The sequence below is a fragment of the Aegilops tauschii genome, chromosome 1 (assembly GCF_002575655.3).
Source record: "Aegilops tauschii subsp. strangulata cultivar AL8/78 chromosome 1, Aet v6.0, whole genome shotgun sequence".
NCBI classification, from domain to species: domain Eukaryota; kingdom Viridiplantae; phylum Streptophyta; class Magnoliopsida; order Poales; family Poaceae; genus Aegilops; species Aegilops tauschii.
In genome coordinates this window covers 351,447,636-351,519,724 of record NC_053035.3, presented here as the reverse complement: position 1 = coordinate 351,519,724, position 72,089 = coordinate 351,447,636, and the positions used below count along the sequence as shown (strand labels likewise).

General features: G+C 48.0%; 1 protein-coding gene across 1 annotated transcript; it reads left to right on the top strand.

The window, feature by feature from the left end:
• Positions 1-32,561: 32,561 nt before the first annotated feature.
• On the top strand, positions 32,562-34,965 carry LOC109736712 (peptide-N4-(N-acetyl-beta-glucosaminyl)asparagine amidase A). Its single transcript, XM_020295921.4, has one exon. It carries the CDS (start codon positions 32,772-32,774, stop codon positions 34,650-34,652), a length of 1,881 nt encoding a protein of 626 aa, XP_020151510.1. The 5' UTR covers positions 32,562-32,771; the 3' UTR covers positions 34,653-34,965.
• Positions 34,966-72,089: the final 37,124 nt, after the last annotated feature.

Sequence of the window (72,089 nt, the reverse complement as noted above, 5' to 3'; positions counted from 1 at the left end):
TTTCATGGTTATCTTTATTCTTTAGAGCATACGTGTCATCACAATAATCATCATAAATAGGAGGCATGCTTTCATCATAATAAAATTGCTCATCAAAACTTGGGGGACTAAACATACAATCTTCATCAAACATAGCATCCCCAAGCTTGTGGATTTGCATATCATTAGCATCATGGGTATTCAAAGAATTCATACTAACAACATTGCAATCAGGCTCATCATTCACATATTTTATGCCAAGCATTCTATGTAATTCTTCTTCTAGTACTTTGGCACAATTTTCCTTCCCATCATACTCACAAAAGATATTAAAAAGATGAAGCGTATGAGGTAAACTCAATTCCATTTTTTAGTTTTCTTTTATAATAAACTAGTGCTAAAACAAGAAACAAAAAGATTCGATTGCAAGATCTAAAGATATACCTTCAAGCACTCACCTCCCCGGCAACGGCGCCAGAAACTGCTTGATGTCTACTATGCAACTTTCTTCTTGTAGACGTTGTTGGGCCTCCAAGTGCAGAGGTTTGTAGGACAGTAGCAAATTTCCCTCAAGTGGATGACCTAAGGTTTATCAATCCGTGGGAGGCGTAGGATGAAGATGGTCTCTCTCAAGCAACCCTGCAACCAAATAACAAAGAGTCTCTTGTGTCCCCAACACACCCAATACAATGGTAAATTGTATAGGTGCACTAGTTCGGCGAAGAGATGGTGATACAAGTGCAATATGGATGGTAGATATAGGTTTTTGTAATCTGAAAATATAAAAACAGCAAGGTAACTAATGATAAAAGTGAGCGTAAACGGTATTGCAATGCTAGGAAACAAGGCCTAGGGTTCATACTTTCACTAGTGCAAGTTCTCTCAACAATAATAATATAACTAGATCGTATAACTATCCCTCAACATGCAACAAAGAGTCACTCCAAAGTCACTAATAGTGGAGAACAAACGAAGAGATTATGGTAGGGTACGAAACCACCTCAAAGTTATTCTTTCCAATCAATCCGTTGGGCTATTCCTATAAGTGTCACAAACAGCCCTAGAGTTCGTACTAGAATAACACCTTAAGACACAAATCAACCAAAACCCTAATATCACCTAGATACTCCAATGTCACCTCAAGTATCTGTGGGTATGATTATACGATATGCGTCACACAATCTCAGATTCATCTATTCAACCAACACATAGAACCTCAAAGAGTGCCCCAAAGTTTCTACCGGAGAATCAAGACGAAAACGTGTGGCAACCCCTATGCATAGGTTCATGGGCGGAACCCGCAAGTTGATCACCAAAACATACATCAAGTGAATCACGTGATATCCCATTGTCACCACAGATATACACGGCAATACATACATCAAGTGTTCTCAAATCATTAAAGACTCAATCCGATAAGATTACTTCAAAGGGAAAACTCAATCCATTACAAGAGCGTAGAGGGGGAGAAGAAACATAAGATCCAACTATAATAGCAAAGCTCGCGATACATCAAGATCGTGCCAAATCAAGAACACGAGAGAGAGAGAGAGAGAGAGAGAGAGAGAGAGAGAGAGAGATCAAACACATAGCTACTGGTACATGCCCTCAGCCCCGAGGGTGAACTACTCCCTCCTCGTCATGGAGAGCGCCGGGATGATGAAGATGGCCACCGGTGAGGGATCCCCCCTCCGGCAGGGTGCCGGAACAGGGTCCCGATTGGTTTTTGGTGGCTACAGAGGCTTGCGGCGGCGGAACTCCCGATCTATTCTGTTCCCCGAAGTTTTTAGGGTATATGGATATATATAGGAGGAAGAAGTACGTCAGGGGAGCCACGAGGGGCCCACGACGGTGGAGGGCGCGCCCAGGGGGGTGGGCGCGCCGCCCTACCTCGTGCCTCCCTCGTTGCTTTCTTGACGTGGACTCCAAGTCTCCCGGGTTGCTTTCCTTCCAAAAATAACTTCTCCAGAAGGTTTCATTCCGTTTCGACTCCGTTTGATATTCCTTTTCTTCGAAACACTGAAACAAGGGAAAAAACAGGAACTGGCACTGGGCTCTAGGTCAATAGGTTAGTCCCAAAAATAATATAAAAGTGTTTAATAAAGCCCATCCAAAACAGATAATATAATAGCATGGAACAATCAAAAATTATAGATACATTGGAGACGTATCAGGCCCTCACCAGTGCCCATGATGAAGAGGAAGACGTTGTCGTCCTCCTCCAAGACTAGCAGGCGGCGGTGATCCTCCAGCGACTCCGGCACGGTGAACGGGTAGCACGTCTCGTACTTGATGTTCTCCGCCAAGGGCCAGTAGTGATAGACGGACGACTGCGTGAGGTGATGCACGAGGTCCGCCGGCGAGCCCCAAAACGGCATCGGGCACTCATAGCAGTAGACGAAGGGCTCCTTGGAGGCATCGACCAGGCCGACCATGAAACGGGAGTGGCTGTAGGGGACGGTGCGCCAGTTGAATATATGAGCAAGTTACTACGAGATTTAGTCTGAATAAGCACAAAATAAATCATGACGGCTATAACAGAGATTAAACTCATCATGTGGACTAGCATAGTAGATGAATAGATAGAAACTAGGACACAGACTAGAAACATGAATTCTACCACGATTTCGAACAGGAAGGACAGAAACACATACTGTGCAACGGGAGCAGCACCGTTGGCGTTGAGGTTGTTTCCCATGTCGTTGAGGAAGAGGTTGCTGAGGTCGGGGAAGAAGTCGTCGTCGGTGAAGTCGTCGCTGCCAGCAGTCGCGAGAGTGCGCTCCCCAAATTTCAACAGCGCCTGCCGAATGGAGCGCAGGAAGGAGTGGTTGTAGGGGACGTTGCGGCCGCCGAATGGAGCGCAGGAGTAGCACACGAAGCAGTAGATGGTGCTCCTCCCTAGTCTCTACTCTTATCTCTATCTCTACTACTCTTCTTTGTTTTTTATAATATACTAGTAGTAGCTGTCAAATCGAATAGTAGTGCGCCGCTCGCTGCACGCCCGGCTGAACACGCCTCCTCACCTCCATCAAACCCTTCCGTTAAACCCGCATGCAAACAGAGAAACCTACTTCGGCCCGCAGGAGGAAATTTGCCGGTTGCTGTTGGAGAATAATAGAGTCACGTCCAATCCGTTTGATTTAATTGCGTGTAAGATTCTCCCTCTATAAAAAGTTAATTGCATCCTTAATCTTGTATTCTAAGTACTCTGTGGGTTCCACTGTCAGTACTGTGTACAATACTTGCAGGCTGGCTACAGATTCGTACAGAAAGTTAGAAAGAAACGAATCCATCCTTAATCTTGTATTCTAAGTACTCTGTGGGTTCCACTCCTAGTACAGTAGCGAAAGAAGTATATATTAAAAAATTATAAAGAGCTACAGTTTAGGACAGAGTTCGAACTCAGGCCATCGTGCTGCAAGGATCCGGCCCGGACCAGTACACCAGGTGTTCGTTGCGGACGATTCAAGAGATAAACCTTTATAGCAATGAGCCCGTCTGTTGCAACGGATCCAAAGTAGAATAATACATATTCACAAATTTGAAAGAAAACAGTTTAGTTTTGATATACATATCACTAAAAATATCTTATGTTTCACTCCAAATATATTCTTTGGGCTGTTTTGATGAGGTAAGGGAGGAATGTGGTTGGTTTCAAGATACTAAGGGGTTTTGTGTAAACTGGAGCAGAGAAGTGGGAATTGTTGCAAAAGGCCACAACTTACATCACAGCCGTTAGATGCAGATCTAAGGGTCAGAAATGGCGGATGGCAGACACACCATCATCACCAACTGAGTCTTTTATAGGAGTACTGGCAAGATGTTCGTGTGTTGCACGGAACATCAAGATGCATTTATATGAGTAGTTTATCTTGTGGGAGATAAGGATGAACGAGGCAAGGCCTTATCTGCAAATGTGATGAGGGGTGCGGGTATCTTTCTGCAGAATTGCCATAGTTTCCTTCCTATCCGTCAGATATAGATCGGACGGCCTATATTGCAGGATGGCAGGCACACCATCATCACCAACTCTGTTTTTTATAAGAGTAGAGATAAGTATAAGTAATACTAGCAAGAGGCACATGCGTTGCACGGAACATCAAGATGCATTTATACGAGCTGTTTATCTCGTGGGAGACGAAGATGAACGAAGGAAGTCCTTATTTGCAAATGTGGAGAGGGGTGCGGGTATCTTTTTGCAAAATTGTCATAGTTTGCTTTCTATCCGTTGGATATAGATCGGGCGGTCCATATTGCAGGATGGCAGGCACACCATCATCACCAACTCGGTTTTTTATAAGAGTAGAGATAGGAATAGGAGTAGAGAAAAAAACCGAGTTGGTGATGATGGTGTGCCTGCCATCTTATAGTATAGACCGTCCGATCTATATCTGGCGGATAGAAATCAAACTATGACAATTTTACAAAAGATACCCGCACCTCTCTCCACATTTACAGATAAGGCCTTGCCTCGTTCATCCTTATCTCCCACAACCTCATTGCCGAGCAATTAAAAAGGGAAGTCTCTGGAACAATCTGGCATGGTGGCCGTTGCCGGCGCCGTCCATCCCCATGCCTCCGCCCAGTCCGACCACTAGTCACCACCACGCCCCACTCCTCCTCACCTTATCTATCATCTTTCTCGAGATATCATTTTTTCGATGAAATGGTCGAGATACCATGTTTCCAATAAAATTCTCGAGATATCATTAGTTTTTACACATGGGATTACTCCTGCATGGGTCAATCACAACAGGTGTTTTGTAAAAAAATGCATCTTGATGTTCCGTGCAATGCACGTGCATCTTGCTATTTTTTGCATATAATTCCAAACACCACATAGACATGGTCTATGACCATTTTCCATATATGTTAGTATCATTGTTAGTGGTCAACTGGTGCAAGTTATAGCCCCATGTGTTTTAACCTTTTTTTAGTAATGATATCTGGCGATTGTTCGCCACGAGCTCAATCATGGCGAATCCCACGTAACCGTCAGATTTCCATCTGACGGTGGCCTGTTTTTAAGCCATAGTATTTGACAAAACCGCCACCCTTACACACGTACTATAGCTGCATCGTGGGAGTTTGCAACTGCCATGTCTGCCAGCGAACGTTTGTTGGGGATTGGAGTTAGCACCGATGGCGGTTCGTAGTCGTTCCACGCTCGGGCATTGAAGTTTGTAACTATTTTAGATTAGAATATACTAATCCTCCGGTGCTAGTAGTAGAGCAGAGTCCTACTCCACTACTACTCTAGTCATGTAAGTTAGGGCATAGTAGTAGGTACTGTAGGGAGTACCAGTACTGTGATCACTCAAGCAAGTTGTCTGGCATCGATATGACCCTACGCTGCTGGTATGTGTCTCGTAAGTCAAGCGGCGTGATGTAGTCATCATTACCTGTCCACTTCCCACAGCACATATTCACTTCTCCATCCTTGTCCGCACATAATCATCCAATCTTCCATCCCCGCTAAGGCGCCTCCCCCCTCTTCCGAAACCCAAGCACTAAAAATGGCAGAACCGAGCAGCGTCCGCCGAAAGAGTGGCTGGAATTTGCTCCGCACATAGGTAATCAAGCTCATTGTTTTGCGTGTGGACAATCTCAGTACCATGCCGCTCGCCGCGTGCTCGTCGGGGCTGTACCGTTTACTCAAAGCCCTCAGGTCGAAGCTTTGTAAGCCAGCTCCTTGCTTGTTGATGCTGCCTGATCTTTAGAAACGGCGTGTCACGCAGCATAACGATCGTAGGGTGGCGAGCATCAACCCTCTTAACTGCGATCCGATCCCCGTCACCCTCAACTACATTAACGGTATGTACTGGGTCGGCATGAACACGTCTTGGATGGTGCTCGTCGACGGTGGTGGCAGCTGGATGCTCGTGGAGGTCTACACCCGACGATTGATCCCCCTTCCTTCGATTAAAACTGCACTACTTTGGCACCGCGGCCCAGAATACTCAGAATCTTACAGTAGCCAACATGATACAAAGTTTCATTTGCTCAAGGTTGTAATCTGCCAAGTGCTCACAAGATCTGCGAATTATAAAGACTTCAGACTAATTGCATTCTTCAACCACGGTCTCGCCTATCTGACAGGTCACTGTGGTAAGTGGACAAATCTGCACGTCCGTCATAGGATCATACATCCTCCATGGTTCTCTGATGCCATTGAACACAAAGGCTTCATTTACGCTGTCGACTCCTTCTATGGCTGGACGTATTGCTGGCCTACTCCAGTCATCGCTACAAATGGTTGTTACAGCAGTATGTTACTTTCCTATGATATCATGATGTCTTGCTTATATTACTGTCAACATTTACTGAAAAAATATTCATGCTCATAACATGTTGTTCTTAAGATTGACTACATTAAGAGCCCTTTTTTATTTGACTCCAACTTGATATGATGTTGTAGGCCGCCTGGTGTCCCTACCCTTCCTAATCCCAGAACCTTTCAAAGAAAAGTGGCATGGCAGTTGTAGGTGGTTCCTGGCTCGATCAGACGACGGCGAACGATTGATGATCGTTCGCATGTACCGGACGTGTTGTTTGGCGGAATACAATCACAGTCACTTCAAGGTATTTGAGCAGGATCCCAGCTTCTCTGGGCCTTCAGGAATGTTTGACTGGAGGCTGGTAAGTCGCCTTGGTACACGCTCTCTGTTTCTCGGACTAAATTATCCGATTAACCAGGAGATAACCGACGGCAAGGATCATGATGGCAGCGCGGTTTCATTCATCAGGCAAAATTGTGTGTACACAGCGTACCATGCGTCTCTGCATGCACCATACCCTGATATGTGCCTGAAGGAAATATGCCCTAGAGGCAATAATAAAGTTGTTATTTATATTTCCTTATATCATGATAAATGTTTATTATTCATGCTAGAATTGTATTTACTGGAAACTTAGTACATGTGTGAATACATAGACAAACAGAGTATCACTAGTATGCCTCTACTTGACTAGCTCGTTGAATCAAAGATGGTTAAGTTTCCTAGCCATAGACATGAGTTGTCATTTGATTAACGGGATCACATCATTAGAGAATGATGTGACTGACTTGACCCATTCCGTTAGCTTAGCATTCGATAGTATATTGCTATTGCTTTCTTCATGACTTGTACATGTTCCTATGACTATGAGATTATGCAACTCCCGAATACCGGAGGAACACTTTGTGTGCTACCAAACGTCACAACGTAACTGGGTGATTATAAAGGTGCTCTACAGGTGTCTCTGATGGTACTTGTTGAGTTGGCATAGATCAAGATTAGGATTTGTCACTCCGATTGTCGAAGAGGTATCTCTGGCCCTCTCGGTAATGCACATCACTATAAGCCTTGCAAGCAATGCAACTAATGAGTTAGTTGCGGGATGATGTATTACGGAACGAGTAAAGAGACTTGTCGGTAACGAGATTGAACTAGGTATTGAGATACCAACGATCGAATCTCGGGCAAGTAACATACCGATGACAAAGGGAACAACGTATGTTGTTATGCGGTTTGACCGATAAATATCTTCGTAGAATATGTAGGAGCCAATATGAGCATCTAGGTTCCGCTATTGGTTATTGACCGGAGACGAGTCTCGGTCATGTCTACATAGTTCTCGAACCCGTAGAGTCCTCACGCTTAACGTTCGGTGACGATCGGTAATATGAGTTTATGTGTTTTGATGTACCGAAGGTAGTTTGGAGTCCCGGATATGATCACGGACATGACGAGGAGTCTCGAAATGGTCGAGACATAAAGATCAATATATTGGATGACTATGTTTGGACTTCGGAAGGGTTCCGGGCAAGTTCGGACAAATACCGGAGTATCGCGGGGTTACCGGAACCCCCCGGGGAGTGTAATGGGCCTATTGGGCCTTGGTGGATAAGAGGAGGGGCGGCCAGGGCAGGCCGCGCGCCCCCTCCCCCTCTAGTCCAAATTGGACAAGGAGGGGGGGCGGCACCCCCCTTTCCTTCCTCCTCTCTCCTCCTTCCCTCTCTCCTACTCCTACTCTTGGAAGGGTTGGAGTCCTACTCCCGGTGGGAGTAGGACTCCCCTTGGGGCGCACCTAGGAGGGCCAGCCCCTCCCCCTCCTCCACTCCTTTATATATGGGGGAAGGGGGCACCCCATAGACACACAAGTTGACCAGTTGATCTTTTAGCCATGTGCGGTGCCCCCCTCCACCATAATCCACCTCGATCATATCGTAGCGGTGCTTAGGCGAAGCCCTGCGTCGGTAGCATCATCATCACCGTCATCACGCCTCGTGCTGACAGAACTCTCCCTCGAAGCTCTGCTAGATCGTGAGTTCGAGGGACGTCATCGAGCTGAACGTGTGCTGAACTCGGAGGTGCCGTGCGTTCGGTACTTGGATCGGTCGGATCATGAAGACGTATGACTACATCAACCGCGTTGTCATAACGCTTCCGCTTTCGGTCTATGAGGGTACGTAGACAACACTCTCCCCCTCGTTGCTATGCATCACCATGATCTTGCGTGTGCGTAGGATTTTTTTTTGAAATTACTACATTCCCCAACAGTGGCATATGAGCCAGGTTTATGCGTAGATGTTATATGCACGAGTAGAACACAAGTGAGTTGTGGGCGATACAAGTCATACTGCTTACTAGCATGTCACACTTTGATTCGGTGGTATGGTTGGATGAAGCGGCCTGGACCGACATTACGCGTACGCTTACGCGAGACTGGTTCTACCGACGTGCTTCGCACACAGGTGGCTGGCGGGTGTCAGTTTCTCCAACTTTAGTTCGAGTGTGGCTACGCCCGGTCCTTGAGAAGGTTAAAACAGCACATACTTGACGAAATATCGTTGTGGTTTTGATGCGTAGGTAAGAACGGTTCTTGCTCAGCCCGTAGCAGCCACGTAAAAGTTGCAACAACAAAGTAGAGGACGTCTAACTTGTTTTTGCAGGGCATGTTGTGATGTGATATGGTCAAGACATGATGCTAAATTTTATTGTATGAGATGATCATGTTTTGTAACGGAGTTATCGGCAACTGGCAGGAGCCATATGGTTGTCGCTTTATTGTATGAAATGCAATCGCCATGTAATTGCTTTACTTTATCACTAAGCGGTAGCGATAGTTGTAGAAGCAATAGTTGGCGAGACGACAACGATGCTACGATGGAGATCAAGGTGTCGCGCTGATGAAGATGGTGATCATGACGGTGCTTTGGAGATGGAGATCAAAGGCACAATATGATGATGGCCATATCATATCACTTATATTGATTGCATGTGATGTTTATCTTTTATGCATCTTATTTTGCTTAGATCGACGGTAGCATTATAAGATGATATCTAACTAAATTTCAAGGTATAAGTGTTCTCCTTGAGTATGCACCGTTGCGAAAGTTCGTCATGCCGAGACACCACATGATGATCGGGTGTGATAAGCTCTACGTTCACATACAACGGGTGCAAGCCAGTTTCTCACACGCAGAATACTCGGGTTAAACTTGACGAGGCTAGCATATGGAGATATGGCCTCGGAACACTGAGACCGAAAGGTCGAGCGTGAATCACATAGTAGATATGATCAACATAGTGATGTTCACCATTGAAAACTACTCCATCTCACGTGATGATCGGACATGGTTTAGTTGATATGGATCACGTGATCACTTAGATGATTAGAGGGATGTCTATCTAAGTGGGAGTTCTTAAGTAATTTGATTAATTGAACTTTAATTTATCATGAACTTAATACCTGATAGTATTTTGCATGTCTATGTTGTTGTAGATAGATGGCCCGTGTTGTTGTTCTGTTAAATTTTAATGCGTTCCTTGAGAAAGCAAAGTTGAAAGATGATGGTAGCAATTACACGGACTGGGTCCGTAACTTGAGGATTATCCTCATTGCTACACAGAAGAATTACGTCCTGGAAGCACCGCTAGGTGCCAAACCCGCTGCAGGAGCAACGCCAGATGTTATGAATGTCTGGCAGAGCAAAGCTGATGACTACTCGGTAGTTCAGTGTGCCATGCTTTACGGCTTAGAACCGGGACTTCAACGACGTTTTGAACGTCATGGAGCATATGAGATATTCCAGGAGTTGAAGTTAATATTTCAAGCAAATGCCCGGACTGAGAGATATGAAGTCTCCAATAAGTTCTACAGCTGCAAGATGGAGGAGAATAGTTCTGTCAGTGAGCATATACTCAAAATGTCTGGGTATAACAATCACTTGATTCAACTGGGAGTTAATCTTCCGGATGATAGTGTCGTTGACAGAATTCTTCAATCACTGCCACCAAGCTACAAGAGCTTCGTGATGAACTATAATATGCAAGGGATGGATAAGACAATTCCCGAGCTCTTCGCGATGCTAAAGGCTGCGGAGGTAGAAATCAAGAAGGAGCATCAAGTGTTGATGGTCAACAAGACCACCAGTTTCAATAAAAGGGGTAAAGGGAAGAAGGGGAACTTCAAGAAGAACGACAAGCAAGTTGGTGCTCAAGTGAAGAAGCCCAAATCTGAACCTAAGTCTAAGACTGAGTGCTTCTACTACAAAGGGACTGGTCACTGGAAGCGGAACTGCCCCAAGTATTTGGCGGATAAGAAGGATGGCAAGGTGAACAAAGGTATATGTGATATACATGTTATTGATGTGTACCTTACTAATGCTCGCAGTAGTGCCTCGGTATTTGATACTAGTTCTGTTGCTAATATTTGCAACTCGAAACAGGGACTACGGATTAAGCGAAGATTGGCTAAGGACGAGGTGAGGATGCGCGTGGGAAATGGTTCCAAAGTCGATGTGATCGCGGTCGGCACGCTACCTCTACATCTACCTTCGGGATTAGTTTTAGACCTGAATAATTGTTATTTGGTGCCAGCGTTAAGCATGAACATTATATCTGGATCTTGTTTGATGCGAGACGGTCATTCATTTAAATCAGAGAATAATGGTTGTTCTATTTATATGAGTAATATCTTTTATGGTCATGCACCCTTAAAGAGTGGTCTATTCTTTTTGAATCTCGATAGTAGTGATACACATATTCATAATATTGAAGCCAAAAGATGCAGAGTTGATAATCATAGTGCAACTTATTTGTGGCACTACCGTTTAGGTCATATTGGTGTAAAGCGCATGAAGAAACTCCATTCTGATGGACTTTTGGAATCACTTGATTATGAATCACTTGGTACTTCCGAACCATGCCTCATGGGCAAGATGACTAAAACGCCGTTCTCCGAAACAATGGAGCGAGCAACAGATTTGTTTGAAATCATACATACTGATGTATGTGGTCCGATAAATGTTGAGGCTCGTGGCGGGTATCATTATTTTCTCACCTTCACAGATGATTTGAGCATATATGGGTATATCTACTTGATGAAACATAAGTCTGAAACATTTGAAAAGTTCAAAGAATTTCAGAGTGAAGTGGAAAATCATCATGACCAGAAAATAAAGTTTCTACGATCTGATCGTGGAGGAGAATATTTGAGTTACGAGTTTGGTCTTCATTTGAAACAATGCGGAATAGTTTCGCAACTCACGCCACCCGGAACACCACAGTGTAATGGTGTGTCCGAACGTCGTAATCGTACTTTACTAGATATGGTACGATCTATGATGTCTCTTACTGATTTACCGCTATCGTTTTGGGGTTATGCTTTAGAGACGGTTGCATTCACGTTAAATAGGGCACCATCTAAATCCGTTGAGACGACGCCTTATGAACTGTGGTTTGGCAAGAAACCAAAGTTGTCATTTCTTAAAGTTTGGGGCTGCGATGCTTATGTGAAAAAGCTTGAACCTGATAAGCTCGAACCCAAATCGGAGAAATCTGTCTTCATAGGATACCCAAAGGAGACTGTTGGGTAAACCTTCTATCACAGATCCGAAGGCAAGACATATGTTGCTAAGAATGGATCCTTTCCAGAGAAGGAGTTTCTCTCGAAAAAAGTGACTGGGAGGAAAGTAGAACTTGATGTGGTAACTGTACCTGCTCCCTTATTGGAAAGTAGTTCATCACAGAAATCTGTTCCTGTGACTCCTACACCAATTAGTGAGGAAGCTCATGATGATGATCATGTAACATCAGATCAAGTTACTACCGAACCTCGTAGGTCAACCAGAGTAAGATCCGCACCAGAGTGGTATGGAAATCCTATTCTGGAGGTCATGTTACTTTACCATGACGAACCTACGGACTATGAGGAAACGATGATGAGCCCAGATTCCACGAAATGGCTTGAGGCCATGAAATCTGAGATAGGATCCATGTATGAGAACAAAGTGTGGACTTTGGTTGACTTGCCCGATGATCGGCAAGCCATAGAAACTAAATGGATCTTCAAGAGGAAGATGGACGCTGATAGTAGTGTTACTATCTACAAAGCTAGACTTGTCGAAAAAGGTTTTGTCAAAGTTCAAGGTGTTAACTACGATGAGATTTTCTCACTCGTAGCGATGCTTAAGTCTGTCCGAATCATGTTAGCAAATTGCCACATTTTATGAAATCTGGCAAATGGATGTCAAAACTACATTCCTTAATGGTTCTTAAAAAAGAGTTGTATATGGTGCAACCAGAAGGTTTTGTCGATCCTAAAGGTGCTAACAAAATTTGCAAGCTCCAGCGATCCATCTATGGACTGGTGCAAGCATCTCAGAGTTGGAATATACGCTTTGATGAGTTGATCAAAGCATATAAGTTTTATACAGACTTGCGGAGAAGCCTGTATTTACAAGAAAGTGAGTGGGAGCACTACAACATTTCTGATAAATATATGTGAATGACATATTGTTGATCGGAAATAATGTAGAATTTTCTGGAAAGCATAAAGGAGTATTTGAATTAGAGTTTTTCAATGAAAGACCTTGGTGAAGCTGCTTATATATTGGGCATCAAGATCTATAGAGATAGATCAAGACGCTTAATTGGACTTTCACAAAGCACATACCTTGATAAAGTTTTGAAGAAGTTCAAAATGGATCAAGCAAAGAAAGGGTTCTTGCTTGTGTTACAAGGTGTGAAGTTGAGTCAGACTCAATGCCCGACCACTTCAGAAGATAGAGAGAAAATGAAAGATGTTCCCTATGCTTCAGCCATAGGCTCTATCATGTATGCAATGTTGTGTACTGATGTTTGCCTTGCTATTAGCTTAGCAGGGAGGTACCAATGTAATCCATGAGTGGATCACTGGACAGCGGTCAAGAACATCCTGAAATACCTGAAAACGATGAAGGATATGTTTCTCGTTTATGGAGGTGACAAAGAGCTTGTCGTAAATGGTTACGTCGATGCAAGCTTTGACACTGATCCGGATGACTCTAAGTCACAAACCGGATACGTTTTTATATTGAACGGTGGAGCTGTCAGTTGGTGCAGTTCTAAGAAAAGCGTCGTGGTGGGATCTACGTGTGAAGCGGAGTACATAGCTGCTTCGGAAGCAGCAAATGAAGGAGTCTGGATGAAGGAGTTCATATCCGATCTAGGTGTCATACCTAGTGCATCGGGTCCAATGAAAATCTTTTGTGACAATACTGGTGCAATTGCCTTGGCAAAGGAATCCAGATTTCACAAGAGAACCAAGCACATGAAGAGACGCTTCAATTCCATCTGCGATCAAGTCAAGGAGGGAGACATAGAGATTTGCAAGATACATACGGATCTGAATGTTGCAGACCCGTTGACTAAGCCTCTCTCACGAGCAAAACATGATCAGCACCAAGACTCCATAGATGTTAGAATCATTACTGTGTAATCTAGATTATTAATTCTAGTGCAAGTGGGTGACTGAAGGAAATATGCCCTAGAGGCAATAATAAAGTTGTTATTTATATTTCCTTATATCATGATAAATGTTTATTATTCATGCTAGAATTGTATTAACTGGAAACTTAGTACATGTGTGAATACATAGACAAACAGAGTGTCACTAGTATGCCTCTACTTGACTAGTTCGTTGAATCAAAGATGGTTAAGTTTCCTAGCCATAGACATGAGTTGTCATTTGATTAACGGGATCACATCATTAGAGAATGATGTGATTGACTCGACCCATTCCGTTAGCTTAGCATTCCATCGTTTAGTATATTGCTATTGCTTTCTTCATGACTTGTACATGTTCCTATGACTATGAGATTATGCAACTCCCGAATATCGGAGGAACACTTTGTGTGCTACCAAACCTCACAACGTAACTGGGTGATTATAAAGGTGCTCTACAGGTGTCTCTGATGGTACTTGTTGAGTTGGCATAGATCAAGATTAGGATTTGTCACTCCGATTGTCGAAGAGGTATCTCTGGGCCCTCTCGGTAATGCGCATCACTATAAGCCTTGCAAGCAATGCAACTAATGAGTTAGTTGCGGGATGATGTATTACGGAACGAGTAAAGAGACTTGCCGGTAATGAGATTGAACTAGGTATTGAGATACCGACGATCGAACCTCGGGCAAGTAACATACCGATGACAAAGGGAACAACGTATGTTGTTATGCGGTTTGACCAATAAAGATCTTCGTAGAATATGTAGGAGCCAATATGGGCATCCAGGTTCCGCTATTGGTTATTGACCGGAGACGAGTCTCGGTCAGGTCTACATAGTTCTCGAACCCATAGGGTCCGCACGCTTAACGTTCGGTGACGATCGGTAATATGAGTTTATGTGTTTTGATGTACCGAAGGTAGTTCCGAGTCCCGGATATGATCACGAACATGACGAGGAGTCTCGAAATGGTCAAGACAAAAGATCGATATATTGGATGACTATGTTTGGACTTCGGAAGGGTTCCAGGCAAGTTCGGACAAATACCGGAGTACCGGGGGGTTACCGGAACCCCCCAGGGAGTGTAATGGGCCTATTGGGCCTTGGTGGAGAAGAGGATGGGCGGCCAGGGCAGGCCGCGCGCCCCCTCCCCCTCTAGTCCGAATTGGACAACAGGGGGCGGCGCCCCCTTTCCTTCCTCCTCTCTCCTCCTTCCCTCTCTCCTACTCCTACTCTTGGAAGGGTTTGAGTCCTACTCCCGGTGGGAGTAGGACTCCCCTTGGGGCGCACCTAGGAGAGCTGGCCCCTCCCCCTCCTCCACTCCTTTATATACGGGGGAAGGGGGCACCCCATAGACACACAAGTTGACCAGTTGATCTTTTAGCCGTGTGCGGTGCCCCCCTCGACCATAATCCACCTCGGTCGTATCGTAGCGGTGCTTAGGCGAAGCCCTGCGTCAGTAGCATCATCATCACCGTCATCACTCCGTCATGCTGACGGAACTCTCCCTCGAAGCTCTGCTGGATCGTGAGTTTGAGGGACGTCATCGAGCTGAACGTGTGCTAAACTCGGAGGTGCCGTGCGTTCTGTACTTGGATCGGTCGGATCATGAAGACATACGACTACATCAACCGCGTTGTCATAACGCTTCCGCTTTCGGTCTACGAGGGTACGTAGACAACACTCTCCCCCTCGTTGCTATGCATCACCATGATCTTGCGTGTGCGTAGGAATTTTTTTGAAATTACTACGTTCCCCAACAGTGCCGCCACACTCTGCAGCCCAAAGTAGGAGAGAGGGTCGCAAGTATCAGACTTCGACCTGCTGGCTGGAGTTTCCCCCGTCAGGCACCCATCTGGTTCAAGTTGTCGGCCAATCTCCACAGCTTAATAAATAGTAACGTCTAACTGAGCCAGTTAGTTAGATGCGTACTCTTGGTGTAGTGGGATCTTTATTTAGTTTGATGCATACACTTGTTCTTTTTTGGTAGCCCTTTTGTAATGATGGCTGATGTTTGGTTTGGAAGAGATAGCTGCGTCTTTACTCTTCTGGCCTGCTTACTGCTTCTGTTGCACCCCCAACCCTGGTTGCTGCTGCTGCTGTTTTCAATGTACAATCAGTAGTATATTTCGTTTGTTGGTTGAATAAATGTGTTGTTAGAATGACAAACACAATGTTTTGGAAGTCGTTGCATGGTCCGATCCTTTAGTACCCCGTACCGTACGTAGCGCATACTATTTTTTGTACGGAACACATTTTCCACTTGTTGATAACATGCAGCCCACTGATGAAGGCCCAATAGAGGAGCCCATAATTAACTGGAAGGGAGGCTCTCACTTGAATCCGGCCCAGGTACATGCTCATGGTCCCCTAAACATAAATAAGTAAATAAATAAATAAAGCTAAATGCTCATGCACCAGTTCTTTAACAAGAGGATATTATTTCCTATGATAGTGTCGTACATTCAGTCGATATAATTCTTAGGCAAAGATAGCGACCAGTCTTCTTTCTCCCACTATTTTCTTCCTGCAACCAGCGGACCCATGCAAATCGTAGCCAACGTCGTAAATAGTTCCGGTCCATTTTTATTTTTCAATAAGAATGTCCAACCCAGCCCAGCACATTGGCGAAATCACTTTATCCTCCGCCTTGGTGCGCTCGCCGCGGCGCCGCCGTCCGGCCCTGTCAACATAGTGAATCGGGAGAGCACTGTAGATGTGAGTATGACAGTACGGACCCACCAGGTCCACTCCCGAACACAAGCAAAGCGCCTCTTTTACTACTCAGATGCACCCATCGTTTTTTTACTCTAATCCACCCTGCTGATATCTGGGACCCACATCATTTTCAACGTATAGTCAATTAACGACAGAATTGCACAATTTTTATTTGAGAATTTGTTCGGAGGAGCAGGCTATAAACTGGGTTGTGCGGTCTCTGTGGCCCGTTTAACAACATGACCAGCCCAGCAGTTTTTTCTTTGGGAAAATAGGTAGGCCACTATTTCTTTTTGAAGAATACCCAAGCTAGGCCTATTTGTATTCTCCGACGTACTGGGCTGCAAATCTTTCAAGACGAGGAGGGATGCATTCCGGCCTGGCCAAAGAGTTTGGTCAGTATCTGTTAAAAGTAAATGGGAAAATTAGTTTCTTTTTTTGTTTTTGTTCTTCACTGATATTTCATATTTCATTGGATTTTAACATGACATAGTACTAATTTATTTTTATATTTGATTTAGTATGGCTAATAATTTTTGGATTAAGAATATTTTGTTCCCAGAAATTTTTTATGAATTTTCAAAATTTTGCACATTTTTAGTTCAATTTTTTAACCCTGGTACTGACGAGAAAATGGGTAGAAATTCTAAAAATGGAAAATGGGCTGCAATAAATTCCATATGAATTAGAAAATGAGTAAAAATTATAAAAATAATAGCAAATGGGTTATACATGCCACAAATTTCGAGGCTGACTTGTTTACGCAAGGCTTTGTTAGTCAACACATGATTCTAGCAGCAGTGACTGTTGGATGTCCATCCAACGGCCGACGTGCTTCTTCAATCTGTAATCTTCCTGCTCCTGCCGCCTAAACTAGCGCCGGCGGGACTGCCTGCTCCCTTCTCTTGTGGCCCGCTGTCATGCCGCGCAGGCTTCACCGGCCCACCCTACTCCTTCCGCTGGTCTGGCCGCACGCAATCAACTGCCTCCTTATTACGCAAAAAAAATGATTCCTCCCACTGACATCTGGGGCGCACGGGTTCGGAGGCTGACTTGTGGGCCTACTAAGTTGACGCGTGCGCAGGGCTTTGTCAACTTAGTCAACAAACGATTCTAGCAGCAGTGACCGTTTGATTTGAATCGAACGGTCCTGCTGTTTCTTCAATCGCTGCTCTTCTTGCACCAGCCGCCCAAACTAGCACCGGCGAGACCGCGTGCTCCTGCCTCCAGTGGCCGGCTGTGCTGCCGTTGAGGCCTCACCGCCACCTACTACTCCCACCGCTGGCCAGGCCCTGCGGCGACGGCAGGCTCACACCAAAGCCGAACCAGTGAACCCTCGTACTCCTCTCCGCGTGGGCTTCCACTGCCGCGTCTTCCCCGGCACCGCGTCGTCCCCTTCCTAGGCCTCGCCGTCGTCCACCGCCTTGGTGCTCTCGCCGCGGCGTGGTCAACGTGGTCAAGGAACGACTTCCATCGGAAGAGTACTGTACGTGGAGAGGCTGACAGTTGGGTCCATGGCTGCAGTAAGGAAGTGCCTCCTTATTACGCGGAAAATAATGATTCCTCCACCTGACAGCAGGGACCCACCGGACGGGCCACCGTATTTCACGAAAAAAACGTTTCCCCCCCCCGACTGTTGGGACCCACCAGCTACATCTTCGCACGCAAGGAAGTGCCTGACAGTCGGGACCCACCTGGTCGAAGCGTACGTAGCTTTGTCATTCTGGTCGCGAACGTGTACGTACATACTGGTCGATGTAGAGGCGCGCACGTGTCGTAGTAGAGGTGCGCATGTGTCGTAGTAGAGGCGCGCATGTAGCATGTACACGTACGTACAGCAGCCAGGGTGCAAGAAAGAAAATACAGCCACGTACGTACATACGGGCGGGGTCTCGAACGCCTACTCGCGCATATGTACGGCCAGGGCTCGTGTACATGGTTGGGTCGGAACGGAGAAGCTGCGCCGTCATCGTGTTCATGCGGAGGCAACAGAATGCGTCGTGTTCATCGGGAGGCAACGGAACGCGTGTTGTTCATCGGGAGCCAACCGGCTTGGACGGAACAGCCGATGGAAACGAGGCCTGGCGTACTGCAGAATGGAGGAAACGGCCTTCTGTTCGACCGGCCACGGTGGAAACGGGATCCTGCTCATTGGGAGGGGTCTGGCGTACAGCAAAACGGAGGAAACGGACCTCCTACGGTCGAAACGGGGTCCTGTTGATCGGGAGGGGTGTGGCGTACCGCAAAACGGAGGAAACGGACTTGTGTTGGAGCGCTACGGTCGAAACGGGGTCCTGTTCATCGGGAGGGGTATGGCATACCGCAAAACGGGACTCCACAGGATACTGTTCATCTCCACCGTCGACCTCCTCCAGCCTCCATGGGCTACTATTCATCCACCATCGACCTCCTCCAGCCTTCACCTGTGACTGTTCATCCGCGGGCTCCTGTTCATCCAGCCTCCACCGCTCCTCCACCGGCTACTGTTCAACCAGCCCTCTCCACGGGGTCCTGTTCAACCACCCCTCCACGGGCTACTGTTCATCCAGCCCTCCACCGGCTACTATTCAAACAGCCCTCCACCGGCTACTGTTCAACCAGCCCTCCACGGGGTCCTGTTCATCCAGCCCTCCACGGGGTCATGTTCATCCACCGGCTCGATCGATCAGGGCCCTGTTCATCCAGCGGCAACGGCCTCTACTACCACAGGGTCCTCTTCATACAACCCCCCATCGGGAACTGTTCATCCAAACCCCCCAACAACGCTCATTGTTCATCCAGAGGCAGCATCGATCGGCTTCAGTTAGCAGCAGTAGCAAAGGAATCACTCGGGTTCAGTTAACAGCAAGGGATCGATCGGGGTTCAGTAACGCATAGGCTGCAGTGCAATCGCTCGGGTTCAGTTAGAGCCCAACGCCTCGCTCGGGTTCAGTTAGAGTGCAACGCCTCGCACACACGCGCGTACGTATGAGAGAAACACGCATCGCTCGGCCCCCAACCACCCACCGTAATCGGGAACTCCCCCGATATTTTCCTCGCCCTCGCTTCTACCACGGTTTTCTCCATGATGGACGGCCCAAAAAATGTCATGCAGCTGCGTCTCCGGCCCGCCCAAGACGAAAAGCCCATTTTCTGTCATGATTTTTTGTCATAGAAGTAGGACCCCACCACATCTATGATGATACCGGGTTTTGTCACAATTATCGTCATATAAGTGTCATAAGCATGACAGAAAAAAATTGTTCGGCCCAAAATGTCACGGATGTGTTTTTTTGTAGTGATACCGACGATCATATCTCGGGCAAGTAACATACCGATGACAAAGGGAACAACGTATGTTGTTATGCAGTTTGACCGATAAAGATCTTCATAGAATATGTAGGAGCCAATATGAGCATCCAGGTTCTGCTATTGGTTATCGACCGGAGATGTGTCTTGGTCATGTCTACATAGTTCTCGAACCCGTAGGGTCCGCACGCTTAACGTTCGATGATGATTTGTATTATGAGTTATGTGATTTGATGTACCGAAGTTTGTTCGGAGTCCCGAATGAGATCACGGACATGACGAGGAGTCTCGAAATGGTCGAGACATAAAGATTCATATATTGAAAGGTTACATTCGGACACCGGAATGGTTCGGGTCGTTTCGGATGAGTTTCGGAGTACCGGGGGTTATCGGAACCCCCCTCCCCCCTCGGGAAGTTCATGGGCCTTCATGGGCCTTCGTGGAGAACAGAGAGGGCTGGCCAGGAGGTGGCGCCCCCCTTGGCAATCCGAATTGGACAAGGGGAGGGGGCGGCGCCCCCCTCCTTCCTTCTCTCCTCCTCCTCCTCCTTCCCTCCTTCTCCTAGTGGGAATAGGAAAGGGGGGCGAATCCTACTTGGACCGGGTCCAAGTAGGACTCCCCCCATGGCGCGCCCCCCCTTGGGCCGGCCACCTCTCCTCCCCCCTTTATATACGTGGGAGGGGGGCACCCCAAAGACACACCAAGCCTTCTCTTAGCCGTGTGTGGTGCCCCCTCCACAGTTACACACCTCGGTCATATCGTCGTAGTGCTTAGGCGAAGCCCTGCGCAGGTAACTTCATCATCACCGTCGCCACGCCGTCGTGCTGCCGGAACTCTCCCTCGGCCTCAACTGGATCGAGAGCTCGAGGGACGTCATCGAGCTGAACGTGTGCTGAACGCGGAGGTGTCGTACGTTCGGTGCTTGGATCGGTTGGATCGCGAAGACGTTCGACTACATCAACCACGTTACTAAACGCTTCCGCTTTCAATCTACGAGGGTACATGGACACACTCTCCCCGCTCGTTGCTATGCTTCTCCTAGATAGATCTTGCGTGATCGTAGGATTTTTTTTTGAAATACTACGTTCCCCAACAGATGCTGCCTTCCTAGAGGCCGCTCTCGATGAAGTGTGGCGCATTGAGCGCCGATCCTATAAAAGCACAATTCAGTGTGATGGGTGAGATGCAAATGGGGGCTCCTTCTTTGAGGATGCTTTTTGAATACTTACAATGGCGAAAGGAAGAAGGCCGGGGTAGTCGGCCATAATAGCCACTTCCGAGCCGTCAAGGCTCGCTTGACAAAAGACTCCATCATCAAACTCTATGAATATATCCGGATCCTCGCAGAACCCTGGGTCTTCATTGCCAGCATAATCTTCTGGCTGTGGGGAGGGGAAATGAACATTTTCAACCACCATCCTCCATGTCTGCTTTAAGACAACTAGAACAGTTTGATTAGCACACCTCGATAACGAGGTAGAACAGTGCTGATAATGAGAAACTTACCCATTTAATGGGGTTATACATGGAAAAACTTTCCCGACAATTTAAACGGAGGAAGTCTTCTTTCTCCCGCTTAGAAAGATCGGCCAGGATGATGGCCAGTTCGGCTGGGATATCCGGGCCCTTGCACCTGTAACGAGATACGTCGTCCTCTCCGGTGTGACACCATAAAGGGGTCACTCTGGACTGGAGGGGCTGAATACATCGCTTTATCATGATGGTCATGACTTCAATTATCGAGAGTTCGGAATGAGCAAGTAATCTGACCTTGCTGACCAACCTCTTCACTTCTGCACTGTCTTCTTCCTTGGGACTCCGGGGGCGCCAATTGAGGCGTTTCTTCAAAGGAGCACTGGAGAATTCAGGGAGTCCACGCCGAACTGGGTCCGGAAGGGGTACGTCCTCAATGTAAAACCATTCCGAAGACCATTCTTGGGATACCTCCTTGGGAGTTCCGACAGGGTAACCTGATCCGGCTATGCGCCATACTTCGGCGCCGCCCACTTCAAATATGGAACCCCCTCGTTGACGAGGAACGAGGCAAAAGAACTTTCTCCACAGTTCAAAATGAGCCTCGCAGCCAAAAAACAGTTCGCAGAGAGCGACAAAACCCGAGATGTGCAGGATAGAACCTGGTGTGAGGTTGTGCAGCTGGATCCTGTAGAACTCTAATAGACCTCTGAGAAAGGGGTGGATCGAAAATCCTAAGCCTCGCAGAAGAAACGAGACGAAGCACACCCTCTCCTCCTTGTTGGGGTTGGGGAAATTCTCTGCTAGCACATCATTGCCAATCAAGGCCAATCCCGCTCGCACAGAGGCTAGATCTGCGAGAGGGAGATATCCTTGCGTCTGAAGTCGATTCAGCTGGAGGTGAGACACCGAGCAGCTTCGCCAATCACCCTCTTGAGGGCCATGTGGGCGCGAGGAAGATCTAGGAGCGCTCGCCATGTTTTGAAGTTTTTCATGGTTTGCTCCGATGTTCTTCGCGCGATGTGGGATGGCATTTGGGGATCTAATCTCTTTATATAGATGCCGTCTGTGCATGGTAAGAGGCTTATCTGTAAAAAATTATGGACCGTTCGCATTCGCCCGGCGCGTTGAAATCGAGGCGACAACAGGAAGGAATCATAAAGGCAGAACATGGAGGTCAAAACCGAACTGTCATTAATCCGAAGTATGGAGAAGAACCCGCCTTGCAAAGCCGAAGACATAAGCTGGATACTATGTCGTCATTGAAGGCAAGTTCGGGGGCTACTGAGGGAGTCCTGGATTCGGGGGCCTCAAGTGTCCGGTCTATTCAATATGGGCCGGACTGATGAGACATGAAGATAAAAGCAGAAGACCATCCCCCGTGTCCGGGTAGGACTCCTGTATGCATGAACGGCAAGTTTGGTGTCCGGATGTACTATTCCTTCTTCTGCAAACCGACTCTGTACAACCCTAGTTCCCTCTGGTGTGTATATAAACCGGAGGGTTCGGTCCGTAGAGGCTATTAGAATAATCATATGCTAGACATATAGGGCTTAGCCATTACGATCTCGAGGTAGATCAACTCTTGTAACCCCTGTACTCATCGAATACAATCAAGCAAGACGTAGGGTTTTACCTCCATTAAGAGGGCCCGAACCTGGGTAAACATTGTGTCTCCATCGTCCCCTGTTACCATTGATCCTTAGACTCACAGCTTGGACCCCCCTATTCGAGATCTGCCGGTTTTGACACCGACAACCGGTCGCCGGATGTGTCCGCGGGCGTTTGAGGGGTCGGATTTACCCATTGTGGCTGTAGATGCTCTTATTGGTCTGCCCAACTGTTACTACAAAAAAAATATCTTGTGCATTACTGCTGCCTTTTGGTAACGACGTTGACAGTTACGGATCAGGGGAATACATGCTACCTGTCTTCATGCTATTTTTCCAACACGCAGCATTCCATTGCTCTTGTCAACAAGGCACCTCGAACTACTACTGCTATGCTAGACAAATTTCGAAAAAGCACAGTACTAGTATCTCAGTTATGGACGACTTTGGAGTACCGGGGGCTTGAGACAGACGTGCCTAATTTTCAAAAAGACGGATGTGTTCATGTGTTGTGTTACCGTGGATCTCTACGGCATCATGATTCATGAGGTCATGATAATGCAACTCATACATACTCACTTTTATAGGGAAGTCCAAAGATAATCTAGTGACGAGTAGACATCAGTTCTTTCTTCTTCTCCTTCTTCTTTTTGTTGAGAAAAGACACCCAAAGAACACCAGAAATTATTGACTTAGCTTGATGCTTCCATATCCATAAAGAAAAACATCATGCGGCGTGAAAGCATCATAGCCCGGCCCAAACCAACCCGGGTAGACAACTATGCCTTGGTTTTTTTTTAGAACGGAGGCTTAAAAAGAGCCTGACTTTGAATTAACAAAGCCATCAACCAGCCAGGGATTACACAAGGCCACCAATACAACCAACTAGAAACGGAAACAAACTGCAGGTACACGGTGATGCTGAAGTAGCTTACAAGCACCAAAGACTACACGCCCTATAGAAGTAAACAGAATAAGCATTACTACAAAAAAATTGCTATGCCTTGGTTTTGCTTAAAAAAAATTACTATGCCTTGGTTTCCACTGAAAAAACAATGCATTCCCCAAAATCACTAATTAGAGGGTTGGTGCTTGCCAAAGATGCTCACATAACTCAGTTTAAAAAAAAAAAGATGCTCACGTAACTTCAGCTTGCCAGTGCCGCCGGCGTGATTTTCACGTGCTCACTCCGTCCACGTCCACGTCCAGGCAGCTTGCCCCGTCGCCGTCGGCCGGGGCCAAATTCCTATATGGGGTAGCATAACCACGCTGCTCACCCCTGCCCGTCGAGGGTAGGCTCTTCGACGCAAGCCCGTTGCTCGCCGCCGACATAAATGCACTGCTACCCGCGCGCCGGCGTACCTCGACCGCTCGCCGCCAGCGTACCGGAGCAGTCTAGAAAATCCATCTAATCAAGCAAGACGTATTACCTCGCCAAAAGAAAAATCAAGACGTACGGCAGTAGAGTTGGCTGGTTGGCTGCCTTCGCATCGCTGTGTCAACCGCCAGTTGCCGTGATGCCTTCGTCGTCGGGAATGAACGCGCCGAGCTGGGAATCGAGATTTGGCAAAGGGAATCGGGGGGAGAAGTTACCTCGTTGCGTTGAGATCCAATCGGGTCTGTGTAGTTGGATGCATTGCCATTTTGTATTGAGCTTTGGTACTTATTATCAGTGGATTTGTGTGTGTGTTTTGCTATGTCAGTGATGTTCAAGAGATTTGTATGGGATTGAATTTGATGTTATCTGCCTGAATTAAATGATGTTACGGGATCATTGTGGGATCAGATTATGGGATTGCCATATTGAATTTCTGAAATGTAGCACTGAATTTCTGAATCACTTCTGTTGCTCCCATAGGAGCCTCCGAGGAACGTATGCTACTGCCACGGTGTCGCTGTGAAGAACAAGTTAGAAGCTAGTGCCCGTTATACAAACATCCTACTTTCATATTAGTGTTACCTACTACTGTTGGTTTAGCCGTGATGATGATGACGATGTAATAATGCTCTTAACTAATGCTTTTGCCCTTGCTAGACTAGACCGAGGGAAAAATAAGGAGAGTAATTATGTGCCAAGCAGGCTGTTCCATGGAATGGGATATGTATGTGACCCCTTAATCAAATGACACGTATTTAACAACAAAAAATCTGCATGTTACGAGATAGTCATGTATGCAGTTCACACATTCAGTTTAAAAACATGACATGCATATCTGACACACATTCAGGTAAACATCAAGATTGTCATTTAGGTAAAACCATCACGCACGTTCAGTTTAAAACATGACACGTATTCAGTACCCGATTGTCATGTCCACAAAAGAACTTAGTTCGACGCATAAGGTACGAAACAAATAGCCACATGCTCACTCTCGACTAGTAGTTTCAACCAAAGTAGCAAACCGACTAGGCCATGGACTCTCAATGCGAGTCCAAACTAGACACGCACAAGCTAATCAATCATCAAGATTACCTAACAGAGATCCCAAGCGACAACAACGAGGAACATATGCATGCAGATAACAAGATCACAACAACGAGGAGATCCTCTCGCCTAGTCCGCTCGGCGACGAGCGCCGCGCCGTCGATGCCGCGCTCGACACCCGCGACACTCGATCGGCCCATCGCGGTGACGGCTGCAGAGCGGGGGCAGTGGCAGAGCTTGATGAAGATTCTTGAGGGGACGAAGGAGATAAATTATGCATGAGTGGCCCCATGAAGCCCCGCCACTGCGTGGGGGGAGCTGCACCTGCACCATGGTGGTGACCTCCACCTCGTTGCCCGGGTAGCTCCGGCTGCTCCCCAGCGGAGGAGGGGTATCGACTGCTCGCTTAGAGAGCACGTGGACGAGACCAAACGCAGGGCTCCAACACGCCATGCTAAGATCTTCAAATGTTGAGTAGCCGGCGACGGATGTCCCCATCCTCAATGGTGGTCGCGCCATAGACGACGACAAGGCGGCTGAAGGTGGCTGCGTCGTCGAGGGAAGGTGGTGTCACCGTCGAGGAGGAAGCTGTGAAAGGTGGTGGAACTGTCGAGGAGGAAGGTGCCAAAGGTGGTGGCGTTGCTTGGAAGAGCCGGTAGATGTAGAAGGCAATCATGCCCAGTACTGCCGCCATGGCGAGCGACCACCCGAAGATCGATAACACTTCACGTATTGATGGAGAACCCATCGGGTGCTGAGGATGAAGAGGAGTTCCGAGTGGAGGAGCGAGGTGAGCTAGTGTATGCATCGTGGTATGGGACACGCACTAACGGAATAACTGGCTATACGGACGGCTTTTTCTATGCGGACGGCTTTTTGTCGGGGCCGTCGGCATAGATGGACGTATGCTGACGGCCTGGGGTGGGGGCAATGGCCCCCTTTGGCCCCCATGAAGCTCCGCCACTGCGCGGGGGGAGCTGCACTTGCACCATGGTGGTGCCCTCCTCCTCGTCACCCGGGGAGCTCCAACGGCTCCCTGACAGAGGAGGGGTATCGACTGCTCGCTCCGAGAGCACGTGGACAAGGCCAAATGCAGAGCTCCAGCACGCCGTGCTAAGATCTTCAACTGTTGAGTAGCCGGCGACAGAGGTCCTCATCCTCAACGGTGGTCGCGCCATCGACGACGAGGTGGCCGAAGGTGGCTGCGCCGTGGAGGGAAGGTGGTGTCACCATCGAGGAGGAAGCTGCGGAAGGTGGTGGAACCGTCGAGGAGGAAGCTGCGGAAGGTGGTGGAACCGTCGAGGAGGAAGGTGCGGGTGGTGGTGCTGCTTGGAAGAGCCGGTAGATGTAGAAGGCAATCATGCCTAGTACTGCCGCCACGGCGAGCAGCCATCTGAAGATCGATAATGCTTCACGTATTGATGGAGAACCCATAGGGTGCAGAGGACGAAGAGGAGTTCCGAGGGGATGAGTGAGGTGAGCTAGTGTATGCATCGCGGTATGGAATACGCACTACCGGAATAACTGGCTATACGAACAGCTATTTCTATGTCGGCGGCTTTTTGTCGGGGCTGCCAGCCTAGATGGATGTATGCTGACGGCATAGGAAAAATAGTAGGCACAGAAAAGCCGTCGGCACACCTCCATCTATGCCGACGGCGGCCGTAGGCATAGAAAAGCCGTCGACATACCTCAGTCTTTGCTGACGATTGCCATAGGCATAGAAAGGGCGTCGACATATAAGCGGCCCTGGCGACCCAGCCTCCGACAGCTGGCTGATGCCATCAAATCTATGTCGACGGCCCTGACGGTGGCCGTCGGCATAGATTATATCTTCTTTATCATTTTCTTTTTTTAGTTAAAATTTGACTAATTTAAATGTGACTTATCTAAACTTAAACATACACAAATTATATATCGATTTGGGGTAGAATTTTCCATAGATTATGAATATCCAGTTTATTTTTATTTTTGAGTATTGTAGAAATGTGATCTCATGGAATTTTGCATACAAGTCCTTATACTTTGTTAAAATCACAAGTAATTGATACTTGCATCGATTTTGACAAATTTATATGATTTTTTATCAGAATTTTGAAAGAATTCTTTTGCTATACTATGTTTTCAAATTAGAACAAACTAAAATCATGTTTGCTTCAGATTTATAGAAAACACCCTTTTGTTTTGACCTTTTTTGTATATTTTTCATTCCTTGGCCAAACGAGACAAATTTTGTATCTACGTCCATCAGATTGTTTCGAGGATAGTGGTGGCAAGTGTAAACACCCAGCACGCGGCTCCGGAGTGTGACCCCCTTCACGAACAGCTCTACCATCGGCACTTGGAGGGGGAACAGCCACATAGGGTCGAGAAGGAGGGAATCTAGTGGTGGGTTAGGCACATACTTTGTTCTGAAATGTTCCAATGGCTGACCTATCACAACCAGGTGGAAAAGTCCATTGGTAAAAGGTCATTGGTGAAAGTCAAAGGCATAGATCTCTGGGTCAACGGGGCTAGGGTTAGGCCGGTCGAGGGCCTTCGAGGGGTAGCAATGCCATGGAAACATTGCACTGGGTCATCATACATGTCTTAAAGTGGGGTGGGATGTTTAATGAGGCAATACGTAGCTTCGAAGTGTGCCCCCCCCCCCTCACGAACGACGATAACACCGAAGTAGCGTTCGGCGGTTTTGGTGTTGTATGAATATGCCTGAACAGTCAAAGCGTGATCAATTCACGAAATTTTTACAAAGTACAGACACATGTTATATAAGATGTGTGGTATTTTTCATAATTTTAGAGATGCATAATTATTTGAAGAAATCCCTCATTACAGATTGTTCTTTGCATGTCTAAAAGTCGGGTGGGGGGGGGGGGGTCTTTGGCAGTTAGCAATCCTAGCAAATCTTACGTTGGGTCCTCTTACATGTATGAAAGTGTGGTGGAAGGTGTGAACACCCAGCACACAACTCCGGAGTGTGACCCTCTTCACGGACAACACTACCACCAACACTTGGAGATGGGAAAACGGCCAAGTCGGGTTGACCCGGAGGGAATCTTGTGGTGGGTTGGACTCAGACTTTGTTCTAAAATGTTCCTCTGGGCTGACCTATCACAACCAGATAAAAAAGTCCATTGGTAAAAGGTCATTCGGTGAAACTCAAAGGCCTAGATCTCCGGGTCAACGGGACTAGGGTTAGGCCGGTCGGGGGCCTTCGGGGGTAGCAATGGCACCAAAACATTGCACTGAGTCCTCATACATGTCTTAAAGTGTGGTGGGATGTTTAAATGGGCAATACACAACTCCAGGATGTGGCCCCCCTTACGGACAGGGATAACATTGAAGTAACATTCGGCGGTTTTGGTGTTGTATGAATATTTCTAAATAGTCAAAGCGTTGCACAAGTGCCCGTTATGGCGTTGTGTTGTGGCGCTTATGGCTGTTTTGGATGTGTTCGATGACCCGTTGTTTTTGTCATGATGTGTTATCGACGATAGTTACACTATGTTTGATTCCTGATAATTATGTAATACTCATATTTTTGCTCTAGTTTAATTTGGTAGCAAGATGTCTACCAAACAAGTTATGTAGCAAGATGTCCGCCTAACAAAATGTTCAACTTAGAAGTTTGTCTTACTATGTATAATCTGGAAGCACGTACCAGTGAAGTTCTATAAGCGGTTTTTTAATAAGTTGTTAAAGTTGCAAAGATTGGATTTTTGTACCAACTCAGTTCGTTATAACAAAACCTGTCTACCAAACAAATTTCTATAGAAGGGGATAGGAGACTTAGAGATGTGAGGGGAATTGAGGGGGTTGGGTGGAAGAAATTCACCAACCCCCCTGAAATCCCCACCTCTCTAATCCTCCCCAATCCACTTCTATCAAATAAAGCCTAAAGCGAAAGATCCATAGAGAGAATCCCGAGTGCCGACGAACACCGCTGGCATCTGAAGTGCCGAGGAACAGCAGGTGAACTGGAAGGGAACATTATCCGGCGACATCCTGATGAGACCAGATTGCCGTACATCTGTGTGTGTATGCTTCCGACCACGGCCACAGGCACGGCGCATGGGACATTTGGACGTTGTCCCTACTCCCTAGCCATGGAAGCTCCAAAAGGCTTCGGCCCCAGAACCCAGTCGTGCCCCCGACGCTCCAAAGCTTTCGTTCTCCAGATCCCATCTCAGGCACATGAACCAGTGGCCTGCGCGGGAGCACGGATCCGCTTCATCGTCAGAAACGAAAAAAAAAACACGGGGCCGAACGTGCTTAGGGCACCACCACCACCAAGCGGCACGCACGGAGGGTCGGAGGCGCCAGGTGTGGTGAAAGCAAAGCTCCGATGAACAGCAGCGCCACGTTTACGGGACGGTGATTGCTCTCGTTCCCTGCTCCGGCTCACGGCCTGATCTGTTTTCCCACTGGACAGTTGACGCGGTATAAACGTAGTAGTAGCACATGCGTACAGTGCGATTTCTTTAGAGAGAGTTGTGCCCTACATTGTGGGATCTGGCGTTGATTCCAGTGGCCGGCTGTTCGTGCTCGCTCGTGCGGATTCCTCACCTCACGCCGATGTCCTAACTTTCTTGATTAATTATTAAGTCAGCTAAAATCTGCATACGGCAAATTAGTGCATCTACAACCGGACCTCATACCCGCTCCAAATGCTCGGACGGGCTGTCCGCTCGGTGTCCGAACGCAAAGACGCTGCCCAACTGGGCGCCTCATAGCCGGTCCAAACGTCCGGACTGAATGTCACTCCCCATATTCAGACTAAATCTGAGGCTGATATGAGGACTCCCGGACACGTCCGGACACGCTCGCCACGTCGGACAAACTGGGAGGGCCCGCGGGAATTCACCCGTATTCGTCCCCCCCTCTCCTTGCCGCCGAAGGTCAGCGTCACCGGACTACGCCTCCTGACTTAAAAAATTTATTGTCATCGATTTACCTTTTCGGATTTGGACGAACATGTCGAAAATGACTTATTTGTTATAAAGAGAGAAGATTCATAGTGACGGTCCAAAACCTTCAGAAAGGATATGTTGATGACTGAAGCTTACCGCAATGGAAGAAGTCGGCTATCTAAGCCGATCGTGTCTCTCCTCACGCGGCGAGGCGGGACTAAACCCCCAACCAATCACGCGCGCCACATAGGCTTTGTCAAGCCGGGCCCACCCAAATCGTCAGAAAACACTATTGGTTTAGTCCAACCTCGTCGAGCGAGGCACACGCCGACCGGCTTAAAATAGCCGCATCGACAGACGTCAGTAAGTCTCTCTCTCTTGTTGCATTAGGTCCACCAATTCTTGTTGTGTGAACAAGGCAGCTTGACACTAGATTGCATTTCATCAACCGATGATTGTTCAGCAGAGTGTCAAGTTTGTCTTGTTCATATACATTGATAGCCCTACTACAATGAAAGAGATTTTTATATTAATCAATGCCCGTGAAAATTGATTTTATTTTGGCCTACACTAGCTTTGTATCGTTGAATTTGTGTTGTATGATCGTCGTGCATGAATTTAAGTATCAAGATTTGAGGATTGTGGTTGTGGAGAGGGCCCAATGGGGATCTACCCGGCGCTGTCCGCGGGCACGTCCGCGAGCGTATAGGGGCATGGATTAGGTATTCCTGGTTGTAGATGCTCTTAATGAAAGAAATCACTTTGATGGAACGGCAGGAGTTTATTCTGATGAAGATAGTAATAAGATCATAAAATATGGTTTCACATCTCCGTTCCATATTGTAAGACGTTTTTTCACACTAGTGTAGTGTCAAAAGACGTCTTACATTGTAGGATGGAGGGAGTAATTATGTTCGAAAGATGCTACACCACATATTGGTTGCAACGAACTCCTCACTTTATTTATGGACCCGTATTAGCAGATTGTAAACCTATTACCGTGGAACAAAATTCACTATTCTCCATGCAAAAAAAAGGGTTTATAATTCAATTGTCCTTCCATGCTTCATAGTCACTGTAATCACTGGTGATGCGCACCGTATGATACATAGAACGAAGTGATTTACTATTCTTGAAATACAGAGTATTGCTTGTCTTTGTTTTGATACAAAATATATATGACTGTATGCACCAATCGATGATGAGGTCAACGATTATCTTTCTTTCAAAAGGGAATAACAAAGACGCGCCCGCACACTCACACGTTGCGTATCAAATATCGAAGTTGTGAAGTTTTAGGATTGGCAAAGTCACACATGTTCTTGCTTAAACGGTATGCACAAAGCATTTATTCTTCGTTTTGATCTTTGTTGGACTAGAGGTATGTTCATCCATGTAGCCACCCGGTCATTTGTTGGTTCTCACGAATAGTTGTTTGAAATCTCTGAAAAAAATTGTTTATGTTCTTGCCCCAATATCAGTAGCGCTTAGTCTCGAGCACCTGGTGAAAACCCTATGTCTGACCTAATGGGTTGTATGGGCCGGCAATGACAACACGTTCACATTGTTCCTTTGTTGAAGATATTTCATGAAATTTTACTCAAACTTGAAAAGATTTTGCTAATTTCTTCGACTGTGTTGCTTGCCTCGGCTCTTTCAGGTTTACTCACATTCCTAGGGTCAAAAACCTTTTAGCCCATTCTCTTGCTAAAAGGGCGTTCTTGTGTAGATCTTCTACTTTTTTTGTAAACCCATGATTTTATTTATATAAGACAGGTCACAGCTAAAACATTAACATTGCCCTTAACTAAATTACATAGAGCAGCCTTTGTTGGACAAGAGGCTAAAGAGTGAGCTGCACTACAACAAGCGTAAATGTAAATGCTTCCAGGAGTTGAACGGATAGCAGCTTGAGCTTCTCTATGGGCATTTCTTTTGATTTTGAACACCCTACTATCAACCCCTTCAGTGTTCAATATAAAGCTCTCTAAAAACTCGGTTTGATACTCCAATGTCCTGGCTTCTCTATCGGTTTTCTTGCCACTTCAAGTGTCGATCTTCTACTAGCTGCTCTTATATCTACATCAGAGCTTCTCGATGTAATGCCAGGTTGGCTTATGAAGCCATTGACTTTCCTCTCGGAAAGATCCTCTCTATACACTGTGTTGGGGTGCTGAATTAATAAAATATAGTGTATCCTTTTTTAGGGCTTCAGTTCGCCAAAGAAAAAATCTTCTCGTGAAACACATAATCCAAATTCAAATCCTGTGGGCGGAATTTATTTCACGGATTTGAAACTTGGTGTCTCACACCTTCCTTCTTAATAATAATGCCGCAGGGCTCCTCCCCCGTTGGGCTAATTTTTTCTAACTCTGAAACCAAGAACAAATTCATGTTCATACCATTAACACGTGTTTTATTCACTACCCTGCACGATCCCACGACTCACCAGCACCACCAATGACCAATCGCAAGTAGTACGACAGCATTGCGAAAAAAATAATCCAAAATAGATCCAGAAAACACCACTCAACAGTCAACACGAGTTAAGCCGGCCCGGCCCGAGCCTCAGCACTCATCAGCGAGCCAGCAACCTTCCCCCCGTCGCAGCGCAAGATGCCGCCGCTGGCTCTCCTCCTCCTGCTCCCGCTCCTCCACCTCCTCGGTCCGGCTCTCGCCGAGGCCCCCGACCGGTACGCCGTCCGCCACGCGCCGCCGGCCACGGGCGCCAACGGCAATGCGGCGGCCCAGGAGTACATCGACCCCACCTACCCGCTCCCGGGCCCGCCCCCCGCCGCGCCGACCTGCACCGTGCCGGTGCTCTCCTACTCCTTCGCCAACACCTACGGCGCGCCCCCGGCCAAGGCCGCCTACGCGCCCCCGCCCGGGTGCCCCGCGCCCTGGTCCCAGGTCGTGCTCTCCTTCTCCGCCGCCTGCGCCGGCGACCAGTACGACCGCGTCGCCGCCGTCTGGCTCGACGGCTCCGAGCTCCTCCGCACCACCACCGCCGAGCCCACCCCCGAGGGCGTCAGCTGGACCGTGCGCAAGGAGGTCACCCGCTACTCCGCCCTCCTCCGCTCCCCGCCCGACGGCGTCCTCTCGGTCATGCTCGAGAACCTCGTCAACGACGAGTACACCGGCGTCTACAACGTCACCGTCTCCCTCGAGTTCCACGGGACTCCGGCTTACCTCTCCGGGGTAAATTCCCCGTCCTCCGATGCTGGTGTCGCCGACCCCGGCCCCGCGACGCCGACGCTGCCGGAGTCGTACTTCCAGCCGGCGGACCTGATCCTGCCCATCTCGGAGGCCACCCGCGACAGCGGCTACTGGTTCCGCATCCAGAACTCGTCCGACTCGCGCTCCAAGCTCGTGACCATTCCGTCGAGCACCTACCGTGCGGTCCTCGAGGTGTTCGTGTCCCCTCACTCCAACGACGAGTTCTGGTACTCCAACCCGCCGGACCTCTACATCCATGAGAACAACCTCACCACGCAGAGGGGCAACGCCGCGTACCGCGAGGTCGTCGTCAGCGTGGACCACCACTTCGCCGGGTCCTTCGTGCCGTTCCCCGTCATCTACACGGGCGGCATCAACCCGCTCTACTGGCAGCCCGTGTCCGCGCTCGGCGCGTTCGACCTGCCCACCTACGACATCGAGCTCACCCCATTCCTGGGCCTCCTCGTCGACGGCAAGGCGCACGAGTTCGGCATCAGCGTGGTGGACGGCATCGCCGAGTGGCTCGTGGACGCCAACCTGCACCTCTGGCTGGACCCCAGCGCGTCGGACGTGCAAGCGTCGCTCGGCCGGTACCGGACGCCGCGCCTGTCAATCTCCCGCCGTTACACGACGCAGCTGCAGAACGGCAGCTTCAGCATCCATGCCAAGAGGAAGTCCTTCTTCAGCGGCTGGGTCAAGTCGTCGCTCGGCAACTTGACGACCGAGGTGGAGACGGAGCTGGAGGCACGCAGCCTGGTCGAGTTCACCAAGGACGGCAGGAACAAGACCGTCCAGATGAAGGCGGAGCAGGAGACGGAGGTGCTGGTCCGGTCGGAGGCGAGGAAGGTGATCGGCAAGCTCAAGACCGAGTCCGAGTACCCTCTGTCGTTCTACATGGACACGGAGGACGGCGAGGACGGCATGTCCGTCGTCACGGGGAGCCTGTCCCACACCTTCAAGCTCGAGACGGAGGTGAAGTCCGACGGGTTCGAGAACGAGTCGACGCTGGTGGACGAGCAGACCGCGAAGGGCTGGATGGTCGTCAAGGACCACGACGTGATCAACGGGTCGGCGGCGACGAGCCAGATGTACCGTTACAGCGACGACCGGTGGCGCTACCAGCGGATGATCGACGCGGTGGACGGGCTGGTGCTGGGCGACAACGTGAGCGAGAGCTACCGCGTGCAGGACGCGGCGAAGGCCAAGGCTTGCCTCCCCGGAAGGAGCTGCGACGGGACGGCGTCGGCGGCCGAGCGCTGGGTCTACATTGCTGCGATGTAAGCATGATGATGCAGGTTTTTTTTTGGGGGGAATCCCAGATCCGTGGGAAGTTTCTGGTAGTTGGATTAATCCAGTGCACCACATTATGTCCGGTGCACTCTTGTTGTTCTTGTATACTGTAGTTTTATTATGTGAAGTGTATGATGTAGTTGTACACGTTCGTGTCAACGCTTAGCGGCCGCGATTTAGGGATCTCGATCTATTGCTGTGTGTAGCGATTTTGTGTGAGTACCTCTTTGTATATTTTATAAAATATATAAAACGTGGAGACGCTATTATGATGCTTATTTTAATAAAGCTGGGGGTTGTGATATGTATGTCTTGTTGGTCAGTAAGTCGGTGAGTGTTGTACTCTCAGCTAAATATGACCTGTCTAGAAGCGAAAGTCATATTTTGATCCCGAGCTTATATGCTCCCACATGAACAGTAAAATCGATTTTTTTTTAAAAAAAATCAAAAAATTCTAATTTTTTTTAGAGAAACATTGACAAAAGTTCTAAGTGCCTGCAAAAATTCATCATGAAATCACATTCCTGTAAGGCGTGGCAAGAAGAAAAAAATTCAGTGCTTCAAAATGCGTTTGAAAGTAGCTTTTTCAGAGTACTGTTTTTGTTTTTTTTTGCCACGCCTTCTAGGAATGTGATTTCATGATGAATTTTTGCAGGAACTTAGAACTTTTGTCAATGTTTCTCTCAAAAAAAATTTGGAATTTTTTGAATTTTTTTGATTTAGTTTTGGTTTTACTGTTCACCCGAGCTCATTTGAGCTCGGGAGCAGATTAGCCGCGTCGTGTCTAGAGAGCCTTCTTGATGCAAGCAAATGCTACTGCATCACAGGGAGGGGGATACCACAAAGAGGAGGCTGGACTATTACTTAGCATGAAATACCTATTCTGAATCAGGTTTGGCGTCAAAATACCATTGCTTCGAGGTGAAAACATTTGCTTGGAGGCTGCTTTGACACACTCTTCCTCCATTTTCTCCATGCTACAAAGGCTTTGCCTAATGTAGGAGTTGATGTTCCTCTGTACGAACAAAGTATCCAATTAGCACACTTTACCCTCATCTAATAAATATGATCATCCCTCTAATCAATTTCAGATTACAGGTCCTAAAGCTTTTGTTGTTGCAACAATTGGAGTGTTCTTAATAAACCCTATCTCTGATCATTCTATCCTTATCCAGCCAATTTCTTCAAACACAAAATCTTTTTTGTAGGCTGAAGCTTCACGCTTCTTTTGGCGGCCTTAGTAGCTAAAGAACTTGGATGAAGAGATCTCAACTTCCTTACATATTGCAAAACACTGGTGATTGCAGTTAAAGCCAAGAACATTCTTTCTGATCCCGGGCATTGGAGCATCAAACCCACTCTAGCAGATTACTTTCTTGCTTCTTCAGCCTTGTCGAGCTTTAAAGTTACCCATATCCCTAGAACGCTCAATCTAATTGTCCATTCTCTTTCTAAAAGGGCATTCAAAAATAGAGCGGTTACCAGTTGTGTTTATCTTTGCAACAAAGAATCAAGATGTAACTAAAAAAAGGCTTCTGAAGTCGTCAACCTCCCTAAGGGGAGGCTATTATCTGTATGCTGTTTGGGGTTGTTAACAAAATGTGCTAGCCGAGGGATCCAGTTTGAGAAAAAAACTAATTGTGGCCAAGTCATACGATACGATTCGTTACGTCCCGGACTTGCAAATTCTGTTGACCGATGGAGCGTTGTAAAAACACCCAAAAGAAATAACATGAAAGCGAGTATAGGACGAGAAGGGAAGCGTCGTGCCGCAAGGGGATATGCTATTCACCTTTAACTGTGTCGTCAAGGCTTTGCTCTTGGCTTGGATCTATCAATGACGGTTGCATGACCTCGATGCAAGAATGTCTCTACTGTCATTCCTCCCTTCTCCGTCTTGCAGAAGAGGTCGACGTCACATGTCGGTTGTCAGCCATCGCCAACTCCATCTCACGCATCGGCCATGCACATCTCGCCCGTCTGATCTGAACATGTTCGACAACTTGCCCCAATATTTACCAAAGTCTGTTCATGTTTACTAGCCTAGCTCCTCATAGATACATGTATCTGACATAAGATTTATAATTTGTGTAGATGTTGTCGATGGTAGATTTTTTTTGATGATTCATTATTATCTTCGGACGACTTCGATAATGATTTCTTGGATGATGAATAGTAGGAGATTTCGTTGATGGTTGTTCAATGAATTATGAGAACCAGACGAAGAAGTGTGCAGGATCACAAGCCCGTTGTTCGACGTATCATCAAAATATAGTAAACCCTGCAGAATCTTCATAGTTAAGACTATTTTATGTCGAATCCTACATGACTTGCTCATCCATTCAGGTGACGCTTCATCTTGTCACAACAACTTTTTTGTTGCATTGCTAATAAGATGGAAGCCAATGAAACCATTCTTCACGCAATGGATGAATATCGTCGATCTATTAGGTTTTCATTCTTGTCATAAGGTAACTGCAAGACTTTAGATGATCACATATGGCACTCATGCAGATATAACAACAACCGAGAATAACACGAATGGTAGAAGATACAATCCTAGAATGCATGAAGGGTTTGCCAATGTTGTGATAAGCATTTATGGAGCTCAATATCTGTGGACACCCAACATCGAGGGCACATCAAGGCTTTTGACGCAAGAGGTTGTCCAAGGATACTTGAGAGTGTTGAATGTATGCATTATAGGTTAATGAAGCGGTAAGTATACAACAGTATAGACATGTATGCCTCCTTAATGTTAGTTTTAAAATCTTCACGAAATTTGAGATGATTAGGCTGAAGTTGGGTGGCTGGCCATGTGGTTCGCCGTTCTCAGACTGCTTTCATGCAAGGTAGAAACATCCTAGATGGGGTGGTAATCCTTCGTGAAACGGTTCACGAACTATTTCAAAAGAAGTTAAATGGGGTAGTCCTCAAAATTGATTTTGAGAAAGGTAATGATAAAGTCAAGTGGTCTTTTACAGACTTTCAGAATGAAAGGCTTCTCTGCAGAGTGGCACGCTCTGATCCATAGCTTCGTTTTTGGAGGTAGTGTGAGCATTAAAGTCAATGACGATGTTGTCCGGTACTTCCAAACGAAGAAAGGATTGAGAAAAGGTGACTCATTATCGCCCATGCTATTTAATATAGTGGCTGATATGTTAGCTGTCATGATTGAGCGTGCAAATGTCGATGGTCATTGACGGGGTAGTTAATCATCTTGTTGATGGCGGACTTTCTATCATTCAATATGCCAACAATATGATTCTCTTTATGGACCATGACCTAGAGAAAGCGAGGAATCTGAAATTAATTTTATCAACATTCAAGCACCTCTCAGGTCTTAAGATAAACTTTCATAAAAGTGAATTATTTTGTTTTGTCGAGGCCCAAGACGAGGCTCACTTGTACGCTGAATTGTTTGGCTGCGGGTTAGGCCAGTTTCCGATCAGTTATTTAGGGATACCGATACATTATCGGAGACTCACAAATGCTGAATGGAAACACGTCAAGGAGAGACTACAAAAAGGTTAAGTAGTTGAAAAGGTAAACTGTTATCTCTAGATGGAAGATTGGTCCTCATAAATTCAGTGTTTAGTAATATGATACTATATATGATTTCATTCTTCCAATTGCCTAAAGAAGTCTTACATAGATTGGACTATTTCCGATCAATATTCTTTTGGCAAGGATACAGTGAGAAAAACAAATATCAACTGGCTAAATGAAGTGTGGTTTGCCGTCCAAAGTGTTGGGAATCGCTGCATGGAAAACAAAAATTTTCTACGCACATGCAATGATCTATCCATGGAGATGCATAGCAATGAGGGGGAGAGTGTGTCTACGTACCCTCGTAGACCGTAAGCGAAAGCGTTTCACAACGCGGTTGATGTAGTCGAACTTCCTTCACGCTCCATCCGATCTAGTACCGAACGCACGGCCCCTCCGCGTTCTGCACACGTTCAGCTCAACGACGTCCTCCACCTTCTTGATCTAGCAAGACGGCGAGGTAGTAGATGAGTTCCAGAAGCACGACGGCATGGTGACGGTGATGGTGATGTGATCTCCGTAGGGCTTGGCCTAAGCACTACAAAAATACGACTGAGGGAGTAAATGGTGGACGGGGGCGCCGCACACGGCTAAGACAATGTTGTGTCCTTGTGTGGTGCCCCCTCTCCATGTATATATAGGTGGGAGGGGAGGAGGCAGCCCCTAGGGCGCCCCAAGAGACCTGGCGGCAGCCCTAGGGCTCTTGCCTTGCCGTGCGCCCCCCATTCCATATATAACTGAGGGGGAAGGAAAGAGGGGGGGGGGAGGGAAGGAAGGGGGAATCCTATTCCTCTCTTTCCTTTCCCTTTCCCCTCTTTCCTTCTCCTCTTAGGTCGGCCCATATGGGGGGCACACCAGCCCCTTGTGGCTGGTGCGTTTCCCCTCTTGGCCCATAAGGCCCATATCTTTTGTCGGGGGTGCCCGAAACCCCTTCCGGTGACCCAATAAGTACCCGGCAACCCCTGAAACACTTCGGTGTCCGAATACTATCGTCCTATATATCAATCTTTACCTCTCGACCATTTCGAGACTCGAGACTCCTCGTCATGTCCTTGATCTCATCCGGGACTCCGAACAACATTCGGTCACCAAAACACATAACTCATAAAATACTATATCGTCATCGAACGTTAAGCGTGCGGACCCTATGGGTTCGAAAACTATGTAGACATGACCGAGACACCTCTCCGGTCAATAACCAATAGCAGAACCTGGATGCCCATATTGACTCCTACATATTCTACGAAGATCTTTATCGGTCGAACCGTTATAACAACATACGTAATTCCCTTTGTCTATCGGTATGTTATTTGCCCGAGATTCGATCATCGGTATCTTTATACCTAGTTCAACCTCATTGCCAGCAAGTCTCTTTACTCGTTCCGCAATACATCACCTCGTGACTAACTCCTTAGTCGTTTGTTTGCAAGCTTATGATGTGTATTACCGAGAGGGCCCAGAGATACCTCTCCAATACTCGGAGTGAAAAATCCTAATCTCGATCTATGCCAACTCAACAAACACCTTTGAAGATATACCTATAGAGCATCTTTATAATTGAAGGAAATATGCCCTAGAGGCAATAATAAAGTTGTTATTTATATTTCCTTATATCATGATAAATGTTTATTATTCATGCTAGAATTGTATTAACCGGAAACTTAGTACATGTGTGAATACATAGACAAACAGAGTGTCACTAGTATGCCTCTACTTGACTAGCTCGTTGAATCAAAGATGGTTAAGTTTGCTAGCCATAGACATGAGTTGTCATTTGATTAACGGGATCACATCGTTAGAGAATGATGTGATTGACTTGACCCATCCCGTTAGCTTAGCACTTGATCGTTTAGTATGTTGCTATTGCTTTCTTCATGACTTATACATGTTCCTACGACTATGAGATTATGCAACTCCCGAATACCGGAGGAACACTTTGTGTGCTACCAAACGTCACAACGTAACCGGGTGATTATAAAGGTGCTCTACAGGTGTCTCCAATGGTACTTGTTGAGTTGGCATAGATTGAGATTAGGATTTGTCACTCCAATTGTCGGAGAGGTATCTGTGGGCCCTCTCGGTAATGCACATCACTATAAGCCTTACAAGCAATGTGACTAATGAGTTAGTTGCGGGATGATGCATTATGGAACGAGTAAAAGAGACTTGCCGATAACGATATTGAACTAGGTATTGAGATACCGACGATCGAATCTCGGGCAAGTAACATACCGATGACAAAGGGAACAACGTATGTTGTTATGCGATTTGACCGATAAAGATCTTCGTAGAATATGTGGGAGCCAATATGAACATCCAGGTTCCACTATTGGTTATTGACCAGAGACGTGCTTCGGTCATGTCTACATAGTTCTCGAACCCGTAGGGTCCGCACGCTTAACGTTCGGTGACATCTTGTATAAAATGACACTACTGGAATCAGGATCTTTGCCGTCAGCCATCTTGTCGTGGAATTTTCACGACAGATGTCCTAGTGTGAGGACTTAGTCGTGGAGCCATCGCAACTTGGTTAGCTTAAAGGGGTTAAACGGGACAAAGTACACAGGGAGTTTATACTGGTTCGGCCCCTTGCGGTGAAGGTAAAGGCCTAATCCAGTTTGAGGTGGTATTGCTTATGTCTCGATTACCAAGGAGCGATTACGCTTGACCTAGCTTTCGACCCATTGTTTCTTGCCCTAAACCGCCGCCGGGTCATCCCTTTATATACACAGGTTGACGCCCTGCGACTTACAGAGTGCCGGCTGACTCATAAACGTGTCCGGCCTGGTAACTAATTACACTTGCCTTACAATACAAGTTAGACATATATGGCGGTTTACACTTTATGGGCTTTAAGACGCCTTCGGTCTTTGGGCCTTTTAACAAGTCTCCTTCATGAACCGCCATCTTCAACATCTTCATGGGCTTCGTCTTGATGAACCGCCATTGGGATATCCCGGCCCCTCCTAGGCGGGTCATTCCCAATAGTCATGTCCCCAACATTAGGCCCCAGGTTGACTTGAACTTGTTCATGTCAATCTTCAACACTTAGAAAAAATCCTTCTTTGTTTGTTCTTGCGAGATATTGTAACCCGCCATGACGTCATCTCCTGGAATTACGGAAAACCGCCATGATGTCACCTGTCATTAATTTTGCACAATACCCAACATATCTTAACAGATCCTTATCTTTTAATAAACATCCCGAAAATCGAGGTGTCCGATTAGCTGGATAATCATTCTTTGGCCTCCTCATTTTTCTCGCCCACCTGTTACCCTTCTCCTTATAAATAGGGTCAGTCAACCCTCTTTTCATCTTCCCCTCTTTTCCTTCCCGTCTTCCACCTCTCCGCGACGCATCTGCATGCCTGAGCACTGCCGCCGCCGAGCTCGTCACCTTCCTCGACCCTGACCGCTGCATCGACCTGAACGTGACTAGAGAAAACGCGGCGCCTCTCCATTGCTGAGTGGATCCAGTAAGTGCCTCTCCTTTCTCTGCTGTAGATCTCCATTAGGGTTTCTCGAAGTTCTTCAAAGTTCGTCGCCGTTCTTCATCATACTTCGGTTTGATCCTTTTGATCCAAAATAACTTTTGAAATACGCGGAAAACTGTTTCTGTACCTTCTCTTAACCAGTGAATACACTTCCTAGATGCAGAAATCTTGCCAATGTGCTAGTTCCTCCACTGCTGCAATATTTATGCTTTGATTTATTTTCTTTTTTTCACACAACGCTAGATCCAAATCACCTGCTCTAGTCTATAAAACCTGTTTATTCAACACTTAGCAGATTTCACTCTTGATAGATCTTACATACCAATCTGGTCATGGCGGCTTACATCACCGGTTATCACTAGCCATATGTCATTAGGCCCCATTTAAGCCGCCAGTCTGAATACATACTGTAACGTTTACTTCCGGCTTAAAGAATCAACGTAAACCGGCAAAATTTTCTTTCTTTTAGGCTTCTTCCTTCACAATACCGCTGAAGACAGTCACTTCATGTAATTGGGTTCCCTCCATTGTCACTGAGAACACGCTCAAAGACTTTGTCAAAATTGGCTATTTACCAGCAAAAGATGTCATGCATTGGCACGCCCCCAAACCAGACGAAGAAAGACCTCAGCCAAAGGATGATGAGGTCATTGTTTTTACTGATCACATGATTCAGGGCTTCTCACCACCCGGTTCTAAATTTTTCCGAGATGTTCTGCACTTATTTCAATTGCATCCTCAAGACATCGGACCCAACTCTGTGTCAAACATCTGTAATTTTCAAGTCTTCTGTGAAGTATACCTTCAAGATGAGCCCAGTGTTGAACTCTTTAGGGAATATTTTTATTTGAACCGCCAAAACGAGTTCACGAACGGACCCAGCTTGGAACTTGGCGGAATCTCAATTCAACGAAGAAGAGATGCTATCTTCCCCTATGCTTGCTTGCCGAGTCACCCCAGAGATTGGAACCGGACATGGTTTTATTGCAAAGATACCTCTCCGGCTGACGAGAATCCACTGCCGGGTTATCGTGTCCAGCGTCTTGACCCAAAGCATCGTCTTCCCGAAAAGCTTACCACTGCTGAACGTGCAAAGCTTGCCCCCACCATTGCAAAGGTCAAGCTCTACTGGGAAATGGGTTAACTGGCATTGACTTGGTTCGGTGCTGGGTTTCTTGGCGAATCATACCCTTGAGTCGCCGACCCGGCTTAATGTGTACTTACACGGGTGGTATAAAGGATCCACTGCACCATAGCTCTGTGCGTTTAACTGATGAGGCAATCAATGAGATGACAAAGACCCTTCTGAATGAAGATCCGGAAGACTGCAGCAAAGTGGGTCTGAACCCTTTCTGCAAACTTAACCCGCCACCGGATGTGAGTCTCTAAATCACTTACTTTTACCTCATCATTCAAATATTCTATTAACTCAACTTTGATGACTTTCACAGGCTGAACCTGATTTTTGGAAAAAGAAATATGACCATGAAGCTGCCAAAAAGGCTAGGGCTGCCAAGAAAGCCGCCAAGAAAAATAAGATGAAATCAAGTGCTTCCGAGATGTTTGAACTGAATGTCAGCTCTGAGTCGGAGGTAGCCCTTGACTCCCTTGGCTCCTTCTTCAATTATCTTATTGACACTGATTATTATCAGGATGACACGGGGGCCAGCCAAGCAGTTGAAGAAGATGTAACTATTACTTCCTCTGGCTCAGCACCTTTGCCAAGACAAAAAATCCGACGAGTAACCCGGAAAGTAAGATTTTCACACCCCTTAGCTCATTTGGATCCTCACTTTCTTTTGAAGCAACAGCAGCACGGGAAACGGCGACAGACTCGGACCAACGGAGGTGAAGAAATATCTCTGGCTTACCGAATACTCCAGTTCCGCGGAAACATCGAAACGAGGTCCTTCCAAACTTAAACTCTTTTTACCCACTGGCGGGTCTCATTTGCCAGTCACTTAATTCTTCCGATTCAAACTACCAGGAGGCTTCTCGCTCTTCTTTTGGCAACTCATCACAGACCCAGCTGCCGACTTTCAAAACTGCCCCTGGGTAATAACAATTACTTATTATTCTTTGCATCCTTATGTTCTTATACTTGTACTGACCTCTCATAACCCATGAAGTGGAAAAGCAAAGCCTAGCAAGAAGGCAAAGGTGACCGAGCCGGCAGAAGACCCCAAAGTCCATGAACCGGAACAGCAAGTTCCAGCATCTGACACCTCCGTGTTGCAAACTGAAGAACTTGTCCATGATGTTCCACCAGAAATTCCTGACCTCTCTAGTGACCCTACAGACATCAACCCTTTGAATGCTGAATCATCAAGCCCAATTAAACCGTCAGAAACACATGACGATGTTATAATCACTGGCACCGGCTTTAAAGAACCGGGAAATCCTACTGTCTTGGCCAAGCACTCCGCCAAACAGGAGTTCACTTAAAAGCGGAAAGTGAGGTTTGACATCGCCGATTATACTCAATTGAATATTAGTGAAGTAATCTCTGGCTACCTCAACCAAGTGCACACCAGCCGTGACCTTGAAATTGACATGGTGAAGCAGATGCACCAAAAATATGAGGTATACATTCCTCCTTTAATACATTATACATATCCTGTCAGCCCCCAAGTCTACTGTGTATGATAAGCTTGAATATGCGGTAGACTTAGAATAACCATGAGCATCTTTGGTATAATCCTTCCAAGGCCTCTTTTCACCATTAGAGTTAAACTGGATTTTAAACAATTAACATTGCATCCGTAGTCCTCGAGGGCCGGTTTAATCAGCATGAATGAGCCGGTCCTGTTCACCATTGTTTATAAAGGAGAGCTTACCTATGTAGCCCCCATGAACCGGTTGTGATTGTTTACAGCACAACCGGGTCATCATAAAGTAGTAAGGAGACGCAAGCAATATGCATTAGCCCCCAAGTGCCAAGTACTCTTGCTTGCAAAGTGCTTGGGACTTATTCACATAGGCAGTTGTATGAAGAATTTTTGGCAGGCATTAGCCCCGAAGTACCAAGTGTTATTGCTTGCAAAAGGCTTGGGACTTATGTTCCTGTAACCTGGATAAGAACGTGTTTACAAATCTGTGCTTGTATAGGACACCACTGCTCAACTTCAATCGCAATTGGCTGATGCAAAGACCCGCCTGGAGAATCAAGAATCTGAGACCCGGAAAACCGACTCAAAATTCCAATTTACCTTGGCTGAAATGGAAAAATTGAAGACCAGTGTTGATGCTGAAAGAGCCGCCTGGGTTGAAGAGAAAAATGCTCTTACGCAGTGGGCTGAAAAAGCGGAAGCTGATCTTCAAGAGGTGACCACTGAGCTTACCGATTTAAAACACTGTGTATCCCAGATGGTTTCTGCTATCTTTGGTGAGTAGCCTTGCCAACATCAAAATTGAATATCTTCTTTGATGGTATGAACCGCCTCTAACCAACCCATAATTATTATTCAGGTCCCAGAAGCAGCAATCTTAGCCAAGAGATGCTTGTGAAGCTCAAAGCTGTATATACACTTGTTGAACAGCTTTATACTGGAACTCAACGCGCTCTGGCCACGATTTCTCCAACTAATCAGGCACCCACTCTTTTGAGTGATGTCTTGAAAAAACTTTCTGTTCTGCCTGCTAGGATTGAAGAGATGAAACGGTCCTCTGCAAGAGCCGGTGCCGTTACGGCTTTAAGCCGGGCCAAGGCATGGCAAGCAGAGCTAGACCCGGCCGAGCTAGCTACTGGATATCCGAGTTTAAAATAAGATGGCCCTCCCTTTGATAAGAAAGACTTTGCCGCCTGCGTGAAGGAGATACGTCCCCTAGCCAGTCTGATTGCAAACGAAACGGATCTTTCAAGATACCAACAGGCTTATGATACGGAGAATCAGAAGATGCCCACGCCGGCTTATAAAGTGATGGATCTGATCCCCCCAATTCGTAAGCATACTTTCGCCCCTGAAGTTGATCCGTCCGATCTTATAGATGATGAAGCTAAATTTCAAGCCTTGCGCGGCATTGATTGATAATCACCCGACTTCTAGACAACGGAGGAGGACGAAGAACCGGACAAGGATGATCCAGAAGCTTCAAGTCGTCAAGGCCAAGAAGATTGATCCGCTGGGCGGCTTATATATTTGATCCTCTGAAAACACTTGATCTTTGGCTTGCTGAGTCATGTAATAGACTAGCGAAACTTTGATCTGTCGTGCCATCGTGCACATTTTTGCACAACATTGCTTGATCCGCCATTTGAAAAGCTACCACTTTATGCTTATGATTTATGCAGATGAGACTTAGCATTACCCTGCACACAAACAGATCACAAGTGCCCTGGAGGTTTACCGTAGGACGGGTCATGATACCTTATATAAAACCACTGGTGACTAAAACAGTTCATAACCAGGTCCGATTTAAACATAACCATATATATAATCATAACATCATACCTGTGATATTTGATCATGCTACCGGCTTATCATACCAGTGCAGTAAGGGTTCTAACCCAAAGACTGAGAGCACATCGCCATATTCAATGGACTCATGCTATAGGCTTATAATGTCGTAAATAAGGGGTAACATCCCAAGCTTTAGAGCCATAACTCTAAGCATAAAATTATTATTTGCTGGTGACTTAAAGTCCACCATCTTGTCGGGTTATAAAAACTCAAAGATGCTCAAATATGGGACAGACAGGGCTACTTGGCCCGATTTATGAAAACCATATGGTAATAAAAAAGAGGGATATAAATCCAAGATGGAAAAGAAGACCCAAAAAATACGAGGCTTTTATAGGCCGCCAAGCCAAAATTTTCTTCTTCATTGAAACTAGCATGATAGCTGCTGGAGTATCCGCGCTGTCTGTAAGCCGACTCTCACATGACCCAATCGACATTTTAACTTGGAGAAGTTCAGGGTCTTTAAAAGATTAACTTATCGAGAGTATAGCAGGGTAGGAGTAGCATCATGCAAATCAGGCCGGTTTAACCAAGTTTGAAAGAAGGCGGCTTATCAGCCTGAGCTTCTCCTTGCGTTCTGTAATCCGGCTCTTTCATGACCCGATCAATGTCTTAACCTTAACAAGTTCAGGGTCTCTTTTAAGGGATTGACTTGTTAAGAATAGGGCGGGTCATCCAGGATTACCTGGTTGAAGAGCAACTTGGATACAGGCCAGATAACCCGGATTTTTGGTGAATACACGTGGGATCCATGCCAATCAACTAGGGTGTTTCAGCTATGTTCTTTGAACAAGAAGCCCCCAAGTGATATATTTCTGAGCTGTGCTCCGCGGGTACCTATGTTTGAGCTGTGCTGTGCATCCAACTCTCTTTGGTCCTTGTAACTTGGGCGTTTAAGCCTTTTAAGTGATCATGTGAGATGATAATAAAGACTCAGTTTTGAAGAAGTAAAACGACAGAGGCCCTGAATTATCAGGGATGCCAGCTTTATTATATTCATCATACTATATACACTGTCAAAAATATGTACACCACAAGAGCCGGTGGCTCAGGTGTAATAAGGCCGAAGATGAGCAATATTCCACGGCCGGCAGGTCTCCTCCTCCGACTTACGTGAGTCCTTGTGGTCTCGAACATCAATAAGATAGTATGACCCATTATTCAGATTTTTGCTGACCACGAAGGGCCCTTCCCAAGGTGGGGATAGCTTATGCATATCAGTTTGATCCTGTATAAGCCGGAGCACCAAGTCGCCTTCTTGAAAGGTTCTTGTCTTAACCCGACAGCTGTGATAACGGCGCAGATCTTGTTGGTAAATCGCTGAACGAGCCGCCGCGAGGTCACACTCCTCGTCTAACAGGTCAAGTGCATCTTGACGTGCTTTTTCATTGTCAGCTTCAACATAAGCCGCCACACGAGGTGAGTCGTGACGGATGTCACTAGGGAGAATCGCCTCTACTCCGCAAACCATGAAGAAAGGTGTGTAACCCATAGATCTGTTGGGGGGTAGTATTGATACTCCATAACACTGAGGGTAACTCCTCCACCCAACAACCCGGCGTCCTTTGCAAAGGAACCATAAGCCGGGGCTTGATGCCTCTCAAAGTTTCTTGATTGGCTCTCTCAGCTTGACCATTGGATTGGGGGTGAGCCACGGACGATACATCAAGTCGAATATGCTCACGTTGACAAAACTCTTTCATAGAACCCTTGGATAGATTAGTGCCATTATCATTTATAATGATGTGGGGAAAACCAAAACGGAAAATCACCTTTTTGATGAATTGAACCGTTGTTGCCGCATCACACTTACTGACCGGTTCCACTTCGACCCACTTTGTGAATTTGTCAACCGCCACCAAAAGGTGGGTCTTTTTGTCCTTGGACCTTTTGAAAGCCCAACCATATCAAGCCCCTAGACTGCAAACAGCCAAGCAATAGGAATCATCCGCAATTCTTGCGCCGGTACGTGAGCTCGTCGTGAAAACTTCTGACAACCATCACATTTACTGACTAGATCCTCAGCATCACCGTGGGCCGTCAGCCAATAAAACCCACGACGGAAAGCCTTGGCCACGAGAGATTTAGAACCGACATGATGACCACAATCTCCTTCATGAATCTCTCGTAGAATCTCATAGCCTTCTTCAGGATAAACACAATGTCGAAACGCTCCTGTGACACTGCGATGATGCAACCCTCCATTGACAATAGTCATTGACTTAGACCGCTGGGTTATCTGTCTGGCCAAAGTTTCATCCTCAGGCAACTTGCCCCGGGTCATATAAGCCAAATATGGAACTGTCCAATCAGGAATCGCATGAAGAGCCGCCACCAATTGTGCTTCCGGGTCAGGAATAGCCAGATCTTCCTCTGTAGGCAATTTGACAGAAGGGTTATGCAGAATATCCAGGAATGCGTTAGGTGGCACCGGCTTATACTGAGACCCTAACCGGCTTAAAGCATCAACCGCCTCATTTTTCCTGCGATCAACATGTTCAACTTGATATCCCTTAAAGTGACCCACAATAGTATCAACCTCTCGATGATAAGCCGCCATGAGTGGATCCTTAGAATCCCAAGTGCAAGAAACTTGCTGAGCTACCAGATCTGAGTCGCCGAAACACCTCACCCGGCTTAAGTTCATCTCCTTAGCCATTCGAAGACCATGGAGCAAGGCCTCATACACAGCTGCATTGTTAGTACAAGGGAACATCAACCGGAGAACATAAGAAAATTTATCACCCCATGGGGAAGTTAATATAACTCCAGCCCCCGAGCCTTCCAACTGCCTGGACCCATCAAAGTGAATAGTCCAATATGTGTTATCTGGCTTCTCCTCAGGCATGTGCAACTCTGTCCAATCATTGATGAAATCCACAAGTGCTTGAGATTTGATGGCTGTATGTGACGCCCCCGATTCAGTCGTACACTAATCATGCACGCAAAGGTGTACGATCAAGATCAGGGACTCACGGAAGATATCACAACACAACTCTAAAACATAAATAAGTCATACAAGCATCATACAAGCCAGGGGCCTCGAGGGCTCGAATACAAGTGCTCGATCATAGACGAGTCAGCGGAAGCAATAATATCTGAGTACAGACATAAGTTAAACAAGTTTGCCTTAAGAAAGCTAGCACCAACTGGGATACAGATCGAAAGAGGCGCAGGCCTCCTGCCTGGGATTCTCCTAAACTACTCCTGGTCGTCGTCAGCGGGCTGCACGTAGTAGTAGGCACCTCCGGTGTAGTAGGAGTCGTCGTCGTCGGCGGTGGCGTCTGGCTCCTGGGCTCCAGCACTTGGTTGCGACAACCAGGTAGAAAGGAAAGGGGGAAAAGAGGGAGAAAAGCAACCGTGAGTACTCATCCAAAGTACTCGCAAGCAAGGAGCTACACCACATATGCATGGGTATATGTGTAAAGGGCCATATCGGTGGACTGAACTGCAGAATGCCAGAATAAGAGGGGGATAGCTAATCCTGTCGAAGACTACGCTTCTGGCCACCTCCATCTTGCAGCATGTAGAAGAGAGTAGATGGTAAGTTCACCAAGTAGCATTGCATAGCATAATCCTACCCGGCGATCCCCTCCTCGTCGCCCTGTTAGAGAGTGATCACCAGGTTATATCTGGCACTTGGAAGGGTGTGTTTTATTAAGTATCCGGTTCTAGTTGTCATAAGGTCAAGGTACAACTCCGGGTCATCCTTTTACCGAGGGACACGGCTATTCGAATAGATAAACTTCCCTGCAGGGGTGCACCACATAACCCAACACGCTCGATCCCATTTGGCCGGACACACTTTCCTGGGTCATGCCTGGCCTCGGAAGATCAACACGTCGCAGCCCCACCTAGGCTCAACAAAGAGGTCAGCACGCCGGTCTAAATCCTATGCGCGCAGGGGTCTGGGCCCATCGCCCATTGCACACCTGCATGTTGTGTACGCGGCCAGAAGCAGACCTAGCCCCCTTAATACAAGCGTGAGCTTACGGTCCAATGCGGCGCGCGCCACTCAGTCGCTGACGTCAAAAAGAGCTTCGTCTGATACCACGACGCCGAGTGCCCATAACTGTTCCCGCGTAGTTGGTTAGTGCGTATAGACCAAATGGCCAGACTCAGATCAAATACCAACATCTCGTTAAGCGTGTTAAGTATCTGCGAACGCCGACCAGGGCCAGGCCCACCTCTCTCCTAGGTGGTCTCAACCTGCCCTGTCGCTCCGCCACAAAGTAACAGTCGGGGGCCGTCAGGAACCCAGGCCCACCTCTACCGGGATGGAGCCACCTGTCCTTTCAGCCCCCTCATCAGAATCACTTGCGGGTACTCAATGAGCTGAGCCGGCTTTAGTCACCACATGTGTCATGTATATAAAGTATATAGTATATACCCGTGATCACCTCCCGAAGTGATCACGGCCTAGTAGAATAGCATGGCAGACGGACAAGAGTTTAGGGCCACTGATGGAACACTAGCATCCTATACTAAGCAGTAGGATAGCAGGTAAGGGTAACAACTGTAGCAACAATGACAGGCTATGCAACAGAATAGGATTAACCGAAAGCAGTAACATGCTACACTACTCTAATGCAGGCAGTATAGAGAAGGAATAGGCGATATCTGGTGATCAAGGGGGGCTTGCCTGGTTGCTCTGGCAAGAAGGAGGGGTCGTCAACTCCGTAGTCGAACTGGGGGTCGCCGGCAGTCTCGGGGTCTACCGGAAAGAAGTAACGGAGGGGGAACACAATAAATAACAGAGCAATCAAATCATCACAAAGCGTAACATGGCAATACGCGGTGCTAGGTGTGCCCTAACGCGGTAGTAGGTGATACCAACGAAGGGGGAAACATCCGGGAAAGTATCCCCGGTGTTTCGCGTTTTCGGACAGATGAACCGGAGGTGAAATGTTGCACGTTTGCTATGCTAGGGACATGTGGCTGACGAACAGGCTGCGTATTCGGATTCGTCTCGTCGTTCTGAGCAACTTTCATGTACAAAACATTTTCATCCAAGTTACGGTTTATTTTATATGATTTACTAAAGTTTTAAATAATTTTTAGAATTTGTTTAATTAATTTAATTCAACATTATCCAGAATAGTATTTGTTGACGTCATCATGACATCAGCATGACATCAGCAGTCAACAGAAGTGTTGACTGGGTCACTGACGTGTGGGTCCCACTGGTCATTGACTTAGTTAACTAAACATGTTTAGTTAAATTAATTAAAGTGATTAGTTTAATTAATTAGGCTTAATTTAGATTAATTAAAGGGATTAATTAATGTAATTAATTATCTTAATTGATTAATCATATTATTATTATTATTTATTTTTATTTAATTCTTTTTTTGTTCTGGGCGTGGGGGTTAATTAGCCCCTAATTAAGCCAGGGGCCATTGGCAGTGGCCGAGCCGGCCACGGCAAGGCAAGGCAAGGCACGCCCACCCGCTCCAGAGGAGCGCCAGCGGCCAACGCGCAGAGCGCCGGGGAGGGGGAGCTGGACGCGGCCCGGCGCTAGTGCGGGGAGCACGAGAGGGACGCCGGCGCGCGCGCGCGAGGAAGTGGGGGAAACGGCAGGCTGCGGAAGTCGCCGAAGCAACAGCGGGCGGAGGCGGGGCTCCGGCGGGCGGCACCATGGGCGCGCGGATGCGGGGCTGGGCGTGGGGCACGCAAGCAGGGAGCGGCGGAGCCGGGCAGCAGCAGTTGCTGGCCGCAGTGGTGCGTAGTCGGACGCGGTGCGCAGTGTCGGACGGTGAACGGCGGGGCGACGCGGTGAGCGCGGTGAAGGAGCGACCGGCGTAGTGGAAGGGGCAGGGGGAGATGGGGTTATATCCCCGGTGCTGGGGTTCGTCGGCGAGGCGCGGGAGAGTCCGTCGGGGAAGGGGTCGAGGAGGCGAACGCCGTCGACGGGTGGGGATGGTGACGACGGGGTACGACATCGGCGCGGGCGCAGGGCGTCGGGGGCGGCGATTGCCCCCGACCAGATCCATGCAGGAGGGAGGGTTGAGGATGTGGGCGCCGGTGTCGAGGAGTGGGGCGGCGCGGTCGCCGGGGAGACGCGGCGTGGTTGGGACGAGGCCGACGGGGCTCCCAGATCGGGAGGGGAAGAAGGGGATCGAGGAAGTGGGAGAAGTGGGGGTGGGTGGCGCTAGGTCACGGGGAGGGGAGGAGGCCTAGTAGGCCAGGGGGTGCGGGAGTGGGTCGGCTGGGCCGACGGGCTCCTTCAGCCAACTGGGCCAAGGCCCAGTCGGGGGGCGGGGGGTTGTCTTTTATTTCCTTTTCCTTTTCTACAGTTTTTATTTTATTTTTGCTCTGGTTTGTTAATTGCTTAACCACCAAAGTACTTTTGTAAATCATGTAGCTTGTCACATGAACATCATTGCATTATATAGCAATGCCACAAAAAGCTGAAGGTCTTTCGAAAAGGTTTAATTATTTTTAGAAAGCGAAAAGGCCAAGTGATGTGCTGTTGGTCCACAGTTTTAATTCCTATGGGCATTTCTGGAGTTTCTAAAGTGTTGGTTTTATTTTTATAACAGCTTTGGTAATTTTTGCAATATTGTGAACATTTTAGTTTTTAGCGTTTGAAAACTTTTGTTGTTTGTTTTTTATTTTATATTTTAATTTGAATCGGTTTTGAACTAACACGAGATTAACAACAGTAACTGTGGTGACGTGGCATCGTTAACGTGGGATTACTGTAGCCTAATTATCCGGGCGTCACACTGTACGAGGCACATACTTCAAACCATGAGGTCCAAGCTCAATGGCCCATTTGTCTACCCGACCTGTGGCTTCTCTATTTTGAATGATATCCCCTAAAGGGGCAGAACTAACCACAGTGATAGGATGACCCAGAAAATACTGTTTAAGCTTCCGGCTAGCCATAAAAACCCCATATACAAGCTTCTGCCAATGTGGGTATCTCTGTTTGGATTCAATAAGCACCTCACTAATGTAGTAAAACGACCGTTGAACCGGATACTCCTTGCATGCTTCCTTCCTTTCCACCACAATAGCTACACTGACAGCTCGACTATTAGTAGCCACATATAACAACAAAGGCTCTTTATAAATGGGAGCAGCGAGAACGGGCGGTTCAGCCAACTGTTTCTTCAAATCCTCAAACGCTTGATTAGCAGCATCACTCCAAACAATGTGATCTGTCTTCTTCATCATCTGATAAAGAGGGATAGCCTTCTCACCCAACCGGCTTATGAACCGACTTAAGGCCGCAATACAACCCGCCAAATGCTGGACATCATTGATACATGCCGGTTTAGCCAGAGAGGTGATAGCCTTTATCTTCTCCGGGTTAGCCTCAATACCTCACTCTAAAACTAGAAAGCCCAAAAGCTTGCCTGCTAGCACACCAAAAACACATTTGGCCGGGTTAAGCATCATCTTATAAACCCGTAGATTGTCAAACGTCTCCTTCAAATCATCAATCAGAGCCTCCTTCTTCCTGGACTTCACCACAATGTCATCCACGTAAGCATGAACGTTACGCCCGATTTGATTATGAAGGCAATTTTGCACACACCGTTGGTAAGTCTCCTGGGCACTCTTGAGCCCAAAAGGCATGGACACATAGCAGAAGGCTCCAAACGGAGTAATGAAAGCTGTCTTCTCTTGGTCCTTAACTGCCATCTTAATCTGATGATAACCAGAATAAGCATCCAAAAAGCTCAAACGCTCACAACCCGCCGTAGGATCAATAATTTGATCAATACGAGGGAGAGCAAAAGGATGAGCCGGACAAGCGTTGTTTAAGTCCGTGTAGTCCACACACATACGCCAAGTGCCGTTTTTCTTAAGCACCAGCACCGGGTTAGCCAACCACTCAGGGTGAAAAACTTCAACAATGAACTGAGCCGCCAAGAGCCGGGCCACTTCTTCACCAATGGCCTTACGCCTCTCTTGATTAAAACGACGAAGAAATTGCTTGACCAATTTAAACTTCGGATCAATATTAAGGGTGTGCTTAGCGAGTTCGCTCGGTACACATGGCATGTCAGAAGGTTTCCATGCAAAGATGTCCCTGTTCTCACGGATGAACTCGATGATCGCGCTTTCCTATTTCAGATCCAGATTAGCATTGATGTTGAACTGCTTGGATGAATTGCCAGGAACGAAATCAACTAACTTTGTGTTGTTTGCCGACTTAAACTTCAAAACCGGATCATGCTCCGTAGTTGGGTTTTTCAAAGATGTCATATCTGCCGGGTCAACATTGTCTTTATAAAACTTCAACTCTTCTGTCGCACAGACCGACTCAGCATAAGCAGCGTCACCCTCTTCACACTCCAAAGCTATCTTCCGGCTTCCATGCACTGTGATGGTCCCCTTATAACCTGGCATCTTGAGTTGCAGATAGACATAACAAGGCCGTGCCATGAACTTGGCATAAGCTAGTCATCCAAACAGAGCGTGATACGGGCTTTGAATTTTGACCACTTCAAAGGTTAACGTCTTGGCCCTGGAATCATGTTCATCCCCAAAGGCTACTTCCAAAGCAATCTTGCCGACAGGATACGCCGACTTACCAGGCACCACTCCATGGAAAACAGTATTGGACGGCTTAAGATTTTTGTCAGTCAACCCCATACGACGGAAAGTATCATAGTAAAGGATATTAATGCTCCTACCTCCATCCATGAGTACCTTAGTGAACTTGTATCCTCCAACCTGAGGTGCCACCACCAAAGCTAAGTGACCCGGATTATCAACCCGGGGCGGGTGATCCTCACGACTCCACACACTGGGCTGCTCAGACCATCGCAAGTAACGGGGAACCGCTGGCTCAACGGCGTTCAGAGCCCTTTTATGGAGCTTCTGATCCCGCTTGCAAAGACTCGTGGTGAAGACGTGGTACTGCCCACTACTCAACTGCTTCGGATTATTCTGGTAACCGGACTGCTGTTGTTGCTGATGCCCCTAATTATTCTGCTGGCTGTAACCACCCTGATGGCCTTGGTTTTGAAAACCGGAGTTTGAACCGCCACCTCCATGACCCGGACCATTAGGGCCGGACCCTGAACCGCCGTTCGAGCCATGGCCGTGCTGGAAAAGATGAGACTCTCTGAATTGCTTCATGATAAAACAATCTTTCCACAAATGTTTAGATGGCATCTCCTTTGTTCCATGCCTTGGACACGGTTGGCTCATCACTGCTTCTAGGTTGAAATCTCCAGACTGAGCTGGCCTCCCCTTACGACGTTGGATGTAATTCTGCGTGTTGGTATTGGCCACGAAATCCAAACTATTATCAGCCTTGCGCTTACCATTACCCCCTGACTCGCCAAATTATGATGCTGTCCCTTGGTGCTGCCGCTCTTCTTTCCCTTTCCCGGCTTTTCATCATCAGAATCGGGGTCCTTGGTACCATCAGAGTTGGCATACTTAAGCAAAGCCGCCATTAGCTCCCCCATGTCACTTCAGTGGCGCTTAAGCCGCCCTAGCTTCTTTTTGAGGGGCATAAAACGGCAATTCTTCTCCAACATCAAAACTGCTGAGCCGACATTGATGCGATCCGATGAATGCAGGATAGTGGAAACCCGGCGCACCCAATGGGTTGTTGACTCACCCTCTTCTTTGACACATGCGTCCAAATCCACAATTGACATAGGCTGCTTGCATGTATCTTTAATTTTTTGAATAAAACGGGCTTTTAACTCGGCCCATGACCCGATGGAGTTGGCAGGCAGCCCTTTCAACCAAGTATGGGCCGTCCCATCCAACATCATGGTGAAATACTTAGCACACGTAGCATCGCTAACATCCAGCAGTTCCATGGCCATCTCATAACTCTCAACCCATGCTTCTGGGGGTAAGTCAGTTGTGTAGTTAGGCACCTTACGAGGACCCTTAAAATCCTTGGGCAAATGCTCATTACACAGAGCCGACACTAAACACGGCACACCCAAAGTTCTAAAGGTCACGCCTGTCTCCACTGAAGTTGTCGGATGAACCGGAGAATGTTGACAAGCCGCGTACTGAGCCGCCAGCTCAGCCTCTCGACGTGCTCTTCCCTGATCCACCACATTCTGAGCATTAGCTCCACCGCGCGGCCGGTCATGTCCACGGGGCGGGTTACGGTGTCGTTCACTGCTTGACACAGCCAGCTCATCGATATGCCTGCTATAACTACAACTTGGGCGGGGGGTTGAATGAATCCTCTCACGACTGTAATAATAAGCCGACTGCTGGGCCACAGCCGTCTGAAGCAATTATCCGGCTCGTTGTATTTCCATTGCTACCGGTGAATCACCTTCAACTAGTAGAGCTGCCAGTCATGTCGCTGCAACAATCATGTTATCCAAAGGGTTAGAATAATGACCTGGTGGCGTCAGCACATGCTGAGGCAGAGTCGTATTCCATTGGGGCGGCTCCGTCGTGCGCGGCTGAGCCGGCGTTCCCGTCCCAGGGGCTTCAACCCGGTTTACCACTGGAGGGTTACTGGTCCCCGCTCCAGGCGTGTTAAAGAGATTTCTCGCCTCGTATCACTAAAAAAAAAGACACATCCGTGACATTTTGGGCCGAACGATTTTTTTCTGTCATACATATGACACTTCTATGACGATAATTGTGACAAAACCCGGTATCATCATAGATGTGGTGGGCTCCTACTTCTATGACAAAAAATGGGCTTTTCGTCCTGGGCGGGCCGGAGACGTAGCTGCATGACATTCTTTGGGCCGTCCATGACTGAAAAAACCGTGGTAGAAGCAAGGGCGAGGAAAATTTCGGGGAGTTCCCGGATACGGTGGGAGGTCGGGGGCCGAGCGATGCGCGTTTCTCTCGTACACGTACGCGCGTGTGTGCGAGGCGTTGGCTCTAACTGAACCCGAGCGAGGTGTTGGGCTCTAACTGAACCCGAGCGATTGCACTGCAGGCTACGCGTTACTGAACCCGAGCGATCGATCGATGGCTGTTAACTGAACCTGATCGAGCGATTCCTTCGCTACTGCTGCTAACTGAAGCCGATCGATGCTGCCTCTGGGATGAACAGTGAGTGTTGCGCGCGGGGGGGGGGGGGGGGGGTTGGATGAACAGTGAGCGGTGGCGTTGCCTCTGGATGAACAGGACCCCGTGGTGTGGTGGAGGGCTGGATGAACAGTAGACGGTGGAGGGGTGCCCGTGGAGGGGTGGTTGAACAGGACCCCGTGGTGTGGAGGGCTGGATGAACAATAGACGGTGGAGGGGTGCCCGTGGAGGGGTGGTTGAACAGTAGCCGATGGAGTAGCGCGCGGTGGAGGCTGGATGAACAGGAGGCCGTGGAGGCTGGAGGAGGTCGACGGTAGCTCGTGGAGGCTGGAGGAGGTCGACGGTGGAGATGAACAGTATCCCGTGGAGTCACGTTTTGCGGTACGCCCCACCCCTCCCGATGAACAAGACCCCCGTTTCGACCATAGGAGGTCCGTTTCGTCGGTTTTGCGGTACGCCACACCCCTCCCGATCAACAGGACCCCCGTTTCGACCGTAGGAGGTCCGTTTCGTCCGTTTTGCGGTACGCCACACCCCTCCCGATCAACAGGACCCCCGTTTCGACCTCAAGAGGTCCGTTTCCTCCGTTTTGCGGTATGCCACACCCCTCCCGATCAACAGGACCCCCGTTTCGACCGTAGGAGGTCCGTTTCCTCCGTTTTGCGGTACGCTACACTCCTCCCGATCAACAGGACCCCCGTTTTGACTGTAGGAGGTCCGTTTCCTCCGTTTTGCGGTACGCTACACTCCTCCCGATCAACAGGACCCCCGTTTCGACCGTAGGAGGTCCGTTTCCTCCGTTTTGCGGTACGCCACACCCCTCCCCATGAACACGACGCATTCCGTTGCCTCCCCATGAACACGACGCATTCCGTTGCCTTCCCATGAACACGATGACGACGCTGTTTCTCCGTTCCGACCCAGCCATGTACATGAGCCCTGGCCGTACGTATGCGCGAGTAGGCGTTTGAGACCCCGCCCGTATGTACACATACGTGGCCGTATTTTCTTTCTTGCACCCTGGCCGCTGTACGTACGTGTACATGCTACGTGCGCGCCTCTACTACGACACGTACGCGCCTCTACTACGACACGTGCACGCCTCTACATCCACCAGTATATATGTATGTACACGTTCGCGACCAGAATGACAACGCTACGTATGCTTCGACCAGGTGGGTACCGACTGTCAGGCACTTCCTTGCCTGCGAAGATGTAGCTGGTGGGTCCCAGCAGTCAGGGGGGCGAATCATTTTTTTTGCCCGGACGCACTTCCTTGCGTGCGAAGATGTAGCTGGTGGGTCCCAGCAGTCAGGGGCAAACGTTTTTTTCGCGAAATACGGTGGCCCGTCCGGTGGGTCCCCGCTGTCAGGTGGAGGAATAATTATTTTGCACGTAATAAGGAGGCACTTCCTTGCTGCGGCCGTGGACCCAGCTGCCAGCCTCTCCACGTACAGTCCATGTTCGATGGAAGCCGTTCCTTGACCACGTTGACCACGCCGCGCCGAGAGCACCAGGGCGGTGGACGACGGCGAGGCCTAGGAAGGGGACGACGGGGAGCCGAGGAAGACGCGGCAGTGGATGCCCACGCGTAGAGGAGTACGAGGGTTCACTGGTTCGCTGCGGTGTGAGGCTGCCGTCGCCGCAGAATAACAGGGGGTGTGGGTGAGTAGAGGGATGGCTTGACCAGCGGTGGGAGTAGTAGGGGGCGGTGAGGCCTCCGCTGCATCGCAGCCGGCCACGGGAGGCAGGAGCACGAGGCACGACCGGCGCTGGTTTGGGCGGCTGGAGCAAGAAGACCAGAGGTTGAAGAAGCACTGCGGCCGTTGGATGGACATCGTACGGTCACTGGAGCTAGAATCGTGCATATTGACTAAGTTGACAAAGCCCTCCATCCCCGTCAACTTAGTAGGCCCACAAGTCAGCCTGCCACTATACTGGGTCCTAGCTAACACGGGGAGTATTCATTTTTTTGTGCGTAATAAGGAGGCACTTCCTTGCATGCGAAGATATAGCTGGTGGGTCCGAGCTGTCAGCGGCGGTAACGTTTTTTTCGCGAAATACAGAGGCCCTTTCGGTGGGTCCCTGATGTCAGGTGGAGGAATCATTATTTTGCGCGTAATAAGGAGGCATTTCCTTGCGTGCGGCCGTGGACCCAGCTGTCGGCCTCTCCACGTACAATCCACTTCAGATGCATGTCGGTCGTTGACTATGTTGACCAGGCCACGCCGAGAGCACCAGGGCGGTGGACGATGGCGAGGCCTAGGAAGGGAACGACACGGAGGCAGGGAAGACTCGGCAGTTGTTTCCCACGCGGAGGGGAGTACGACTGTACGAGTGTTTACTGGTTCGTCTGCCGTCGCCAGAGAATAACAGCAGGTGTGGGTGAGTAGAGGGATGGCTAGGCCAGCGATGGGAGTACGGTGGGGCGGTGAGGCCTGCGCGGCAGCAGAGCCGGCCGCGGGGAGGAGGGAGCAGGCAGTCCCGCCGGCGCTTGTTTGAGCGGCTGGAGCAGGAAGAGCAGAGATTGAAGAAGCACGACGGCCGTTGGATGGCCATCCAACAGTCACTTCTTGTGCGTCAACCTTTTTTTTAGGAAAGCCTCAAATCTGTGGAAAACAACATACAACCCATTTGCCATTATTTCTAATAATTTACAACCCATTTGCTAATTATTAAGGTTTTTTTGGAGCCCATATTCTTTTTGTTAGCATTACAGCCCATATTGTGGCCACGGTTAAAAAATTATACGAAATTTTGCATATTTTGGTGCGGTCCGAACTGTTTTTAATCCCGAAATTTCAACTCACATTCAAACTGATTTTAAAAATAAATGTATATCAATATAAAAGCCAACAAATTCTCCACGCATAAAAATTAATGTAATTTAAAATCTCGAAATAAAAAAAAAGATATTTGAAACTAATTGCCGGTTTGATGTGTTTTAAAAATGTACAGCCCATTTCTCATTACTGATGGGCCATTTTATCGGCCAGCCAAATGAAAGCTCTCCTCGTCTTGAAAGATTTGCAGCCCAACAGGCCTGACAAAGCGACTTACTCGGCAAATCACAAAAAAAAACTAGGCTGTGGCCGTGGACCCAGCTGTCAGCCTCTCCACGTACAGTACTCTTCCAATGGAAGTCGTTCCTTGACCACGTTGACCACGCCGCGTGGAGAGCACCACGGCGGTGGACGACGGCGAGGCCTAGGAAGGGGACGACGCGGAGCCGGGGAAGACGCGGCAGTGGAAGCCCGCGCGGAGAGGAGTATGAGGGTTCACTGGTTCGGCTGCGGTGTGAGGCTGTCGTCGCCGCAGGGCCGGGCCAGCGGTGGGAATAGTAGGGGGCGATGAGGCCTCCGCGGCAGCACAGCCGGCCACGGGAGGCAGGAGCATGCGGCACGACCGGCGCTGCTTTGGGCGGCTGGAGCAAGAAGACCAGAGGTTGAAGAAGCACTACGGCCATTGGATGGACATCATACGGTCACTGGAGCTAGAATCATTCATATTGACTAAGTTGACAAAGCCCTTCGTCCCCGTCAACTTAGTAGGCCCACAAGTCAGCCTCCCACCAAGGTGGGTCCCAGCTAGCCGGGGGAGTATTCATTTTCTGTGCGTAATAAGGAGGCACTTCCGGTGGGTCCGAGCTGACAGCGGGGGGAACATTTTTTTCGCGAAATACGGTGGCCCGTCAGGTGGGTCCCAGCAGTCAGGGGGCAAACGTTTTTTTCGCAAAATACGGTGGCCCGTCCAGTGGGTCCCTGCTGTCAGTTGGAGGAATCATTATTTTCCGTGTAATAAGGAGGCACTTACTTGTTGTGGCCGTGGACCCAGCTGAGACTCTCCACGTACAGTATACTTCCGATGGAAGTCGTTCCCTGAGCACGTTGACCTCGCCGCGTTCCGTTGCATGCATGCGTCATGGGCGTGGTGCGTCCCCACTGTCAGCCTCTCACGTACAGTCATCTTCCGATGACTCTCGGTTGTTGACCACGTTGACCACACCGTGCCGAGCGCACCCAGACTGGAACGACCTGGAGATGGGGAAGACGGGGCAGTGGAGTCGCAGATGGAGAGGAGTGGGAAACTTCACTGGTTCGGGTGCGCGGCAGCACAGCCGCGGTGCCGCCCACGGGAGACAGGAGCAAGAACAGAGGTTGAAGAAGGAGCACGGCTGTTGGATTAACATCCAACTGTCCAGCTGCTAGAATCATTTGTTGATTAAGTTGACAAAGCCGTGCGTACACGTCCGCTTAGTAGGCCCACAAGTCAGTCACCAAATCTGACGGGTCCCAGCTCTCAACGGGATGAATAATTTTTTTCACAAAACAAGGAGGCACTTCCTTCCGTGCGAAGATACAGCCGGTGGGTCCCAGCTGTCAGGTGGAGAAATATTTTTTTCGCAAAACAAGGAGGTCCCTCCTGTAGCTGGTTCGAATCCAAACCTAGACTATGACTATATATGATGCTATGCTACTCTGCAAGTAATGAAACTGACATATCCAACGTTCGCTTCTCCTCTTCTCTACTTACTCTGCCTAGCATCAGAAGCTCTGGCCGCAGCAACCATGTCCGCTGGCTGCTCGTCCACCTACTCTTCAGCAGGTAACAACCAGATATGCGCCAAGTCGCCACCCGTACCATCGCATGTGGGTCTCATCACACCCCCGCCGGCACGCGCACCGCAGCCGATTGCTCATCGCAACCTGCTGCCGTTGGTGTGGTGCCACTGCTGCAAATCACGCAGAGTCATCCGTCGCATCTCAACCACAATCCGCAACCCTGGCCGAGTCTTCTACAAATGCCCGAATCATGGGGTAATAATATGTTTAAGTGTTGTTCTGCTGCTTTCAGTTGCTAATTTTTTTAATAGTTTGGTTGATGATCTTCCAATTTGATTCGTGCAGAATAGGGAAGATTCGTGTGATTTGTATTTCTGGGAAGTTGCTGATGTGGGGGAATGCAACTACGCTGATTATTTGGTTAGCTGAGGAATCCCAATACCAGCAGGTTGGGGTGTTGGACAAATAACTGAAGGAACGGCAGAAGAGGAAGATGCAGAGCAGAAGGTTAAAGATGTAGTTCCTCTGATCATGGCCAAGCAACAGTTGCTGAACGGCCTTGACAGTAATGAGGAGATGAAAGAGCTTGTGAAGATAATGGGCAAAATCGATGTGCTCTATAGGATGATTGTCTCTTTATTTGCAGTGTATGTAGCACTCGTGATGTATTCAGTGGCTACGACATGAGCACTTTGCTGAAACTAGTAATGAATGAAACCTGTGTAGCAGGCTGGACGTAGTGTTGTGAACATCTAATGATTTCTATTAACGGAAATCAGGGGGTATCCCCTTTTTCTCATATAAATAAATAAATAGTAGAGGCCCTGTCGGGTCAGCTTTGTTCTCATTCGAAGACGTCGAGCAAATTGCAGTCCAACAGCAAACTATGTCATCAAATTCAAGTTTCACAGCCAAATATGAGTACAACTAAACAACAATGTCATCATGTTTTAGTTTTTATACAATCAGCAAACACAAATCAGCATACATAACAAGTGATGTTCTCACAGCAAAATACTAAACAACATGTTCATCAGGTTTCAGTTGTCATAGCAAACACAATTTCACATAGTAGATAAAAAAACGTCTTCTGACAGGCAAATACGACAAAAGCAATGTAATCATCATCCGCAGCAGCAGCGTCAACATCTTCACCATGTGTATCAGTCTGAATCGTAATTCCCCACGGTGTCATCTTCTTCTTCGTCCTCAACGTCCTCGAACGTTGGCTTCTTCTCAATCAACTCTTGTATGTCCACAGCACGACAGGCAATCTTTTCACCGGCGTCATTGACGTGATGGTTCTCAAAGATATTAGGAACATCTGTGTTATCTTGTACATCAGGAGCAGTGTAAGCATCATCTTGTTGTGCAACTTCATTAAACGAATTCCTCTGCTCAAACCTTTGCAATACTCTCCAGTCATCGCTACGTGCAAATGTGTCTTCCAAGAAAAATATCTGTGTTGCTTGATTTGCCAAAATAAAAGGCTCGTTGGTCTGGTACGCCGCCTTGACATTGATGGATTTGAAATAATCATCAGCTCTGGGTTTTGCGATCCTGGAAAACAGGTTATACCAACGACAACACAACAGAACCACACACCGATGATCCTCGAAACTGGAGATATACTGCAACTGAACAATGTCTATTATGTTAGCATACATTTCAGTTGTCTCTTTGTCATACGTATCCGTGCTCATGATGGCACTGTTTTGTGTCTTCCTGCCTTCGTCTCGTGCAAGGGTGTTGTAGCGCACATCTCTAACAACGCAAGATTCATAATGTCTTACCCGAGTATCAGGACCCATTGCAAGTGAGTAAAGGGCATCATCAACTGCCTGCCCATCCTCCCGCATCTTCTTAACCTATGGTTAGAAAATAGACAAGCTGATCATCTTATGTACTCAATATATTAAAAAAACTGACAGTGCACTTCAAAAGCTTACATGGTTCTTGAACCATTTCGCAAATCCTGCCATAACCAGTTTGTCAATGTTTCTTGGATTTTGCGGCAGTAACTCCTCTTTGTAGATGCTGCACAACATAGTGATCGCGTCAAACATCTAAATATATAAGAATGTGCTGCAAGTTTAGTAGATTACGATGTATAAGCTGCAGTACTGCACTTACTTGATATAAGGTAGTATCTCAGGATAGTTATTCAACACATACCAAACCATTTTGTCCAAATCTTTAGGTTTGTCCTCTTGTCGACTCTTCCCTGTAACTCGAACAGAACAATCGAAAACATTGAGCCCGGGATTGTCTTCACCCACCTCTTTGCTAAGCTGATCAGCTGTTTCAATGTATTTTGAGCAGAATGTCAACGCTTCTGTAGCAATGTAGGCCTCTGCAATGGAACCCTTGGTTCTAGCTCTGTTCCTAACATAGCCCTTGAAAGTGCCTAGCCGCCTTTCAATAGGGTACATCCAGACATACTGTACTGGACCTCTAAGTAGTGCCTCATCAGGTAGATGAACAGCCAAATGCACCATCACATCAAAGAAGGCTGGAGGATATATCTTCTCAAGGTCGCATAGGATAGTTGGTATCTTGTCTCTAAGATGCTCCAAAGCATCAATCCTGATATTCCTACTTCAGAGTTCCCTGAAGAATTGTCCCAACTCTGCAACTGATCTGTATAAGTCAGGGCGGCCCAATCCTCTAAGGATAACAGGTAAAACCCTTTGAAGTAGGACGTGGCAGTCATGAGTTTTCAACCCTTGTACCTTGTTTCCATCTGCACTGACTCTCCTTTCAGGGTTGGAAGAAAATCCATGTGGGAATCTCACACGTGACAGGACCTCACAGAATTCTTTTCTTTTACCTTGTCCAAGACGTACACAGCTGGTGCCATATCCCGTGGTTTACCTTCATCTTGCACCTGCAAATCCTTTCTGATACCCAGGTGTGTCAAATCAATCCTAGATTTTAAGGTATCTTTCGTCTTGCCTTCAATATTAAGAAGTGTGCCGATAATGCTGTCACATATATTTTTCTCAATGTGCATCACATCAAGATTATGCCGCAGATCCAAATCTTTCCAATACTCCAAGTCCCACAAAGTGGACCTGCGGGTAAACAATAATCTCTCTTCTACCCTGCCACACTTCCTTTTCCCACTACCATTACCAGGATGGTTTCCTAGTGTAATATGCCTGACCTTCTCTAATTCCACTTGCAACTCATCAGCGGTGAGCCTCTTTGGCGCATCACGGTTTTCATGCTTTGCATTGAACACATGTCTTCGGTATTTTCTAGGATGCGGCTTGTCCTTGGCAAGGAAACGACGGTGTCCAATGTAACAGATCTTGCTAAGTATTGCGTATGACAGCGGATTCCTGTCACAGCGAACACATGCATTGTAACCATGTGTCGTTCGCCCTGACATAGTGCCCAAAGCCGGATAATCATGGATGCACCAAATTATAACAGCACGCAGAAAGAAATCAGCTGGTGGGCTGCTATATAGGTCTCGAGTGAGAACACCCTTCCATAGCTGTTGAAGTTCCTCCACAAGAGGCTCCATGAACAAATCAAAATCCTTTCCAGGACTTTTTGGACCTGGGATGAGCAAGGCCATCATGTAGTTTGATTCTTTGGTGCAGACATTTGGAGGCATGTTGTAAGGGATAACAAGCACTGGCCACATGCTATATGTGGCGCTCTGGTGGCCAAATGGGTTAAATCCATCTGAAGCTAAGCCAAGTCTAATGTGTCTCGGATCAGCAGCAAACTCTTTGTGTTTATCATTGAAGCTTTTCCACTCACTACCATGAGATGGATGGCTCATTACATTTTGATCTCTGTACTCCTGGTTCCTAGAATGCCACAGTACATCCTCTCTTGTTTCAGCATCATGAAACAACCTCTGCAATCTTGGTATAATTGGAAAATGTCTCAGAACATTATGAGGAATCCTCTTCACAGCATTGCCATCTTTCCATCTTGATGATTTGCATTTCGGGCATTCACTTAAGTTGGCATAATCCTTCCCGAACAAAACACAATTATTCTTACAAACATGGATCATATCATATCCAATTCCAACTGCACGAAGGAAATTCTTCATTTTACTGTAGGTGTGTGGCAGCTCAGACGCATCTGGGAAAGATTCGCGGAAAGCAGCCAATATCGCATCAAATGATTTGTTGGTCATCCGCTCAGATGTCTTCACCTGAAGAAAGGTTACCATAGCTGAGAATACTGACAGCTTATTTCCTGGGGTGACAGCAATGTTGCATTGTTCCAACATGCGGGCCCACCATTTTTCTTCTGCAAGTGAAAGTTCACGGAATGCACGAACATTTCGTAGCATTGTTTCAATGTTGGTCAAACTCACTGGCTCCGCCACCACCACCTCCTCCTCCTCTTCCACCTGAGCATCAGGCAGATCAAGATGGTGATCTGCTGCTTCCACGTAGTCAATAACATTGACGTTCACAGCTTCACCATGATGAACCCACCTAGTATATGTGACCGACATCCCATACAACTGTAGATGATTTTGCACAGTTGACCGGGGTCTTGTAACTGAATTCATACAACTGCTACACGGGCAGAGCACATCTGATTTCAGACCACCGTACTCAGCTCTGAGAAAGTTCATGAAGTTTTCAACCCCCTCGACATATGCAGCGGAGAATCTTCGAGCAGAAGTTATCCAAGTCCTGTCCATCTGTTAGACATACAAATTAGTTCTTCTACTAGATATTACAGGAAAAACATATATGCTTTTTTATGAAGTCCAGAAAAAATACCTAGGTCGATGTCTAAAGCTATGGCAAGATATTTGGACGAGCAGATCTAAGTAACGAAATATATGTAAAGCTAATTCAGCAAACAGATTTGAGTGCCAAATTATGGCAGGCTGTTTCAGCAGTCAATGAGGCCGAGCACACAGCCATCGAACTATCGAAGGCCATCGCAGCAACAAAGATCGAGTATAAAACGGTGTAGAGCTATTTCACCTAATAGATTGGCTACTAGACCATGGCAATCTACGTCACAATAAATATATGGCAGGATATTTTAGCAACTAATCGGCCTTGGCATGCCATCTCAGCTAAGCAGATTGAGTGCAGAACAGGGCAAGGAAGCTTCTTAAGCAGAGCATATTGACAGTAAACTACTTCGGCAAATAGTGAGATTAACAGCGTCTATCAGCTAACATTCAGCGCTACACCGACATGAACGGGGCCTCAGTCTAGAATGCGCGTACCGTGGGAGAAGCTGACCGCCGTGCGTCTCCACACGAACGTCGCCAGTGGTGGCGGCGCTGAGCGCCGTGCGCCTCCACAAGAACATAGCCAGAGGTGGCGGCGCGGCTAGAGGACGACAGTCTACGACAGCGTACTGTGGGAGCGAGAGGATCGCCGAACCGCGGCGCCGACGTATCGGCGCGGCGGGGAGGGCGGCTTTGGCGGAGCGAATGGAGTGGAGGGGACAGGGGGGGAGGGGGTTTGGGGAATATTATTGGCTAGTTGGCCGAAGGGCGCTTGAATCGGATTTGGGGGGAATTTTTGGGTGGGGGGAGGATTTTCGTTCGGTGGGCGGGGGGAGTTTGGCGCATGGTCGGTTTCTCCAAGTGCAATCCCACGTGTCAGTGAAGAGGCAAGCCGAAGCGTGTTCCGTTTGCGTGAGCCGTGTGCAGGACCGAACGTGTGTGGGGTGCAATGCGACCGCGACAGGAGTGCTGTGAGTGTACCGCCTTTTTTTCCTTTTAAACTAGGTGCTTCGCCCCCTCAAAAAATTTTTTTGTTGCTTCGCGCGATCCATCGATACTACTACTAGTAACCCGGTAATCCCGACTAAAACGGCGCGGACGGGTCTTTTCCCGCGCGATATGCTGGGAGGTTGGCTTAGTTGGGTTTTTTAGGACGAGTAATGCTACACCTACGTAATCCCAGTTACGTAATTAACGTAATGTGAAATGTGTGAGCTATTGATTGTAGATTGGGGGGAGGGAGGGGCCCACCACCATGGAAATCAGGGAAGGAGAGAGAGAGAGGCAATTTACGTTAACCCTTTCGTAGGTTCCCGTAGATGTAGAAAGATGTGAAATGCGTGAATGTGTAGTGGACGTACTATTGGAGTGCCTAAGATAATTTGTGTATGTATAGACCCTATGTGTTAGATTTGTCTCGGTTCAATAAAAAGCAGAGTTGGTGATAATGGTGTGCCTGTCATCCTGCAATATAGGCCGTCCGATCTATATCTAACGGAAAATTATGACAATTTACCCGCACTCCTCTCCACATTTGCAGATAAGGCTTTCCCTCGTTCATCCTTTTCTCCCACAAGATCTTGATCTTCCGTGCAACGCACGGGCATCTTGCTAGTACTCCTACAATATGTATATTATTGTGAAAGTTCATATACACCGGCCGAGATTAATGCAAACACGACAGATTTTGATTACATTTCGAACTTTTATAGGACAGAAAAATAAAAGAAACCCGACCCTAAACCTATTCTACGGCGGCGACCGACGTCCTCCATCTGCGATCTCTATGTACGGGGGCGGGGTTCAAGACCCGTGAAGTGAAGGTGCGGTCTCCGGCGAGGAAGAGTAGAACACGGGATACGGACCGGCCAGTTGGCACACCATGCCCTGCCGCCTCCCATGCCCTACTCATCCTCGGAGGAGTCCCCGACCTCGGCGGTGCCGGACGTTGGACGGCGACAAGTAGGACGCGTGGCTGACGGTGCTCCCGTCGTCGGCCGCCAGCGTGGCCATCGCTTGTGCGGTCGCGTCCGCGTCCGGCTACGCCGCTATTGCATCACGAGAGGTGACTTGAGCGAGGGCGGCGACCTCGAGCTTCATCCCCGAAGACAAGCTCTCCCGCAGAGCATTCGCACTTGCGGTCATGGCGGATGTGGTGCCAGGTAGGAGGACGATGCGCTATGGTGTGGAGGTTAGCTAGGCGTTGCCGCTTTAAGTAGTGCATTCCGGTGAGGCCAAGCGTCCGGGTGCGTCATTAAGTCGCCGGAGTTGGTTCCTCGGGCATCGAGACTCTTAACGACGACATACAAACGGATGGCATGAATGCGGGCAGCTGGCGCCGGCTGGGAACGCACCGCGTGACGGCGCGAGGGACAAGGGTTTTGGTGTGCCAGGGTAGTCAGCTGCGGTCGTGGCAACGTTGGAGATGCCCTTTGCTCACATGCGATCCCCGCATGTCATTGAAAAAGCAAGATGATCCGGCATGGTCTCAGGTCCAAAGGATGCAGTTGGCCGCGCTACACCACTCCGCGGACGCGTTGCGGCGCCCCATGCATCCTCGACGAGCCGGGTGTTGGGGTGTGTTTGGATTGTGGCCAAAGTGCACCTTACCAAAATTTTGGTCATGACCCAAAGAGTGGTCTTTTTTTGGCATGCCAATGAACTCTAGCCAACTCTAGTTCATTTTTCTTGCCAATGTCGGCCAAATCATGGGCAACCAATACCTCAACCAAAATTTTGGGCATGACCCAAAGATTGGTCTTTGTTTGGATGGTTGCCATTTCTTTGGCATGCCAATGAACTCTAGCCAACTCTAGTTCATTTTTCTTGCCAATGTCGGCCAAATCATGGGCAACCAATACCTCAACCAAAATTTTGGCTACCCAATGCTTTGATGGGGCAACCTTGGGCACAAACCAAACATATCGTTGGTCGTGCCACAGCACTAACGCCACCCTCAGCACACTGAAACCGACCGTGTCTAGCGACGATATGAGCGTGTCACTCACCGCGGTCGCCGTGTCCAGAGGCGGTGCTGGAGCTGCGCCCCGTTGTTGGCCCCAACGACCCACATGAACGGTTGTCGGTGGCGAGGAGGTCGTGGGCCAGCTCCTCCATTGGACTAGTCCGCGCTACGTCGTCCTGACGGGTGTGCCCCACATGTCGGTTTCCCTGTTTTCCCGGCCATATTCGAGCGTCAGTGCTCCGCGTTGCGCATAGGCCTTTCACTTGTAGGCCAAGCGAGACAACTTATTGTTTATTTGAGCCGTTCAAGTATAATCATGTGGCATTTGCTTATTTCTCATTCCTCTCCAACCCTCTTCTCCATCGAACATGTCGCCCTCCAGTCGAGTCCATCTTCCCGCATGCCTCATTTGAACATTCCGCCGAGTATCATTCGCATGTACCCACCCTAGTCATCTTTCAATAGATCTCCGGACCCCGAGATGAAATCGAGAGGGAACGAGTGGGGGCACGTGATACCTAAGGCGGATTCAAAATTTTGAACCGGTGATCATAGCATCCGCAAATCATATATAAAGGGTATTCAATGTTCGTTTCGTTTTTGAACGTACAATATACTCCCCCTATCCTTTCTAGTTTACATATAAGTTTTATGTGTAGTCAAAGTATCTCTACTTTGACCAAAAAGGTATCAACATTCAACAACGCCCAATCAATATTGTTAGATTCGTACGTACTCCTAGATTTGTACTCGAGATGGTTTCCAATTTGACTATTGACAAGATTAATAGTACATGAGATGTATAATGTGAAAATTATATCATTGGAAACACCTTTCACATACGAATTTGACCGTATGATTTGTGTAAGTTGCATGTCATATATTATTACTCTAACATTTGGTCAAAGTTAGCCTCGAAAAACGCATTAGACCCTGTATGCTTTGTGTAAGTTGCATGTCATATATTATTACTCTAACATTTATGTAAGTTGCATGTCATATATTATTACTCTAACATTTGGTCAAAGTAGTATAGTGGAAGTGGATCCTCTGACGTAGGTATCCCTGCCTTAGCCTCCCTTTCGGTCACTTACTGGCGGACCCCATGCTTGCTAGGCCCCGCATGTCAGTTACTCAATGGGTTCAGCCACGTCAGGGGATCCTCATCCGTAGTATACTCCCTCTGTTTTTATTTACTCCGCATAAAACGGAGGGAGTGGTGGTATAATAAATGATGCGGGCGGGGGAGGGGGAGGGACGTCGGTTTGCTCTCAACTGCGGTCCCACAAGCGAGCGAAAACGCATGACGAAGCGCGTTCCATTCGGTGAGCGACGTGGAGGGTCCAGCGTGCCGGGCTGCAACGTGAACGCGACAAGAGCGATGTACATTCAAAACCGATTGACCGGTCGTCACCGGAACCACTATTCACACCAGAACCTTCGCTGCTCGGCCTACGCCAGCCACTGCCCTAAAACCACACCAAATCTCTAGCCCATTCCCCCACCTTTCGATCCCCTAGCCCGCATCAAGCGTCCCCTAGTTCGCCGGAAAGCCATGGTGCGCCGCAAGATCACTTACTACAAGATGCTGACACCGGAGCGCCGCGCAGAAATCGCGGCGGCGGTCGGCGCCACAGACCTCCGTTCCCAAGCTCGCTTTGCGGCGGACCGATCCCCGAGTTCTCTGGAGCCAAGCTACGAGGAGGAGGAAGCCGATCCAATGTTCATGGCAGAGGTCGCGGCGCAGAAAGCCCCTGATGGGTATGAGACGATGGATGTCGACTTCGTGCTGGCGTCTGAGTCCCCCATGGTGCAGGCGGACCAGCGGTTCAACATGGCGATACTAAAGGAGGACCGGGAGGCAGAGGCTCAACTCGACGCGGAGCGCGCGCATGCTGCTGCCATCGAGGCTCTCCTGTAGGCGGAACCGGATGTTGTGGATGTGAACCGGGCGGCGGAGGCTCAACTTGAGGCGGAGCGCGCGGATGCCGCTGCCATCGAGGCCCTCCTGCAGGTGGAACCGGATGTCCTGGACTTGAACCGGGCGGCAGAGGCTCGACTCGACGCCGAGCGCGCGGATGCCGCTCTCATCGACGCCCTCCTGCAGGCGGAACCGGACGTCCTGGACTTGAATCGGGCGGCGGAGGCTCGACTCGACGCGGAGCGCGCGGATGCCGCTGCCATCGAGGCCCTCCTGCAGGCGGAACCGGACGTCCTCGACTTGAACTGGGCTGTGCTCTCGTCCGTGCAGAGCGCCCGCACGCTCCGCTTGAACGAGTAGCTAGAGGCCGAGGACAACCACGGTACGGAGACACACGTCGGCAGCGACGGCTGGTTCGCGCTGGCAGCCAAAGACGATGAGGCCGTCTCTTTCCGCGAGCAGTGATAGTTTTTCTTTATGTTGTTGTTTTTATGGATCTTTTGCCGTGTAAAAACATATATTTGTTATGCAAGTCGCCTGACTTGGGTCAGTTTACCATTTCAGGCGGTTGGATGAATATCCTACGTCTCCTAACCCTTCTTTCCTTCTTCCTCACCTCTTCTTCTTCCCCAACAGACCACCGCACGGGCCGTACGGATACTCCCCAACATGCGGTTGGATAAACATACTCTATGAACGAAAATTATGTGTCAGTGATAGGATGGCTGAGTTTGGTTTGTTCACATGCGACAGCACGTC

Coding starts and splice junctions, on each gene's coding strand:
- LOC109736712 (XM_020295921.4), top strand. CDS start 32,772: ATGCCGCCGCTGGCTCTCCTCCTCCTGCTCCCGCTCCTCCACCTCCTC.